The 72,089-nt window shown below is 43.6% G+C and overlaps 1 long non-coding RNA gene across 1 annotated transcript; it reads right to left on the bottom strand.

Moving 5' to 3' along the window:
* Window positions 1-26,316: 26,316 nt before the first annotated feature.
* On the bottom strand, window positions 26,317-37,709 carry LOC143793954 (uncharacterized). Its single transcript, XR_013220350.1, has 4 exons — window positions 37,657-37,709; window positions 30,093-30,218; window positions 28,298-28,485; window positions 26,317-26,419 (listed from the first exon to the last, which is right to left on the bottom strand). It is a non-coding gene; the product is annotated as an uncharacterized LOC143793954 (long non-coding RNA).
* Window positions 37,710-72,089: the final 34,380 nt, after the last annotated feature.

The raw sequence follows: 72,089 nt of genomic DNA, 5'->3' as shown, positions 1-72,089 counted from the left end.
CTGTATGGGGCATAATATTGGGCTCATTATTCTGTTTGGAGCACTATATGGGGCTCATTATTCTGTATAGAGGACTATACTATCCGGTTTCTGAGCTAATGTAGAATGCACAATAAATATCACTCATGTAATTTAAGAAGTAAGTGAAATCTTTGGTATTGTACTATACCTATATTTCTCTGCCGTATCCGTGCATTATGAATTGTGGTATGTGTTAAAGGGGCCCACCAGGACTCTTTCGCCCAGGGCCCATGAAAACCTGGAGCCGGCCCTGAGCGCGGTCATCTGCTGAGGTTCTCCTCCACTATTAGAGTGCGTCACCCAGTTGTAATCAAGGTTACCTGGTTAGGGGCCCACTGCGCTGTAGTCTTCATCTGTGGGACAGGAGCTCATCACGCAATAACTTCACCTACAAAGTACGTCCAGACTCTGACACTGGCCAGCATCAGGACGTAATAGAAAAGGTTTTAGTGGACTGGAGATTACACACCCCTGGTTTAGAGCTTTCCTATTGTGGTCACGACTAGGGTTGAGCGAAACGGATCGTTCATTTTCATAAGTCGCCGACTTTTGGCAAAGTCGGCGTCTCATGAAACCCGACCCGATCCCTGTGTGGGGTCGGCCATGCGGTACGCGATCTTGGCGCCAAAGTAGCATTTCGTATGACGCGTTTAGCGCCATTTTTTCAGCCAATGAAGGAGTGTGGGCAGAGTGATGACATAGGGGTTAGGGGCGTGCACCGCTATCATCATTTTATCGCTTGTGCGCAGTAGGGATTTGCAATGTGTAACACGAGATTTTCTGTGCTGGGACGGAGGGGGGGAGAGAGAGAGAGAGAGAGAGAAATAAAAAATAAAAATCCCCATTGACGTGCATAGGGTTTCGTGTTCCGGCCGATCCTCGACTTTTCGCAGTAATCGTCCGATTTCGCCCGACTCGACTTTTCAAAATGTCGGGTTTCAAAGTCGCTCAACCCTAGTCACGACCCTTGCCTCTTGCAGATATAGTAGTTTGTTACCTTTCCTTCTAGCTTGAGGTATAATAGATGAAAACTGTAAGAAGACCATCTTTTAAAAAAAAGTTCTTAAATTAAATTTATGATCCAAGATGTTTACTACATGAAATATGCCATTTCTGGAATAGCGCTGGCTACAAGTAACAAATAAATACCACAGTGGAGCACATTGACTGAACATCTACTTTTTTTTCTTTTTGCAGTAACCCACACACCGAATGTGGATTTTTAATTATAGAGCACCAATCCCATGGACATTTTGGAACTTCTATCATTTGCATGTATACCTGTGCTTAATAGTCTTACTTTGCAAGTAACTTTCTATCTGTTTTGTATCTACATGAGCATGCAAGGAGTCAATAGGGGAAAAATCTGGAAGAAAAATCAAATCTAGACTTCACTGCTTACAAAAGAATACACCAAGGGGCACAGCATGGAATATGCAGGACGAGCCTTGATTGTAGCTCAAGCACTGGGGATTCCCAGCTCATAAAACAAGATGAATGTCAGCCCAAAAGCAAACAGCCAGAAGCGTAAGAGCGCGCCTTATGTCACAAAAAGAACGCCCCCATCACATCCGAACACATTCTTCTTGGAACCTCCTGGGGCACGAATTGACATGCCTCCTTATCCCACCTCAATATTCTCCCATGGGAATAGTGTCTTAACCCATTCATTATCAGAAAGAAGCTAAAAACGTACAGAACAAATGCTATGTGGCCACTTCTAGCGTCTAAAAATATCCATGTAGATTCTGAATGCACGTACTGAAGGTGGTCAGTAACAACTACCTTGTAATTAAAGGGAAGTGAATGTGACAGTAAGACAATAGACATTTATGACAAGTGTAAGCGTATAATCTTATAGCCTATAAAAGAGAACAAATCAGGGCTTTTGCTATTTTAGGGAAAAAATGGAGTGATACATGTGCATAGCTATGGTGGTTGCAGGAGTACCGGCCGCACCCAACAAATAGACTTTGATATACAGTGCTACTACCGGTGACATCTTGGTTAGGGGAGACATTAGGATGAATAGTGCTGTGTAAAAGTTTTACCAATTCATTATTTCTTCTATTATTGAATATTTCTCATAACACTCAAAGAAGGGAACCATAATGACAGTAGTGCCACACATTGCCTCTGAGGAAAGACTGGAAGTGGCAATGGAGCTTCTACTCTAGATCGCCGCTTACTTAGTTGTAAGTATGGCTTATTTTGGTCTTTTACCAGGTCTGCTGCTGTTCTTTTTATATATAAATAATCCCTTTTATATCTAGTTGTTCCACCTTCAGCAATAACTACTGATAATAGACATTTTTTTTATCAGTGGAAGGCCAGTCTGCTGAGGAATGGTGCCCACCCTACATTACAGAATTGGTTCATCTCAACCTCATTGCAGGGCTTTACAGTGTAACCATTCGTATTATATTACAGGGAGTCATGGTCAGGACTATAACTGGGCTACTTCATAAGTTTTTCTTGTAACTATGCAAAGATGGTCAGTGTTGTGTCTGTTTTTTTGTGTTTGTTTTTTTTAGCTCTGTGCACTTTTCAAAATGACAATCAATCAGGTAGTCTGAATTTTATTTCTATAGTGCCAACATATTCCCCAGCACTTTACATTTCAGAGGCGACTTGTACAGAGAGTAAAGAAATAACAGAGCAAACCCATATTCCAAAGATACCAAGAGGAGTGAGGGGTCCTACTTTCAAGCTTACAATCTATGATATGGCAAGAATAGTGCAGCAAAAAGGCAGAAAACATGACGGAACTCCAATTTATATACAACCCTCACCATTTAAATTACAACACCAGGAGGGAAAGTCGTGGAATTATGGAAATCATAGAATTGATAGACATAAGAAGTGACATGCAAATGATGTAAAAATGGAAACAGAATTTTAAAAACCTTATTGATTTATTCAGTATTGAGTATGAGCACCACAAAAAAACACATGAACTTACAGTGGCATGTAAAAGTTTGGTCATCCCTGGTCAAAATTACTGTTATTGGGACCAGTTAAGCAGGTTGATGATGAAATGATCTCTAAAAGGCCTAAAGATAAAGATGACACTTTGTGCTGTGCAATTTTTCCTCAGTATAAAGACCTTCACAGAAGTTTATAACGTTGAGCCGTAAAGATAAAAAATCATATTTTTTCCACAAAAATGATCTTTCCACCCCCAGTTTTTATTTTCCCAAAGGGTAACAGGACCCCAAAAGTTATTGTGTAATTTGCCCTGAGTACGCTGATACCCCACATGTGGGGGTAAACCACTGTTTGGGCGCATGGCAGAGCTCAGAAGGGAAGGAGCGCCATTTGACTTTTTCAACGCAAAATTGACTGGAATTGAGATCGGATGCCATGTCGCATTTAGAGAGCCCCTGATGTGCCTAAACAGTGGAACCCCTCACAAGTGAGACCATTTTGGAAACTAGACCCCCCCAATGAACTTATCTAGATGTGTGGTGAGAACTTTTAACCCCCAGGTGTTTCACTAAAGTTTGTAGTGCCCGGGCGTGAAAATAAAAAAAATCATATTTTTTCCACAAACATGATCTTTCAGTCCCCAATTTTTTATTTTCCCAAGGGTAACAGGAGAAATTGGACCTCAAAAGTTGTTGTCCAATTTGTCCTGAGTACGTTGATACTCTATAAGTGGGGGTCAACTACTGTTTGGGCGCACGACAGGGCTCAGAAAAGGAGTAATGTTTTGGAATGCAAACTTTGATGGAATGGTCTGTCTTTGTCTTATGTGTCTTTGTCACATTTGGAGAGCCCCTGATGTACCTAAAGAGTTGAAAACCTCCACAAGTGACTCAATTTTGGAAACTAGACTTCTGAAGGAATCTATTTAGATTAGTGATGAGCGAATATACTCGTTACTCGAGATTTCTCGAGCATGCTCGGGGGTCCTCCGAGTATTTTTTAGTGCTCGGAGATTTAGTTTTTCTTGCCGCAGCTGAATGATTTACATCTGTTAGCCAGCATAAGTACATGTGGGGATTCCCTAGCAACCAGGCAACCCCCACATGTACTCATGCCAAACATGTGGATGCTAAATGGATTTGGAAGTGCAGAATTTGCTGGATTTCTTTTTGGATGCTAGGAGCCATTTTGCTTTTCCAGCATCTTTGAACTACCAGTAACGTTGAAGCCCTCTATATTTCCATTGACAGGTGACAGACCTGAGTGGGGACTTACTTTTTATTTGTGGAGTGATTTAACGGTTTTATTGGAAACATTTTATATACATTTATCCGGTGCTTACTTCGTGGTTTCTATCTGTTTTGGGGGGTGAGACGCCATAGAGCTTTTCCAGAGCCTTTATACTACCAGTAACGTTGAAGCTCCTTTATTTCTGTTAACTGATGACGGACCTGAGAGGGGACCTGCTTTTTTTTAGATTTATTTAAAGCTTTTGCTGGAAACATTTAGGATCACATTCATCCTGTGGTTTACGCTGAGCACTTACATTGGGATTTCCATCTAAATCTCTAAGTGACGTGATTCAGATGAAACCACCGAGGGATTCATTCACTATATTGAGGCAGTAAAGTCACTTTTATGCAAGCCTAAAATGATGGACACTGTCGAATCACAAACCAAACAGCATCCCCAGTACCTCTATCTGCCTCATTATAGAAAATCTTCCGCCAGGAGTTCTGTCTGAATCGCGTATTTCAGAGATTTACATAGAAACCTCTGCGCATGCGCTCAGCGTGTAACGCAGGATAGGCTACTTTCACACTAGCGTCGGTACGTGGCCGTCGCCATGCGTTGGCCCGACGTACCGGCGCACGTTGTGAAATAAATGCACAACGGGGACAGCGGATGCAGTTTTTCAATGCATCCGCTGCCCCATTGTAATGTCCGGGGAGGAGGGGGCGGAGTTTCGGCCGCGCATGCACGGTCGAAAATGGCAGACGCGACGCACAAAAAAGTTACATGTAACTTTTTTTATGCCGACGGTCCGCCAAAACACGACGGATGCGATGGGTGGCAATCCGTCACAATGTGTTGCTAATGCAAGTGTATGGAGAAAAAATGCATCCTGCGGGCAACTTTGCAGGATGCGTTTTTTCTCCAAAACGACGCATTGCGACGTGTGTCACATGACGCAAACGTGAAAGTAGCCATAAATGTGAGCCAAGCCTTACTGCGATCTTTGGGAGGCAGAATGAACAAATCAACCGCAGGTGAAGATTACAGCTATACCAGATTTATATCGGCTGTTTATATTTGGCTGCTGTCACACACTAAAAGGCACTTTTTCTTTGCAAAAACAAGTTTTTGTATCACAATAGCTATAATTTTTCCATATTTCTTCCAACAGTGTAATGTGACAGCTTATTTTTTGTAGGACTATTCAACATTTTTAATTGGTACGATTGTTTTGGCGCTTTTGTGCAATAAAAACTTTTATAGAAAATAATTATTTTTGCTATAAGTTTTTTATTTTTCTGCTGATGGAGTTGTATGGCAGCTTGGTTTTTTTTGCGGAACAAGATGACATTTTCATGAAGTCATATAATCACTGCACTCGTACTATGGAAATTGTTTCTTTCACGTGGAAAATATTTATTGAAACAGTGCTGTGGTGGAGCGATAGGCACAAAACGTTTCGGCCAACCAGTGGCCTTGATCACATTATCGCCTTATGCAGTGCTGTCTTTAGATAGATCTACGGTGTCGCTGAGGCTATAGACCAAACAGAAAAAAACACAGTCTTGCCAATATGTTGCTAGAGCCAGATATGTAGCAAAAAAATGCCATTGTGGTATAGGGTTAAACCAAAGATATGGGTATAGTTGCCAATACGTTGCTAGAGCCAGATACGTAGCAAAAAAATGCCGTTGTAGTATAGGGCTAAACCAGAGATATGGGTATAGCTGCCAGGGTATAGGATCAACAGAAGCCAGCCTATGATACTTCCTCAGTTTTTCAATAGCCAGAGGGGAGTGGGTATGCACAAATTTAGATTGGTGGCGGAGATCCTTGTAGCCGGATACAGCGTTGGTGGCCAAGTGGGAATGGCTGACACACAACTGTGTCAAAGCGCAGGAACAGGCAAGATGACATTTTCAGCTATACCATTTTTATTTACCTTCGTCTTTTTGATCTCATTTTATTTCACTTTTTGTTCAGTGGTATAATGACAAAGCATCATTTTTTGCCCTGTTTTTAATGTTTTTTTATGCTGTTCACTGAAGGGGTTAACTGGTAGGACAGTTTTATAGATTGTGTCATTCTGTACTGTGATGCAGTGACCCCTGTAACAGGTAGGGGGCGCTGCATGGTCTCCCCGGTATGTGCATGGAGTCGTATTGAGGCCGTGAGGATCGACCTGCAGTGATGTCAGGATCACGTGACCAGCCCATGTGATCCATTACTGTGGGTGTGGTTACAGGTACATAACATGACCAGGGTGTGGGTCACAGGGGGTTCCTGAGGGCCTGTGCATGGGCTGTGTATGCTCCTGTGTTGGAAGCCCTGGGAGGAGGCTTCCTGTGTATGCACATGGTTTGGACCTGGTGGCCTGGATGTTGGACTAAGTCCTGAATAGCACCCAGACAGGCCACATGCCTCTGTGGTGGACGGTCCCAGGTGGGATGGACGTTCTGAAGACCACAGTGTGATCATGGTCCTGGACAGTCTGTGTTAGACGCTCCTGTGAGTGGAGTCTCCTTGGAGCACCTGAGAGACTGTGGACCTGGATGATCGGTGTTGGGGAAGCTACCGGCCTTCGGTGGCTCTGGACTGACTGATGTGTGCCGGCCAGGCAAGTTGGTGAACCCCGTAAGGCAGTTTCCCCAGGAGAGAGGACTGACAAGGAGTCAGCAGATGGAGCAGGAGCTCCCATAAGGTACCTCCATAAACTGTTGGTGCTTGTATCATGAACTGTGTGGTAACCCACGGCAACTGGTCAGTGAAGACCAGTGTGTTTAGTTGCCACAGAATAAGGGTCTGAAACTTGAAGTGATATCCTGGTTCAGTATGTAAATGAACTGCTCATGGTATGGTTTATGAGGCATAATAAACCGCATGGACTGTTTTGTTTTAAAAAACCCGTGCCCGTGTGCTGAATATCGCGGCCAAGCGAGTGTCCCCCAATACACTCAGTCTTACGTAGAGTAGTCTTACAGTACACGGCAATACCAAATATGTGTACTTTTTTTTGTTCTTCCATAAAAATATTTATGGGTTCAATATATATATATATTACAGACCAAAAGTTTGGACACACCTCATTTAAGGATTTTTCATGACTATGAAAATTGTACATTCACACTGAAAATATGAATTAACACGTGGAATTATATACTTAACAAAGAAGTGTGAAACAACTTAAATTATGTCTTATATTCTAGGTTCTTCAAAGTAGGCACCTTTTGATTTGATGACTGCTTTGCACACTCTTGGCATTCTCTTGATGAGCTTCAGGAGGTAGTCACCGGGAATGGTTTTCACTTCACAGGTGTGCCCTGTCAGGTTTAATAAGTGGGAATTCTTGCCTTATAAATGGGGTTGGGACCATCAGTTGTGTTGTGCAGAAGTCTGGTGGATACACAGCTGATAGTCCTACTGAATAGACTGTTAGAATTTGTATTATGGCAAGAAAAAAGCAGCTAAGTAAAGAAAAACGAGTGGCCACATTACTTTAAGAAATGAAGGTCAGTCAGTCCGAAAATTAATTTCCCAGAGGAGCATTGCATGGCGAATAAGCCTCCGTACCTTGATAAGTCAGCTGGTATGTCACTCTCCATAAGGAGAAACGTTACCCCTTAGACCCCAGTCCAGAGCCTCTCACCTAGCCAAATCAGTTCTCATGCTTCGCACTGACGAGGGCCAACAGCCCGAAACACCGTGTCTGCAAATTGAGATACTGATTTGGCTTTTATCCTAAGTCATATTGCACGACTCGTTAAAGGGTTGATTGTGACTTAAAGGATCGCTACTTCCAACAGGTGGCGCTATAGAGTTAAGTCCTCTTTTTCTCAGAAGAGGCAATTTGCATATTTAATTTCCCAGAGGAGCATTGCACGGTGAATAAGCCTCCTTACCTTGACAAGCCAGCTGGTATGTCACTCTCCATAAGGAGAAACGTTACCCTTTAGGCTACTTTCACACTAGCGTCGTGCACTGCACATCGCTATGCGTCATTTTGTAGAAAAAACGAATCCTGCAAAACTGCTTGCAGGATGCGGTTTTTCTCCATTGACTTGCATTAGCGACGCAGTGTGACGCATTGCCACACGTCACAACCGTTGTGCGACGGTTGCGTCGTGTTGCGTCGGACCGTTGCCACCAAAAAACGTTGCTTGTAACGTTTTTTGGTGCGTCGTTCCCGTCTTTTCCGACCACGCATGCGCGGCCAGAACTCTGCCCCCGCCTCCCCGCACCTCACAATGGGGCAGCGGATGCGTTGAAAAACAGCATCCGCTGCCCCCGTTGTGCGGCGCATTCACTGCTAGCGTCGGTACGTCGCAACGATGCAATTTGTCGTGCGTCGTCCGACGCTAGTGTGAAAGTAGCCTTAGACAACAGTGTGCAAAGCAGTCATCAAAGCAAAAGGTGGCTACTTTGAAGAACCTAGAATATAAGACATAATTTCAGTTGTTTCAGACTTTTTTGTTAAGTATATAATTCCACATGTGTTAATTCATAGTTTCGATGCCTTCAGTGTGAATGTACAATTTTCATAGTCATGAAAATACAGAAAAATCTTTAAATGAGAAGGTGTGTTCAAACTTTTGGTCTGTACTGTATATATACACTGCTCAAAAAAATAAAGGGAACACTAAAATCCCACATCCTAGATATCACTGAATGAAATATTCCAGTTGTAAATCTTTATTCATTACATCGTGGAATGTGTTGAGAACAATAAAACCTAAAAATTATCTAAGTAAATCACAACTCATATCCCTCGGAGGTCAGGAGTTGGAATGATGCTCAAAATCAAAGTGGAAAATGAAGTTACAGGCTGATCCAACATCAGTGGAAATGCCTCAAGACAAGGAAATGATGCTCAGTAGTGTGTGTGGCCTCCACGTGCCTATATGATCTCCCTACAATGCCTGGGCATGCTCCTGATGAGGTGGCAGATGGTCTCCTGAGGTATCTCCTCCCAGACCTGGACTAAAGCATCGGCCAACTCCTGGACAGTCTGTGGTGCAACTTGACATTGGTGGATGGTGCAAGACATGATGTCCCAGATGTGTTCAATTGGATTCAGGTCTGAGGAACTGGCGGGCCAGTCCATAGCTTCAATGTCTTCATCTTTTAGTAACTACTGACACACTCCAGCCACATGAGATCTGGCATTGTCCTGAATTAGGAGGAACCCAGGGCTAACTGCACCAGCATATGGTCTTACAAGGGGTCTGAGGATCTCATCTCGGTACCTAATGGCAGTCAGGCTACCTCTGGCAAGCACATGGAGGGCTGTGTGGCCCTCCAAAGAAATGCCACCCCACACCATTACTGACCCACTGCCAAACCGATCATGCTGAAGGATGTTGCAGGCAGCAGATCACTCTCCATGGCGTCTCCAGACTCTGTCACGTCTGTCACATGTGCTCAGTGTGAACCTGCTTTCATCTGTGAAGAGCACAAGGCGCCAGTGGTGAATTTGCCAATCCTGGTGTTATGTGGCAAATGCCAAGTGTCCTGCACGGTTTGGGCTGTGAGCAAAACCCCCATGTGTGGACGTCGGGCACTCAAACCATCCTCATGCAGTCAGTTTCTAACAGTTTGTGCAGACACATGCACATTTGTGGCCTGCTGGAGGTAATTTTGCAGGGCTCTGGCAGTGCTCCTGATCCTTCTCCTTGCATAAAGGCTGAGGTAGCAGTCCTGCTGCTGTGTTATTGCCCTCCTACGGCCCCCTCCATGTCTCCTGGTGTACTGGCCTGTCTCCTGGATGAGAAATCACATGGGGCTTGGGGGCAGGATGGAGACACATGTGGCCAGGATAGGATAACTTATGGGGCCTGGGGACATGATGGAGACACATGTGGCCAAGATGGGAAGACATATGGGGGCAGGATGGAGACACATGGGGCAAAGATGGGAGATTATAAGGAGGCAGGATGGAGAGACATGGGGCCATAGTGGGACAATATATGGGGCCAGGAATGAAAGGTCAGGAAACAGACACACGGAGCCAGGAATGAGACACATAGGGGAAGGATGGAGTGCTTATGGGGCAGGATGGAGACACACGGGGCCACGATGGAGACATATGGGGCCAAAATGGGAGAACATACGGGGCCATGAATGAGACACATGGCCAGAAATGAGACACAAGAAGCCAGGATTAGAGACACTATTGCAGGAAGGGACCAGGATGTGCGGCATTATTACTGTAAAGGCTAATTAAGATATTATTACTGCTGTAATGTATTTTATTTTTCAGGATATTGTTTTCAGTGGGGGGTGACTCCTGTTACTGTGCAGGCCGACACTGTCGCTTTTTTCTTCATCTGGCATAGTGTAGAAGTTGAGTGCTCTGGAAGCGATGCGCTAGATAACTGTGTGTTATTTTCTGCAGAGTTAAGTCCTGGCTGGTAGAAATGATGGCGGTCTGTGCTGGATGAAGAAGAAAAGCGAAGATGAGTATCTTCAACTTGAGACTGGTTAGTCAGTGTGTTACCTGTACACTTACACTATACACTGTATACTATATACAGAGCTCCTATGTATAATGTCACTGGTGATCAGTGTATTACTTATACACTATACACACGGCTCCGGTGTATAATGTCACTGGTGATCATTGTATTACCTGTACACTGACACCATTTACAAAAATCCTGTGCGTAATGTCACTGGTGATCCCTGCATTATCTGTGCACTATATACTATATGCAGAGCTATTATGTATAATGACATTGGTGATCTCTGTATTACCTGTACACTGACACTATGTAAAGAGCTCCTGTGTATAATGTCACTGGTGATCACTATTACCTGTACACTATATACTATGTACGGATCTCTTTTGTATAATGTCACTGCTGAGTCATTGTGTTACCTGTACACTTACACTATACACAGCCCTCCTGTGTATAATGCCACTGGCAATCTTTAAATTGAGTACACTATGCACTATATATAGAGCTCCTGTGTATAATGTCACTGGTGAGTCACTGTATTACCTGTGCACTGTCACTACACTCACCGGCCACTTTATTAGGTACACCATGCTAGTAACGGGTTGGACCCCCTTTTGCCTTCAGAACTGCCTCAATTCTTCGTGGCATAGATTCAACAAGGTGCTGGAAGCATTCCTCAGAGATTTTGGTCCATATTGACATGATGGCATCACACAGTTGCCGCAGATTTGTCGGCTGCACATCCCAAAGATGCTTCATACAAGGCAGGATGGATCCATGCTTTCATGTTGTTTACGCCAAATTCTGACCCTACCATCCGAATGTCGCAGCAGAAATCGAGACTCATCAGACCAAGCAACGTTTTTCCAATCTTCTACTGTCCAATTTCGATGAGCTTGTACAAATTGTAGCCTCAGTTTCCTGTTCTTAGCTGAAAGGAGTGGTACCCGGTGTGGTCTTCTGCTGCTGTAGCCCATCTGCCTCAAAGTTCGACGCACTGTGCGTTCAGAGATGCTCTTAGGCCTACCTTGGTTGTAACGGGTGGCGATTTGAGTCACTGTTGCCTTTCTATCAGCTCGAACCAGTCTGCCCATTCTCCTCTGACCTCTGGCATCAACAAGGCATTTCCGCCCACAGAACTGCCGCTCACTGGATTTTTTTTCTTTTTCGGACCATTCTCTGTAAACCCTAGAGATGGTTGTGCGTGAAAATCCCAGTAGATCAGCAGTTTCTGAAATACTAAGACCAGCCCTTCTGGCACCAACAACCATGCCACGTTCAAAGGCACTCAAATCACCTTTCTTCCCCATACTGATGCTCGGTTTGAACTGCAGGAGATTGTCTTGACCATGTCTACATGCCTAAATGCACTGAGTTGCCGCCATGTGATTGGCTGATTAGAAATTAAGTGTTAACAAGAAGTTGGACAGGTGTACCTAATAAAGTGGCCGGTGAGTGTATATACACAGTTCCTGTATATAATGTCACTGGTGAGTCACTGTATTACCTGTACACTTACTCTATGCACCAGGGCCGGCGTCAGCACCTGGCGTACCCGGGCAAGTGCCGGGGCCCTGGTGAGACGGGGGGCCCATTTACGGTGCGCAGCTGCAGCAGGAATATTCACATCCAGGAGTCGGGACCGTCACCATGGATACGTAGAGTGAGTCACTTCTGGGCCGGGCCTGGGACTGAGTTTCACGCAGCTGCAATACTCACCAGTCACCACCGGCGCCGCCATCACCACGGATACGAGTCACTTCCGGGCCGGCTTTCGCTCTGTCCTGTCATTTCCGGTCGTGTGAGAGCTTGTCATCCTAAGAGCTCAGAGAAGAGGACCGGCTGCAGACCCAGGCAGCATCAAGCGGAAAGAGAGGCAGGAGCAGCACCAGTCAGGTGCACGGACAGTGCACCCGGTCCCAGGCTGTGTCCACAACGGAATGGAAGCAACGGCGAAGTGAAGCAGTGAGTGAAGAGTGAGTCTTTCTCCAAGTTCCTGGTCCCAATGCATTGCGGGGGGCGGGTGGGGGTCGGATGCAGCCTGCTGTGAGCCTGGTTGTAGTCCTAACCTTGACTGTCTGAAAATGACTGGCTGAGTTACATACTACGTACGTGGGCTGTGTTATATACTACGTCATGGCCCGGGCCTGTGCTATATACTACGTGGGTGGGTGGCTGTGTGTTATATACTACGTGGGCTGTCTGTGCTATATACTGCGTGGGCTGTGCTATATACTGCATCTGCGTGGGCTGTGCTATATACTGCGTGGGCTGTGTTTTATACTGCGTGGGCTGTGGTATATACTGCGTGGGCTGTGTTATATAATGCGTGGCTGTGTTATGTACTATGTAGCTGTGCAATATACTACGTGGCTGTGCAATATACTGCGTGGCTGTGTTATGTATTACGTGGCTGTGTTATGTACTACGTGGCTGTGCTATATACTACGTGGCTGTGCAATATATTACGTGGCTGTGCAATATATTACGTGGCTGTGTTATGTACTACGTGGGCAGTGTTATATACTACGTGGCTGTGCTACATACTACTTGGCTGTGTTATATGCTACGTGGCTGTGTTATATGCTATGTGGCTGTGCTATATGCTACGTGGGCTGTGCTATATACTGCATGGGCTGTGCTATATACTTCGTGGCCTATGTTATATGCTACGTGGGCTGTGCAATATATTACGTGGCTGTGCAATATATTACGTGGCTGTGCTATATACTATGTGGCTGTGCAATATATTACGTGGCTGTGTTATATACTATGTGGATGTGCAATATACTACGTGGGCTATGCTATATACTACGTGGGCTGTGTTATATGCTACGTGGGCTGTTATATACTACGTGGCTCTGTTATATACTACGTGGCTGTGCTATATTTCTCTGCTGTATCTGTGCATCGTGAATTGTGGTATGTGATAAAGAGGGGGGCCCACTGAGACTCTTTCGCCCGGGGCCCTCAAAAACCTGGAGCCGGCCCTGCTGTGCACAATATACAGAGCTCCTGTGCATAATGTCACTGGTGAGTCACTGTATTACCTGTACACTGTCACATAAAGGCAACAGGTTTCTGCTAATAACCAAGAAAAATTATCTTTCACAATTGGTGCAGAATCCAACCAGAGGAGCAGCACTTTTAGACCTAATACTATCTAATAGACCTGACAGAATAACAAATCTGCAGGTGGTCGGGCATCTAGGAAATAGCGACCACAATATTGTACAGTTTCACCTGTCTTTCACTAGGGGGACTTGTCAGGGAGTCACAAAAACACTGAACTTTAGGAAGGCAAAGTTTGACCAGCTTAGAGATGCCCTTAATCTGGTAGACTGGGACAATATCCTCAGAAATAAGAATACAGATAATAAATGGAAAATGTTTAAGAACATCCTAAATAGGCACTGTAAGCGGTTTATACCTTGTGGGAATAAAAGGACTAGAAATAGGAAAAACCCAATGTGGCTAAACAAAGAAGTAAGACAGGCAATTAACAGTAAAAAGAAAGCATTTGCACTACTAAAGCAGGATGACACCATTGAAGCTCTAAAAAACTATAGGGAGAAAAATACTTTATCTAAAAAACTAATTAAAGCTGCCAAAAAGGAAACAGAGAAGCACATTGCTAAGGAGAGTAAAACTAATCCCAAACTGTTCTTCAACTATATCAATAGTAAAAGAATAAAAACTGAAAAGGTAGGCCCCTTAAAAAATAGTGAGGAAAGAATGGTTGTAGATGACGAGGAAAAGGCTAACATATTAAACACCTTCTTCTCCACGGTATTCACGGTGGAAAATGAAATGCTAGGTGAAATCCCAAGAAACAATGAAAACCCTATATTAAGGGTCACCAATCTAACCCAAGAAGAGGTGCGAAACCGGCTAAATAAGATTAAAATAGATAAATCTCCGGGTCCGGATGGCATACACCCACGAGTACTAAGAGAACTAAGTAATGTAATAGATAAACCATTATTTCTTATTTTTAGGGACTCTATAGCGACGGGGTCTGTTCCGCAGGACTGGCGCATAGCAAATGTGGTGCCAATATTCAAAAAGGGCTCTAAAAGTGAACCTGGAAATTATAGGCCAGTAAGTCTAACCTCTACTGTTGGTAAAATATTTGAAGGGTTTCTGAAGGATGTTATTCTGGATTATCTCAATGAGAATAACTGTTTAACTCAATATCAGCATGGGTTTATGAGAAATCGCTCATGTCAAACCAATCTAATCAGTTTTTATGAAGAGGTAAGCTATAGGCTAGACCACGGTGAGTCATTGGACGTGGTATATCTCGATTTTTCCAAAGCGTTTGATACCGTGCCGCACAAGAGGTTGGTACACAAAATGAGAATGCTTGGTCTGGGGGAAAATGTGTGTAAATGGGTTAGTAACTGGCTTAGTGATAGAAAGTAGAGGGTGGTTATAAATGGTATAGTCTCTAACTGGGTCGCTGTGACCAGTGGGGTACCGCAGGGGTCGGTATTGGGACCTGTTCTCTTCAACATATTCATTAATGATCTGGTAGAAGGTTTACACAGTAAAATATTGATATTTGCAGATGATACAAAACTATGTAAAGCAGTTAATACAAGAGAAGATAGTATTCTGCTACAGATGGATCTGGATAAGTTGGAAACTTGGGCTGAAAGGTGGCAGATGAGGTTTAACAATGATAAATGTAAGGTTATACACATGGGAAGAAGGAATCAATATCACCATTACACACTGAACGGGAAACCACTGGGTAAATCTGACAGGGAGAAGGACTTGGGGATCCTAGTTAATGATAAACTTACCTGGAGCAGCCAGTGCCAGGCAGCAGCTGCCAAGACAAACAGGATCATGGGGTGCATTAAAAGAGGTCTGGATACACATGATGAGAGCATTATACTGCCTCTGTACAAATCCCTAGTTAGACCGCACATGGAGTACTGTGTCCAGTTTTGGGCACCGGTGCTCAGGAAGGATATAATGGAACTAGAGAGAGTACAAAGGAGGGCAACAAAGTTAATAAAGGGGATGGGAGAACTACAATACCCAGATAGATTAGCGAAATTAGGATTATTTAGTCTAGAAAAAAGACGACTGAGGGGCGATCTAATAACCATGTATAAGTATATAAGGGGACAATACAAATATCTCGCTGAGGATCTGTTTATACCAAGGAAGGTGACGGGCACAAGGGAGCATTCTTTGCGTCTGGAGGAGAGAAGGTTTTTCCACCAACATAGAAGAGGATTCTTTACTGTTAGGGCAGTGAGAATCTGGAATTGCTTGCCTGAGGAGGTGGTGATGGCGAACTCAGTCGAGGGGTTCAAGAGAGGCCTGGATGTCTTCCTGGAGCAGAACAATATTGTATCATACAATTATTAGGTTCTGTAGAAGGACGTAGATCTGGGGATTTATTATGATGGAATATAGGCTGAACTGGATGGACAAATGTCTTTTTTCGGCCTTACTAACTATGTTACTATGTTACTATGTTACTATATACAGAGCTCCTGTATAGAATGTCACTGGTGAGTCACTATTACCTGTACATTATACACTATATACAGAGCTCCTGTGTATAATGTCACTAGTGATCACTGTATTACCTGTACACTCTCACTATATACAGAGCTCTTTTGTATAATGTCAATGGTAAGTCACTGTGCTAACTCTACACTTACTCTTCATGCAACACTCCTGTGTATAGTATTACTGGCAATCCTTAAATTATCTGTACACTATATATGCAGCTCTGGCAAAAATTAAGAGACCACTGCAACATTTTCAGGTTGTCTGATTTTTCTCTTTATAGGTATATTTTTTGAGTAAAATATAAATTGTTCTTTTATTCTAAAAACTACTGACAACATGTCTCCGAAGTTCCAAGCAATACATTTTGTATTTATTTTCTGAAAATGAGAAATGGTCAAAATAACAAAAAATGCATTGCTTGCAGATCTCAAATAACGCAAAAAACCCAAAATCAAACAAGTTCATAGTCATTTAGAAGCAACAATACTAATGTTTTAACTCAGGAAGAGTTCAGAAATCAGTATTTTGTGGAATAACCATGATTTTTAATCACAGCTTTCATGCGTCTTGGCATGCTTTCCACCAGTCTTTCACACTGCTTTTGGCTGACCTTATGCCACTCCTAGTACAAAAATTTAAGCAGTTCTTTTTTTGATAGCTTGTGACTATCCATCTTCCTTATGAATACATTTCAGAGGTTTTCAATGGGGTTCAGGTCTGGAGATTGGACTGGCCATGACAGAGATTTGATGTGGTGGTCCTTCATCCACACCTTGATTGACCTAGCTGTGTGGCATGGTGCATTGTCCTGCTGGAAAAAACAGTCCTCAGAGTTGAGGAACATTGCCTGAGCAGAAGGAATCAACTGTTTTTCCAGGATAACCTTGTAAGCGGCTTGATTCATATGTCCTTCACAAAGATTAACCTGCCCAATCCAGCCTTGCTGAAGCATCCCCAGGTCAACACCTGGTCATCTAATGGTTAGACGGAGACCTGGAGAGGCGTACAAGCCACAGTGTCTTGCACCCACTGTGAAATTGGAGGATCGGTGATGATCTGGGGATGCTTCAGTAAGGCTGGAATTGGGCAGGTTGTTCTTTGCGAATGACGTATGAATCAAGCCGCATACAAGGTTATCCTGGAAAAACAGTTGAGCTCCTGTGTATAATGTCACTGGTTAGTCACTGTATTATCTGTACACTTACACTATACACTATATACAGAGATCCTGTGCATAATGTTACTGGTGAGTCACTGTATTACCTGTACACTATACATAGAGCTCCTGTGTGTAATGTCATTGGTGATTCACTGTATTACCTGTACACTATATACAGAACTCCTGTGTATAATGTCACTGGTAAGTCCATGTATTACCTGTACACTTACATTATATACTGTATTTTATGTATAGAGCTCCTGTGTATAGTGGCACTTATGGTAATATTAGCATTGTGTTATTTTTAACGAATATTCAGTATTGTACTATTTTATCACTATGTGGTGGTAATATGTGATCTGCTGATGGTATGGTAGGCCACCATGGGAAATGGCAGCAGGGGAGAGTGTCAGAATCCTGGATCCAGGTTTCAGTGAGGGCCAATAGATTTAGAGAGTTGTTCAGAAAGTAGTTGTGCAGGAAGGGAAGCTTGTTAAATACAGACCGTGGATTCCACAGGGCACAATTAAAAGAAAGGAGATGAGGGAGTGCAAGTAATATTAATAAAGTTAGAATGGTTTTGATGTGAGGTAGGGTAGCGGTTAAGGTTGTGGGATGGTGGACCAGGGTTGGGGGAGATGTCTCCCGAAATCAGTAGGAGTAGGAAGATAAAAAGCAAGAAGTTTTTGGACTAGTAAGAAGTTTTTTGTGCAGTGTGTTTGGGCAAGATGGGCATAGGTTTTTCAGGAAGGTGAGAAGTGCACGGGAGCTGTACATGGGAGAGGGAAGGAGAGAGGAGCTGATGTGTATGAGTCATGATGGAAGGGGGATGGGGCGGTCAATGTGGATTGCAAGGGAACACAGGAGGATAAGAATAAAGCACATGGATAGAAGGGAGAGCAGAGTGTGGGTTTCCTGACTCCTGCCCTGACTAACTGCCATGGAATAACTGCCCTTCAACTTGATGCTTAGCTGAATGCATGCGACCCCTAAGAATGAATCTAAATTTATAGGCCCCCAGTGCAGGGAGAGGACAGCGAGATTATGGGAGCTGGTTAGTTATAAATTAGGGACAGCTGCTCAACACATCCTGGTGTGGATAGATGATCAAAGATGCAGTCTTGATTACATCTCTATACTAAACACCTCTCCTGTGATAAACATCTACAGAGACCCCCCCTCTGGAGCTACAACAGTGAGTCCTGAAAACCATGTAACTGATTATGAATTCTAGCAAAGGAGTTGAATTACATGAAATTACCATCTAGGAAAAAGTCTTCCATCTTGTACCCAACTACACAGGCAAGACATATGAAGAATATGGGAGATTGTGGTCAAAAACACAATACAACCAGTACCTGCCAGAAATTGCTGCAGCTCCTTTAATGTTGCTGTATGCTACTTGGCACCCTCTCAGAGTAATTTTATTGTCTTTTCATCAATTTTTGAAGTATGTCTAGCTCTGGGTTTATCACTGTTGTGCCAAATTTAATCCATTTCTTGATGACCATCTTCACAGAGTTCCATTGTATATCTAAACTCTTGGAAGTTTTATTGTACCCTTCCCTTGATTGATAACTTTCAACAATGAAACCCCTTCGCTGTATTGTAAGCTGATTAAGGACCATGGCTTTTTCTGTAAAATGCAGTTATGAAAATGTTAGGAAAATGCTTCTAAAAATTTAAACTTTATATGGGGTTGAATCAGAATCACTTTAAATGATGGCAGCTGTGCAGTTACTATTTATCCTAATTTTAAATGTGATTGGCTAATTCTGAACACAATCACATCACCGATAATAAGAGAGTGTTCACACTTATACAAGCACTTTATTTTATTGTTATTTCTGTTTCCCTTCTCAAAATTATTTGTTTATTTTTCAAAAGATTTGTACAGATTATGGGTGACATTAAAGGTACAGTCACATTAAGCGACGCTGCAGCGATATAGACAACGAGCCAATCGCTGCAGCGTCGCTGTTTAGGTCGCTAGGAGATGTCAGACACCGACAACAGCAGAACGATGCAGGAGCGATCCAGTGACGTACTTATCGTTCTCGCTGGTTGTTCGCTCCAGTTCGCTCCATGAAGAAACATTGCAGGCATTGTTGCTTTTGCTGTCAAACACAATACACGCCGATCTGACGACCAAATAAAGTTCTGGACTTCTAGCTCCGACCAGCGATATCACAGCGGGATCCAGATCGCTGCTGTGTGTCAAACACAACGAGATCGCTATCCAGGACGCTGCAACGTCACGGATCGTTGTCGTTCTCGTTGCAAAGTTGCTGAGTGTGAAGGTACCTTTAGGCTATGTTAGATACTGTTTACTATCACACTTTGGTCAGCCCTTGAGTTGATCAGTTATTGTTCAATTTCACACATTGGTCAGCCAATGTTTACTTTTCACACATCACTAATTTAATTAAACTGTACTAATCCTAAAGGCCCCGTCTCACTAAGCGATTTACCAACGATCACGACCAGCGATACGACCTGGCCGTGATCTTTGGTAAGTCGTTGTGTGGTCGCTGGGGAGCTGTCACACAGACAGCTCTCTCCAGCGACCAACGATCAGGGGAACGACTTCGGCATCGTTGAAACTGTCTTCAACGATGCCGAAGTCCCCCTGCAGCACCCGGGTAACCAGGGTAAACATCGGGTTACTAAGCGCAGGGCCGCGCTTAGTAACCCGATGTTTACCCTGGTTACCAAAAAAAACAAACAGTACATACTCGCCTTCTGATGTCCGTCAGGTCCCTTGCCGTCTGCTTCCTGCTCTGACTGAGCCGCCGTACAGTGAGAGCAGAGCGCAGCGGTGACGTCACTGCTGTGCTCTCACTTCTCGCTGTACGGCCGGCAGTCAGTGAGAGCAGGAAGCAGACGGCAAGGGACCTGACGGACATCAGAAGGCGAGTATGTACTGTTTGTTTTTTTTGGTAACCAGGGTAAACATCGGGTTACTAAGCGCGGCCCTGCGCTTAGTAACCCGATGTTTACCCTGGTTATCAGTGAAGACATCGCTGGATCGGTGTCACACACACCGATTCAGCGATGTCAGCGGGGCCTCAACGACCAAAAAAAGGTCCAGGCCATTCCGACACGACCAGCGATCTCGCAGCAGGGGCCTGATCGCTGGTACGTGTCACACATAGCGAGATCGCTATGGAGGTCGCTGTTGCGTCACAAAACTTGTGACTCAGCAGCGATCTCGCTAGCGATCTCGCTATGTGAGACGGGGCCTTTACAGACATTCTCAGGTCAGGATACCAAGACATAATGGTTTAAACTTGGGAAAATTATAAAAATAAACAGGTTTCACATAAATCTCATACCTTTTGCTGGTACTGTAAAACACAGCTTAAAATTCGCATTAAAGACAGTAAAAATGCATTGTGTGAACATAGACCACATTGCGTTCTTTTAATGCAGGAAAAACCTGCTCTCTTGGCAGTAAAGAAGCTGCTTACAAAAAGCAGGTTTTGCTGCGGTTGTGTTTTTCAGTTGATTTGATCTGGAATAGTTTACTTAAGACATTGGCAGAGCATTTTGTAGGCTGGACACTGTTTACTTTTTCACATTGGTCTGCCATTGAGTTTGAATTTTATTTTTATTTTGTTTTTGAGTTTTATTTTACACATTAGTCAGGCAATGGCTTGTTTTACACATTGCTAGGCCATTTAATTGCTCAAGCAATGTTTACTTTAACACATACAGTATCACTAATTTAATTAAACTGTTCTAATCCAGACTGCCATGCTAATGTGAGGAGATCAAGACATAAGGGTACCGTCTCACAGTGGCACTTTGGTCGCTACGATGGCACGATCCGTGACGTTCCAGCGATATACTTACGATCTCGCTGTGTCTGACACGCTACTGCGATCAGGGACCCTGCTGAGAATCGTACGTCGTAGCAGATCGTTTGAAACTTTCTTTCGTCGCTGGATCACCCGCTGTCATCGCTGGATCGGTGTGTGTGACACCGATCCAGCGATGTGTTCGCTTGCAACCAGGGTAAACATCGGGTTACTAAGCGCAGGGCCGCGCTTAGTAACCCGATGTTTACCCTGGTTACCATTGTAAATGTAAAAAAAAAAAACCACTACATACTCACATTCCGGTGCCTGTCACGTCCCTCGCCGTCAGCTTCCCGCACTGACTGTGAGCGCCGGCCGTAAAGTAAAAGCAGAGCACAGCGGTGACGTCACCGCTGTGCTGTGCTTTACGGCCGGCACTGACACAGTCAGTGCGGGAAGCTGACGGCGAGGGACGTGACAGGCACCGGAATGTGAGTATGTAGTGTTTTTTTTTTTTACATTTACAATGGTAACCAGGGTAAACATCGGGTTACTAAGCGCGGCCCTGCGCTTAGTAGCCCGATGTTTACCCTGGTTACTTGGGGACTTCGGCATTGTTGCTCGCTGGAGAGCTGTCTGTGTGACAGCTCTCCAGTGACCACACAACGACTTACCAACGATCACGGCCAGGTCGTATCGCTGGTCGTGATCATTGGTAAATCGTTTAGTGTAACGGTACCCTTATGGGTTTCACATCCTGCCTCATCTGCTTTTTTCTCTAAAAGCGCAATAAAAAACTGGTGGCAACATTTTTGCTGCTTTCTTGCACTTATTGCTTTCTCTGGGTGAAAAAATGCTGCAAAAACTGCACTGCAAGAAGTAACATGCTGCAGTTTTCAAAATTGGATCAGGAAAAAACCCCGATGTGTGTGCATAAGATCTCTGAAATCTCATAGCTGGTACTGTAAAAAGCAGGTTTTAATTTGCATTAAAAACGCAGCTAAACAACACAACATGTGAACAAAGCCGAAAGCTGGACAAAGTTCTGAAATTATTCTTTATGGTATGTTTTTTTTTGATAATGACGAAAACCTGGAATTTTACCAGGGATGTCTAGACACCTTAAATAATAGGAAGTTAGGACCCAATTCGGCATTTATGATTTATTACTAGTCACTTTTTAGTCTTGTTGAATTCACTAACATTTTTGCATCATATTCTTCAAAATTTAGCACGCAGTTCATGAATTTGGCGCAAAAGCAAAAATGCATTATTGTGTTGAACTGTTTTTTGGCGACTTTTAGCACCAAAGTCGTAAATACTTTAAAAGTCATACATTTTGTCTAAAACAAAAACTGCCAAATTGAAAACTCCACCAGAAACCTTACAGCAAACGGGGTTTGGCACAAGATAACCCCCCAAATGCAACATTTGGTAAAAGTGGCATTTCATGATTCCGAATAAAACATCTGGAGAAGAAAAGTTGTTGAGAAAAAAAGACTTAAAAAGAAAGTCAGCTTAAAATAAGACCAAATTACTCCAGAAAACAATGATAAATTGATTTAAAAATTAGAACCTGAGTCATAATTATACAAAAGTTATAAAGATTGTATTATTAGGCAGCACGGTGGCGCAGTGGTTAGCACAGCAGCGCTGGAGTCCTGGGTTCTAATCCCACCTTGGACAACATCTGCAAAGAGTTTGTATGCTCTCTCCGTGTTTGCGTGGGTTTCCTCCGGGCACTCCGGTTTCCTCCCACATTCCAAAGACATACTGATAGGGAATTTAGATTGTGAGCCCCATTGGGGACAGCGATGATAATGTGTGCAACCTGTAAAGCGCTGCGTAATATGTTAGCGCTATATAAAAATAAAGATTTTTATTATTATTAGTAATTTTCTTATAATAAACATATACTTGTAAATATTATTCTGGGTACAAAAGGTTTTGATCCATAGGTGAGATGAAAGAAAAGTGGCCGGAGGCCAGGTCAGGATTGCATAATAAGAATGATGCGAACCACCAATAAATTTTAACAAGCTACACAAGAGACATCAGCATCATTTGGCATTCTCATATCAAATTGATCCATTTGTTACCCTGTACCAAATTGTCGCAAGGGAGCAATCTAGTGGGGACGCTATGATGCGGAGTGTAAAATACATATCTGGTGCGCGCTATACATATGACACTAATAGTTGATATGAGGTTAATTTCCCATTTAGTGAGAGATCCTGCCTTGACCATGGACACGTACCCCAACGCATGTTTCGCGTGAATGTCGCTTTCTCAGGGGGCATGTTGTACCCAGATAAAATTTTTACATGTATATGTTTAGCATTGGTAATTTTCTTGTAATAAGAGTCTATGAAAGTTTCAGTGTGAAAGTGCAAGAGTTACATTTTCTATTTTCAATACAGATTGTGATATCTAAAAAAAATGCTTGTTATGTTAGCGCCGACATCTCTTCATTATTCCTCTTCTCCTCCTGGCAGAGACGCCGACGTGCTTACTCAGTCACCCTCTCTTTTCTGGTCTCCTACGCGTCTGCTTCCTCCCAGGACATGCGCAGGTGCAGGTCTCCTGGAAGTGTGCTTGGGCAACGCTTGTGCTCCCACTTCTTAAAGGGACAGTGCGCACTTCTGAAATGAGCCAATAGCTTGGAGACATCAGATATTTAAGGCACCCTCCCCTACAAGGACATATATGAGCAACTTTAATGTATGTGACCATATTAGTTGTGAGGCCCTTGTATTCATGCTCCCTTATCCTGACCATCCTGTCTGAACCCAGTCCTGATCCCATCCTGTCTATACCTAGTCCTAATCCTGATCCGCCTCCTCCATGTCTGTACCTCTTCCTGCTCCAGTTCAGTCCGAACCTGCATCCGTGTGTCTATACCTGAGTCCGTCCCATGTACCTGTCCTGTCTGTAGCTGTTCCAGACAGTATCCACACCATCTAACCAGCTGTACAGTATCCATCTCTCTGGTTTTCCATTTCCTGGCCGTCCTGACTCTCCCAGTCAATACCTGCTCCCATGCTCCTCTGGGGTCAGCTGCTGTGGCTTCGGAGTCTGTCCTTGAGTAGCACCTGGCATCCACCTGCAACCAGGTCTAGGACCAGCAGAGGCTCTAGTGAAAAACCAGGTGGTCAGGTCCATAGCACAGTGGTTTCACAACCACCAGTCATGACAATGCTAACATTTAAAATAAATGCATTTAACACAAAAATGTCATTTTCTGACTTTAGCTTCCCGTCTAGTATTTTACTTCTGTATATGCAAGCCAAAACCAGGAGTGGAACAATAAGAGGAAAAGTATAATGTATACTATATAATACAATTTAGCATCTGTCTTGTTCTTAATTGATTTTCAAAACTGAAGGTGAACTCTCTGAATATTCATTTATCCATTGTCTCTTAACAATGGATCAGTGAAAAACAGATGCAACGCCTTCAGTTAACTAAATAATATGCTAGAATAATAATAATACAGACTTAAAATCCATAATAATACTTTTCATAAATAAGATGTGATATGTAAAATACCAGAATAATTTCATTTATGAGTGCAAAAGAAACTCATGTTGACATTTTTGTTCTTTGTTATATGTTCTTGTTACTTGTCCTTCCCTTCTTGATTCTTTATCTCTTGCTCTTCCTTCAATCCCTTCATTCTTCCCCCCCCCCAGAAATTCCATTATTACTATAATTATTAAATAATTAATGCTTTATAATATACATTATAAAACCAATTAAAACAATTTGATTAAACACAGATGAAACATGGATGGAACACGAAAGTAAAAAGGATGTTTTCCGTTTTTTATCTTTGTATAATGGATCCACATAGACTTTAATGTCCAAGCGTGGTGCACAAAACAGATGAGACTAAGGCTAGTTTCACACTAGCGTTGGGAACAACCCGTCGCTGTGCGTCGGGCCGACGCTAGGGTGGTCTCCGCCGCATAACGGGGGCAGCGGATGCATTTTTCCCACGCATCCGCTGCCCCATTGTGAGGTGCGGGGAAGTGCGGGGAGGTGGGGGCGGAGTTCCGGCCGCGCATGCGCGGTCGGAAAAAGTGGACCGTCCGGAGCAAAAAACGTTTTTTTCTCCCGACGGTCCGCTACCACACGCCCAAGCGTCGCAAAACGGACGCGACGTTTGGCAATGCGTCGCAAATGCGTCGCTAATGTTAATCTATGACGAAAAAACGTATCCAGCAAGAACTTTTGCTGGATGCGTATTTTCGGCAAAACGACGCATTTGCGACGTATTGCAGTTAACGCTAGTGTGAAACTAGCCTAAGACATGATCTGAGTCTCATGGACCAGAGAAATGAGGCCATTTTTAAAACTGATGTCTGTATAGATGAATGATACTCTATGGCTCAGTGTTCTGTCCATTTGAAAAACATCTCACAGACATGTACAATGGATAAGTAAATATAGAATTTGCACTGCTTTATATGAGGTTTTAAAACAATTTTTTATAAGTATAGAATATTTTGTTATTGAAAAGTTTTCAAACACAGCTTTTCTGGATATAGCGTTTTTTCACCTTAGATTTCGCTGTAGGACTTGAAAATAGCCAGAAATAAATGACGTGCTTTTAATTTTACAAAACAAAAAGATGCCTCAAGAAATGTATATAAAAAGCCCATCTACTTAAAAATGCACAAAAAAAAGTGTAGGTGAACGTTGCTCAATAAGAAACTGGACTTCATAATTCATGGAGGACACTCATTTAGCTATCTGATAATATGCACTGTACGGTAGTCAGCTTTGTCAAAGATGAACTGAACATGGCGTAAGTATCTGCACAGCTCAAGGAAATGCAGAATATTGTTAGTGAATGTGAATGGGTGCAGGTTCAGGTATAAGGAGCTGTCAATGTTGATGCTTCACAGACACCTGAATGTTGCCTGAATTCCAAGATGTTTCCCCTAGGGGTGACCAGGAGCGGATAAAGTAACTGACATTTCACATAGCAATAGGCTTGGGTTTTGTTTGTTTTTTCATGAAAAAGCCTTCGCTTAACGTGTAAATCTCTAAACATTAATGGTGAGTTCCAATGATCACATGTGTAAATGCCATGCCGGAGGGAACTGAACACTGCAGCATTTCTCCATTCTGATATAAATAGACATACCGTCCTTTACCATTGCCACATAGTTTTAATTAATAAGTTTTTTATTTCTACTTAAAACATAGGTGTCAGTAGACGTAAGGCAGAGGAGTATAGCTGCCTTTGTTCTTCTGGGGAAAGTGGAATGTCTTCATTGCTGTAGGAGAAAAAACACCAGTTTAGCAGTGATTGTGAGTTTAGCTTTTATTATCTGTTTAGCTCATTCCATACAAGAGTTTTCTTTTAAAAGCTGTAACTGCATTTTTTAAATATTTCTAGACCACAAATATAGTAAGCGAAATTCACATATAGCAGAAATTACTTACTTAAACTTACGTTTAACCCCCTATGATGTTTGGATATGTAATCGGTAGTGTCCCTGCCCTTAAACTTAAGTGTTTAAATTGAAATGCCAATGAGGCTGAAGAACTATGTTTAGATCTGAAGCCTCTGTCACTCCACCTCTATTCCTCACCCAGCCTCCTCTTGATTGACTGATGGTTCCTTTCCTTGAAATCACACAGCATAGAGGCTGTCGATTAGGCCGGGATCACACATACGTGAGATACGGCCGAGTCTCGCAGGTGAAATCCCTCCTCTGGCGCCGTCACTCCGGAGCGGAGCGTGCAGCCGCACAGCAACACATGGAGCTGCACGCTCCGCTCCCAAGTGCTGGCGCCAGAGGAGGGATTTCACCTGCGAGACTCGGCCCTATCACACATATGTCAATAGAGCTGGAGTGACAGAGGTTTCAGCTCTAAAAATAGTTCTTCAGCCTCATTTGCATTCCAATTTAAATGCTGATTTCTCAGTAACAGAGAAATAGTCTGGCATAATAAAGGTATTGCTGGAGTTGTCTGTAAAAGAGTTACATACACATATAAATAGTTTGGGTGTGAAATCATGATGATAGATTCCTTTTAAATCCCTCCCTTCCCAGAAATGCTACCTACCCACTTGAGAATAACCCCAACCCTTGTGTTGTCACACACTTTTCAATGGGGTTTAAACAAACTGCATCCTCTTTCTACATGGGTTACGCCCAATTGTGCACACACTGTAACTTAAACATCAGGACTGTTCCAAAAAATTCACAGCCACAGCAGTTTCTGTAACAAACATGCCATGTGTGAACTTACCCTTAGAATGCAGTCAAATTCCTGCCACTGAGCCGATGGGATAGGAAACACATGAATCAAAACTGTGCAGTCAGGTTAGCGATCACGATTCTGTCTGTATAGTTTAAATGTCTTATGCTTGTGTTGGCTCTATCAACCATTTAACTTCCATTTCCATTCTATACCGGCAATATGACTAGGAGAGGCTGGAGGATGCTTGTGAATCGGGAAAAAACACAGTTAAAATGTGACTTTGAAATTTTGCCTATGGGGAAAAGTCGCATGAGGCCTTAGGCTACGGGCACACGTTGCGGAAAGTCTTGCAGATTTTTTTCCGGACTGATTTCTGTAAATCCGCAGGAAATCCGCACTGCGGATTTACTGCAGAATTACCACGGATTTACTATGGTTTTTTTTGCGCGGATTTCACCTGCGGTTTTACGCCTGAGGATTCCTATTATGGAGCAGGTGTAAACCGCTGCGGAATCCGCACAAAGAATTGACATGCTGCGAAATAAACAACACAGTGTTTCCGTGCGTTTTTTTCTGCAGCATGTGCACTGCAGATTTTGTTTTCCATAGGTTTACATGGTACTGTAAACTCATGGAAAACTGCTGCGAATCCGCAGGATCCAATCCTCTGCGGATCCGCAGCAAAATCCGCAGCATGTGCACATAGCCTTACCGCTATCACAAAAGTTCCTACATCTTTGAGGATGACGCGTCTGCTTCCTCTACGTATAAACAATAACTTAAGCTGTACGAGAATGTAGATGTGTATGGCTGGGGTGCTTTTACTTATATCTTCACTATGGGTGTAGCACCTAAATGCATTGATAAAATGCTCATCAAATCCGCAAAGCTTCAATTTATAATAGAGGCTTGATAGTACAGAAAAAAAGCAATGCAAATGTTACCTCTGGTAAAAATCAGGAAATCACATGTGAAATGGACGGCTCCAGAACAAATCAACAACTTTCTTTATTAGTTCGGTAATCCACATTCGATTGTGTCGGCCATGATAGTACCATACTGTTATTTTAGTAGGGCTACTCCAATCATGGAAAGGGTTAATATCCTGGCTGGCAGATCTTGTTAAATATATCTAAATCATAAAATATAAATATATAATGCCCTCTAGCTTTCTTTCCATATGGGTCCAGTTAAGGGAAATATTAAAAACTATCAGAGTCTATTATGTGCATGCTTGTTAGAGAGCATTTGCCTGATTTATAAACTGCATGTACTTCATCAACTGAAATAACAAGGAGTGAATGGAGACATTAGAGAAATGGAGAGGGAACGAGGAAAAAAAAAGGAATGGTTACTATAGACACGGTATTTTTCCAAGGGAAGGGTCAAACCCACCTGCCACATTGTACACACACAGAGCGTATAGTAAGTTATTACAAGCTGCTGTCCGGAGCTGGCAGCTAGTCCGCCCCATTATCTGAGTGGTCCGGACACAATTTTTGGGGTAAATTCCAGGAATATATTATCACCGGTGAAGCGGAAGGATTTTAATTACTTTAATTTGGACATCAGACATCAAAACTATTATAGAGCATATTAAAGGCTCACTAGTAATAGATGATTAATGCGAGTTTGCTAATAAAATATCTCCTCTACTTCTGACTTTATGAAGGTCTTCTTTCTTAGTAAAACAAGCTTGTATGGAAAATAGGCACTGGCTCTAAATAACAAAAGCTTTGTGTTTGCTATAGTTGTAATGCTTTGGTGTTCATGGTTGGCTCATGCACATGGGAGAGCGGAGGGCACGGACCCTGTATAGTGGCACATTGTGGCGCTAATGTTTGGAAGGTACACTGTGTTGATCCATATGCAACTGTTTTTAGGCTAGGGTCACACGGCCATAGATTCTCTCATCCAAGAGAATAGGGCCGATTATACAAATGACACTCTGATCAAACTCTTATCCGAGTTTTATCGGAGTGTCAACATAACATGATCTGACTTTTTTGGGTGATAGACCCTGAGGCACCTTGAGAAGATGGAGAACAAAATTTATCCATCTTCTCTAATGTGTGAGTCAGCGGAAATCTGACTGCACTCAGATGTCATCCGAGTTTAGTCCAATGTTTACCATGTACTGATTGATTTGCATGGCCGAGGGCAATCCAAATATTGGATAAAACATTTTTTCCGTGGTCTGAGGAAAGAAATCAGATATGCGCGCTGCCCCATAGACTATAGATATGGATAATAGATAATATCGGTCCGAGCGCAATCCGATGTTTTGTCAGATCGCACTTGGACCAGATAATACAGTGGTGTGAGTGAGCCCTTATAATTATATTTAACCATAGCAGAGTTTTAGGTACAAATATATTAACAATAATTCTATCTGGCACATCAAAGTACATAAATGTTGAACTCCACGCACATCCATGGATGCTCCATTAGGGCTCTGCAAAACTTGGGGATTGTGTGAAGCTGTAATATAGCAGTGTGCTTGAGCCTTAATTCTCATTCTCTGGCAGCTAAACACATTACAGCTATTTCATTTTCATAGACATCGTATGTGATTCATCATCATCATCATCATCATCATCATCATCATCAAAAATTACAGGTTTATGCAGATCATAAGATGAAAAGTTTACATTAACTAATGATAATAAAAGAGTTATAAGAAATCAGTCCACAGAGAAGAGAAAATGCCTAACTTTAATATTCAGTAATATTTCTCACCTTGTTTTGGAAGTTTATGGCATAGAATTTGGAAGCTCACTTCCTTCAATTTGCCCAGAATAGGGAAAACCTACTTAGGCTGAATAACGCTTCATTCTGCATTCATTGGAGATACATGGTCCACTTCTGGTTTCATAAAAACACCATGAATCAATGTCAGGCCCTGTTCACACCATATTTATTGGCCATGACAGTAGTGTCAAACAAATTACGTGGCGTACTCATAGTTTTCTCAGTCAAATGTATAACTCACAGGTATCCAATCAACAATTAAGCATCTAGATATTTATTCTTTGGTGCCTAGAATAATAAGTTGTTACACTATTCCATACAAAAACGGTACAATATATATTTTATACATTAAAAATCAATGGAAGATGCATGAAGCTGTATAACGTACACACAGATAAGTCTACATTTCCAGTTCCATTGAGCTGTATGTTTGAAAAAGATACAAACAGGGTTTAAAGAACATAATATACTCACATGTACAGTGTGACGACACATAGCTACAAAATGAGTACAATTAAAAGGACTAAATGATTTAAAGGCTGGTGTATAGTGATAGGGGACGCTGTATGCAAGGGAATAGAGAAGGAGACAGTAGGTGAGGGTGGGAGACACTTATATGGCAGTGCAGTCACAGCAGGGTTATCGTAGGTTATAGCATTTTCTGAAAAGGTAGGATTTCAGGTGGATTTGGAAAATGTCAAAAAAGAGGGAGAGTCTAATCGGTTGCGGGAGTGGGTTCCTGAATATTGGGGCTGCATGGGTGAAGTATATTGGAGGAGTCAGTGCAGAGTGTAAGATGTAGCAGTAGTCTAGACGGTGGATAATGCGAACACAACAGCATTTTTGGATGCTACATGATGTGGTAACGGCTTAGATGCGTGATTACATTGAGTACCACAAGCAATGTCACTGGAGGTTTATAAAAAGGAAGCAACTTGAAAATATAACAAGTGGATATCACGAAGAGGCAGCAGTGCAAACACTCACAACTGCTAAGACCCATTCAATGTGATATATACCGATGGAGTTTTCTTTTGTTGTAATAGATTGCAGGTAGTAGGAGTAAAGAGGCATTAGGCTATGTGCACACGTTGCGGATTTTGCTGCGGATCCACAGCTGCGGGTCTGCAGCAGTTTCCCATGAGTTTACAGTACAATGTAAACCTATGGGAAACCGAAAACTCTGTGCCCATGCTGTGGGAAAAAAACGCGCGGAAACGCAGCAGATTACATTCCACAGCATGTCAATTCTTTGTACTTAATCCGCAGCGGTTTTACACCTGCTTCATAATAGAAAACCGCAAGGGTAAAACCGCAGTGGAATCAGCACAAAAACCGCTGTAAATCCGCTATAAATCTGCAGGAAAATTCCGCAGAGGACCATTCTACGTGTGCACATAGCCTCACGCTGCAAGATCATTGTGAACAGCAAAATGCTGATTCATAGGGTGAAATGATCAGCATAAAAAAGGGTTCTTGGTTGTGCATAATCCTTTGTAAACTGAACTTGAGCTGCTGAAAATTATGGCAGCCTATGTGCACTGCGCAATCTACTATGGGCTATTAAACGCATGTCAATCAGTAAAAGTTTACCAATCAGTGGTCGTATCGTGTCACCAGTTGATTTGATGACCAATGGACCCGAAGACTTCTTAGGCCAGTCTCACACGTCCAGATTTTCCAAATACCGAAAGAAACGGTCCCGGAGCTATCCGTGTCCGTGTGTGCACGTAGGCCATCGGTGTGTCATCCGTGTGCTATCCATGTGTCCGTGTTTATCGTCCGTGTGCTGTCCGTGTATTGAAACAATTTGTTTCAATTTTAACTCTGACTTTAAAAAAGCACACAGACAGCACATAGACAACACACGGACGGCATCCATGTGTGGTATGTGTTTACATGCACCCATTGACTTTAATGGGTCCGTGTGATCCGTGCGCTCCCACGAACACTGACATGTCTCCGTGTTTTGCATACGGACACACGGTCTGTGAAAACACGCTGACATCTGCAGAGGCACATTTATTTTAATGTGTCTACGTGTGTTAGTGTCTCCGGTACGTGAGGAAACTGTCACCACACGTACCGAAGCCACTGACGTGTGAAACTGGCCTTAGAGAGATGGAGATGAGGTTGAAGATCAAAAGGGAAAGTATTCTCCTTCCTTTGGTAGCTCTACTTTATTAAATCTTCATCTCTCTCTATCACTTAGGGCATTTTTGAGATACCGCTGGTTAAATCCTTCAGTTGTTTCATTGATCACCATTAGTCTTTTTCGACAATCAACTACTAAATAAAAGCTAAGCTGTTATTTTAATCTTTGATAAGTTTTCATACTAGACAAGTGTTCTAGGATAAAAACCATGACACAAATTAGAAACGTTCCAGTACTTAAATGAAGAGACGGCCCCTTTCAGAATGCAGCGGTGATGAGCTGATCTTCAAAAAGTCACTATTGGCAATTATGGCAAACCGCAGATTTTGGTGGTAGAGGTTCCACCAGGAATTTTGGCCATTCAGATGTGTCCTCTAATACAAGGACATATTGAGTCTGCTAGAATGGGAATTGCTCTCAGAAGGAGTAGTTCTCTGTTCTGGCACAAGAAGGTGGTGGTAGGGTCATGTGGTACATATTGATGGGGGTTGTAAAGAGTTTGATTAAAAAAAATAATTTTCAAAAACATCCTAACTTGATATGGATTATCCCGGTTTAGAATTTTTATCTAGTATCCAAAGTGATAAACCACTTGAGTGTCTTGCTCTGTAAGATGACCTATTGATTTCTGTAACAACTGGGATGGAGATATAGGGTAATCGAACAGTGACTGCTGGATTTCGGCACAGTTTGATCTCAGCATCGATACATCTAGTGCATACATTCTGGCTTATTTGGAGCTGTTGACAATTAAGCCCATGATCAAATTATGCTTTGGCTAAGGTACACATAAGATTGTCTGCCACACAAAATGTGAAAAAAGAGATTATACCTGCTGTGTTGATTTTCTTCATTCTAGTGTAGTCCTTTACATTTTTAATAACCTGAATTTTTCTACTTAACTATTTCAGATTGGTTTTGAGGTTCATTGGTCCCATCAAAGATAATTATCACAAACCATGATGCAGAGGCAATACATTTGTAAAATCTGTAAAACCACCATCCAATTTAGCATGCCTTTTATCCTATGAAAACAAAAATAATTGTGCAACCTCAACATCTACAGTTGTGGACAAAAGTATTGACACCCCTGCAATTCTGTCAGATAATACTCAGTTTCTTCCTGAAAATGATTGCAATCACAAATTCTTTGGTATTATTATCTTCATTTAATTTGTCTTAAATGAAAAAACACAAAAGAGAATGAAGCAAAAAGCAAAACATTGATCATTTCACACAAAACTCCAAAAATGGGCCAGACAAAAGTATTGGCACCCTCAGCCTAATACTTGGTTGCACAACCTTTAGCCAAAATAACTGCGACCAACCGCTTCCGGTAACCATCAGTGAGTTTCTTACAATGCTCTGCTGGAATTTTAGACCATTCTTCTTTGGCAAACTGCTCCAGGTCCCTGATATTTGAAGGGTGCCTTCTCCAAACTGCCATTTTAAGATCTCTCCACAGGTGTTCTATGGGATTCAGGTCTGGACTCATTGCTGGCCACCTTAGAAGTCTCCAGTGCTTTCTCTCAAACCATTTTCTAGTGCTTTTTGAAGTGTGTTTTGGGTCATTGTCCTGCTGGAAGACCCATGACCTCTGAGGGAGACCCAGCTTTCTCACACTGGGCCCTACATTATGCTGCAAAATTTGTTGGTAGTCTTCAGACTTCATAATGCCATGCACACGGTCAAGCAGTCCAGTGCTAGAGGCAGCAAAGCAAACCCCAAAATATCAAGGAACCTCCGCCATGTTTGACTGTAGGGACCGTGTTCTTTTCTTTGAATGCCTCTATTTTTCTCCTGTAAACTCTATGTTGATGCCTTTGCCCAAAAAGCTCTACTTTTGTCTCATCTGACCAGAGAACATTCTTCCAAAACGTTTTAGGCTTTTTCAGGTAAGTTTTGGCAAACTCCAGCCTGGCTTTTTTATGTCTCGGGGTAAGAAGTGGGGTCTTCCTGGGTCTCCTACCATACAGTCCCTTTTTATTTAGATGCTGACGGATAGTATGGATTGACACTGTTGTACCCTCGGACTGCAGGGCAGCTTGAACTTGTTTGGATGTTAGTCGAGGTTCTTTATCCAACATCCGCACAATCTTGCGTTGAAATCTCTTGTCAATTTTTCTTTTCCGTCCACATCTAGGGAGGTTAGCCACAGTGCCATGGGCTTTAAACTTCTTGATGACACTGCGTACGGTAGACACAGGAACATTCAGGTCTTTGGAGATGGACTTGTAGCCTTGAGATTGCTCATGCTTCCTCAAAATTTGGTTTCTCAAGTCCTCAGACAGTTCTTTGGTCTTCTTTCTTTTCTCCATGCTCAATGTGGTACACACAAGGACACAGGACAGAGGTTGAGTCAACTTTAATCCATGTCAACTGGCTGCAAGTGTGATTTAGTTATTGCCAACACCTGTTAGGTGCCACAGGTAAGTTACAGGTGCTGTTAATTACACAAATTAGAGAAGCATCACATGATTTTTCGAACAGTGCCAATACTTTTGTCCACCCCCTTTTTTATGTTTGGTGTGGAATTATATCCAATTTGGCTTTAGGACAATTCTTTTTGTGTTTTTTTTCATTTAAGACAAATGAAGATAATAATAACAAAGAATTTGTGTTTGCAATCATTTTCAGGAAGAAACTGAGTATTATCTGACAGAATTGCAGGGGTGTCAATACTTTTGGCCACAACTGTAGGTGCCATTGCATACCTCCCAACCGTCCCGGATCCCGCGGGACTGTCCTGATTTTGACAGCCAGCCCCGGGATCCCGGGCGGGACACTAATGTCCCGCACTACGTGCCTAGGGCGGGGACAATGCAGGGGGCGGCACCTGAGTAGCTTAGGTTTGTGGCTGTTTTTTTTTTCCTTATACATGCTGGGTCTCCTCCTGACCGATCCCGCCCCCCCCCGCCCCCTGTGTGTGCGGCGCTGCCACGCTGAGGCAGAGAGCCAGCAGCGATCAAGATGAGAGGTCAGCGACTCACCTCCCTCCTGTGTGTGCACGGAGCTCCGGCTTCTCCTGCTCTTAGCTGCTATCCCGGCAGAGAAGGAGAGACGGGGGAGGTGCCGGGACAGTGCAGAGCTGTGAGCAGCCGGAGAAACTGAAGAGCTGCACATGGACAGATCAGCCGCCCCTGCAACACAGAGGAGATTGTGTGTGTGTGATGTGTGTGTGTGTGTGTGTGTGTGTGTGTGTGAGATGTGTGTGTCTGATGCTGCATGTGTGTGTCATTGTGTGTGTGATGCTGCATTTGTGTGTGTGTCATTGTGTGTATGAGGTATCTGGTGTGTGTGATGGCTGGGTGTGTGTGTGATGGCTGTGTGTGTGTGTGATGGCTGGGTGTGTGTGTGATGGCTGGGTGTGTGTGTGTGATGGCTGGGTGTGTGTGTGATGGCTGGGTGTGTGTGTGTGTGATGGCTGCGTGTGTGTGATGGTGGCTGCGTGTGTGTGTGATGGCTGCGTGTGTGTGTGTGATGGCTGCGTGTGTGTGTGTGATGGCTGCGTGTGTGTGTGTGTGATGGCTGCGTGTGTGTGTGATGGCTGCGTGTGTGATGACTGCGTGTGTGTGATGACTGCGTGTGTGTGATGGCTGTGTGTGTGTGTGATGGCTGCGTGTGTGATGCATTTGTGTCAAAGCTGCATGTGTTTGTGAGCTGCGTTTGTGATGCTGCGTGTGTATGTGTGATACTGTGTGTGTGATGCTGCATGTGTGTGAGCTGCGTGCGTGTGTGAGCTGTGTGTGTACTGCATGTGTGTGAGCGTGTGTGTGAGCTGCGTGCCTGTATGTCATTATACAGTATGGAGAACTGTGGCCATTATACAGTATGGAGCATCATGTGCGGTCATTATACAGTATGCAGCATCATGTGCAGCCAGCATACAGTATGGAGCATCATGTGCGGTCATTATACAGTATGGAGCATCATGTGCGGTCATTATACAGTATGGAGCATCATGTGCAGTCATTATACAGTATGGAGCATCATGTGCAGTCATTATACAGTATGCAGCATCATGTGCGGTCATTATACAGTATGAAGCATCGTGCAGCCAGCATACAGTATGGAGCATTATGTGCGGTCATTATACAGTATGGAGCATCATGTGCGGTCATTATACAGTATGGAGCATCATGTGCGGTCATTATACAGTATGGAGCATCATGTGCGGCCATTATACAGTATGGAGCATCATGTGCGGTCATTATACAGTATGGAGCATCATGTGCAGTCATTATACAGTATGGAGCATCATGTGCGGTCATTATACAGTATGCAGCATCATGTGCGGTCATTATACAGTATGGAGCATCATGTGCGGTCATTATACAGTATGGAGCATCATGTGCGGCCATTATACAGTATGAAGCATCATGTGCAGGCAGCATACAGTATGGAGCATTATGTGCGGTCATTATACAGTATGGAGCATCATGTGCGGTCATTATACAGTATGGAGTATCATGTGCGGTCATTATACAGTATGAAGCATCATGTGCAGCCAGCATACAGTATGGAGCATTATGTGCGGTCATTATACAGTATGGAGCATCATGTGCGTTCATTATACAGTATGGAGCATCATGTGCATTCATTATACAGTATGGAGCATCATGTGCGGCCATTATACAGTATGCATGCGGTCATTATACAATATGGAGCGTCATGTGTGTTCATTATACAGTATGGAGCGTCATGTGCGGTCATTATACAGTATGGGGCATCATGTGCGGTCATTATACAGTATGGGGCATCATGTGCGGTCATTATACAGTATGGAGCTTCATGTGTGGCCATTATACAGTATGGAGCATCATGTGCGGTCATTATACAGTATGGAGCATCATGTGCGGCCATTATACAGTATGCATGCGGTCATTATACAGTATGGAGCATCATGTGCGGTCATAATACAGTATGGAGCATCATGTGCGGCCATTATACAGTATGCATGCGGTCATTATACAGTATGGAGCGTCATGTGTGTTCATTATACAGTATGGAGCGTCATGTGTGGCCATTATACAGTATGGGGCATCATGTGTGGCCATTATACAGTATGGGGCATCATGTGTGGTCATTATACAGTATGGAGCACTGTGTGGCCATATTTTTTTGTTTATAACTATTGTATATGAAACAGTGTGATCAGCAGTGCTAAATGGGTGTGGTTGGGATGTGGATATGGGTGTGACTAATTATGAATGGGTGTGGTCAGAGGCGTGGCCTAAAACTTACCGCGGCGCGCGAAGCGCGCCGCTAACTTTGTCCCTCTTTCCCATCTTCAAAAGTTGGGAGGTATGCCATTGCAACCTCTCCATCTTACATCCTTAATAGTTTAAACACAGAAATAATAGATATGATGATGGCACGGTGCAATAATTAACGTACACAGTGATGTCACACAACACTGAGGTGTTCAATTCAAAGCACCATAATGCAAGGAATGTTTACAGTGATGTCAGACTGCACAGGTGGAGAACATGATGTCACAGTAATAAAGTTAAGGATAATGCACACAGTGATGTCACAGTTCTAGTGAACTCAATTATAAAGCAAAGGACAATACAGATAGTATAGTGATGGTAGAATTCTGGAATAATAAACTGCAAAATGTTCATAGTCTCAAAATAGCAATAAATCCCACAAACACCCTGGAACGAGTGATCTTCTTTTTTCCTGGCATATACTGTACTGTGCAAACGTTTTAGACAAGTGTGGAAAAGTGCTGCAAAATAAGAATGCCTTCAAAAATAGAAATGTTAAAATGTTTGTATTTATCAAATCTAAAGTTATTAAACTGAATTGGTATCAACATTGCATCAATCATCATTTGTCTTCAAAACAGCATAAATCCTTCTAGCTCCACTTCTTGCACAGTTTTTGAAGGAACGTGGCAGTGACGTTTTGCCAAACATCTTGGAGAACTAACCACAGATCTTGAGTAGGCTTTTGCAAACCTTTTTGTCTTTTCATGTAATCCCAGACAGACTCAATGATGAGGGCTCTGTGAGGGCCATGTTACTTCTTCTAGGACTCCTTGTTCTTCTTTACACTGAATATGCTTCTTAATTAGGCTGGCTGTATGTTTGTGGTCATTGTCCTGCTGTAGAATAAACTTGGTGCCAACAAATACCTCCCTTACGGTATTACATAACGGATAAGTGTCTGTCTGTATTTCTCAACATTGAGGACACCATGAATCCTGACCAAATCCTCAATTGCATTTGCTGAAATGCAGCCCCAAACTTGCAGGTACCATCCTCCATGTTTCACTATTGCCTGCAGACACTCATTACTGTAACACTTTAAAGTGCTTTGAAGAACAAACTGCCTTCTGCTCCAGCCAAATATTATAAATTTTTAAATCAGTGCAGAGCACCTGCTGTCATTTTTGTGCACCCCAGTTTCCATTTTTTAGTGCATTCTTGAGTCGCTTCACTTTGTTTCCATGTTGAAGGCACGTATGGCTTTGCAACTTTGAACACTAAAGTCCAAGTCCTCATCCTCTCCGAAGAGGCAACTTGCGTATTTAATTCCCCACTGGAGCATTGCATGGCCTAGAAGTCTCCTCATACCAGCATGTCAGGCATGTCACTCTCTACAAGAAGAAACATTACCCCTAAATATGATAATAATGCTAATTATAATCTGTTGCGTACAATTAGTTACTTACACACCTGACTAAAATCCTACAAAACCCCTGACTTCATATTAGGGCTGTCCCACACGTCCAGATAATTCCGGTACCGGACAAATCGGTACCGGAGTTATCCGTGTCCGTGTGCCTGGGAACTCACGGAGGCCATACCTGCGGCACACGTGTGCCGCCCGTATGGCGAGTGGGTACCACACGGAGCGTGTGGTACCCACTCTGCATGGTGCTGAAGCTGCGCTTCATATCCTCTCTGCAGTAACGTTTGCTGCAGAGAAAATATGAAGAATAGTGTTAAAAATAAAGATTTAGGTGTCCGCCGCCCCCCCACCCCCTGTGCGCCCCCCCGCTGGTCAGAAAATACTTATCCGGGTCCCCCGTCGGCTGTCGCTCCTTCCTGGTCTGGCCGCGCCTCCTACTGTATGCGGTCACGTGGGGCCGATCAATTACAATCATGAATAGTCGGCTCCGCCCCTATGGGAGGTGGAGCCACATATTCATGATGTAAATGATCGGGCCCACGTGACCGCATACAGTAGGAGGCGCGGCCAGACCAGGAAGGAGCGAGGGAGCGGGTAAGTATTTTCTGACCAGCGGGGGGGCGCACAGGGGGTGGGGGGGCGGCGGACACCTAAATCTTTATTTTTAACACTATTCTTCATATTTTCTCTATAGCAGACGCTGCTACAGGGAAGATATGAATACCGGCTTCAGCACCATGTGGGGGGACAGCGCTTACTGTAGCGCTGTCTCCTGCACGCACACGGACCCCAGACGGAGAATGTCCGTGTGAGGTGCGTGTTTTACGCGGACCCATTGACTCTATTGGGTCCGTGTAAAACGTGCGCTCCCACGAACACTGACATGTCTCCGTGTTTGGCACACGGAGACACGTTCCGCACACGGTCCGCAAAAAATCAATGACATCTGAACAGATGCATTGATTTTTATGGGTCTACGTGTGTCAGTGTCTCCGGTACGGGAGGAAACTGTCACCTCACGTACCGGAGCCACTGACGTGTGAAACCGGCCTCAATGTACTAGAAGATTTGATGCTGTTTTGAAGGCAAACGGTATTCACACCACATATTGATCTGATTTATATTTCTCTTGTGTTCATTCTCTTTGCATTTTTCTCAAATGATACAAAATCTATAAACATATTTTTTATACCATTCTTAAGATATATTAACATGTGGAGTTTTGCTGTGGTTTTTTTTCTGCAGACAAAACCTTCACTCTTAATAGTAAAAACACTACATATGAAATATAGCACATAGCTGAATTTTTGCTGCGTTTTTTTTTTTTTTTTTTACTGCTGTTCGCAAGTGTGATTTGTTACCAAAAAGGCTGCAAAAAATGCTCCACAAGTGCAGCACAAATGTAATGCTGTTTTTTGCATTTTCTCATTGTGACAAAACACTACAAGAACACATTGAAAGAATTGACATGCTTCAGATTTTCAAAAATGCTGCATTGTTCAAATTCAGACAAGATAAAAAAAAAAAGCTGTGTGTGCATGAGACTTCTGAAATTTCATAACTTTTGCTGGTACTGTTAGGGTATGTGCACACGTTGCGGTTTTTGCTGCGGATCCGCAGCAGTTTTCCATGCGGTGTACAGTACAGTGTTAACCTATGGAAAACAAAAACCGCTGTGCACATGCTGCTGAAAAAAACGTGCGGAATCGCTGCGGGTTTTTTTCCGCAGCATGTCAATTCTTTGTGCGGAAACCGCAGCGGTTTGACACCTGCTCCATATTAAAAAAACGCAGGTGTAAAACCCAGCAGAATCCACACAAAAAACGCGGTAAATCCGCGGTAAAACCATGATAAATCCCCAGGAAAAACGCAGTGTTTTTGCCCTGCGGATTTATCAAAATCAGTGCGGAAAAATCCGCACACCAGGACGCAGCCTGTGCACATAGCCTAAAGGACAGCTTCTTTTCTGCAGAAAAGAATGCATAATGAATAGGATTGCTACTTTAGGTGGCACTAGAGTTCTAGTCCTCTTTTTCTCTGCAGAGACAATTTGCATATTCCTCAGAGAAGCATTGTGGCTTAAAAGTCTCCTCACCTTGGCATGTCAGGCTTGACAGGAGAAATGTTACCCCTTGGATTCCACAATGGAGAAAACTTTTGCATGGTACTGTATTCAACATTTTTTCCAATAAGGCTACTTTCACACTAGCGTCGGGAACAACCCGTCGCTGCGCGTCGGGCCGACGTTCCCGACGCTAGTGTGGTCTCCGCCGCACAACGGGGGCAGCGGATGCATATTTCCCACGCATCCGCTGCCCCATTGTGATGTGCGGGGAAGTGCGGGGAGGTGGGGGCGGAGTTCCGACTGCGCGTGCGCGGTCGGAAAAAGCGGGCCGTCGGGAGCAAAAAACGTTACATGTAACGTTTTTTTCTCCCGACGGACCGCTACCATACGCCCAAACGCCGCCAAACGCATTCACCGTTTGGAAATGCGTCGCAAATGCGTCGCTAAGGTTACTCTATGACGAAACAACGTATCCAGCAAAAACTTTTGCTGGATGCGGCGTTTCGCAAAAACGACGCATTTGCGACGTATTGCAGTTAACGCTAGTGTGAAACTAGCCTTAGGCATATGAGTGTTGTAAATGGTGAAATTGGGATACTGGCCACAGCTTTCTATGATCAGGACTTACCGATCAACTGATTGCAGCGGCAGCTCCCGTGGAGGTTGTTTTTAATGAGACACAACCCCCTTTTAATCAAAGAGCATTGTGAGAATTATTAGGGTATGTGCACACGATGCGGATTTGTTGCGGATCCGCAGCGGATTTTTCCGCGCAGATACGCTGCAGATCTGCACTGTGATGTACAGTACAATGTTTAGTCAATGGGAAAAAAAAAGCTGTGCAGATGGTGCGGAAAAATCAGTGCGGAATTGCTGCGGATTTCAAAGAAGTGCATGTCACTTCTTTTGTGCGGATCTGCAGCGTTTCTGCACCCCTCCATGTTAAAATTCCGCAGTGCCAAAAAGCACAGAAAATATGCACAAAATCCGCATCAATTCCGCATAAAAACCACACAAATCCACATAAAAACCGCAGCAAATCCGCGGCTGCGGATTCTGCCAGGAGATGCAGATTTTGTGCAGAAAATTCTGCACCTCTTTTCTTACGTGTGCACATAGCCTTAAGGTACCTTCACACTGAACAACTTAACAACGATAACGATAGCGATCCGTGACGTTGCAGCGTCCTGGATAGCGATATCGTTGTGTTTGACACGCAGCAGCGATCTGGATCCCGCTGTGACATCGTTGGTCGGAGCTAGAAGGCCAGCACCTTATTTCGTCGCTGGATCACCCGCTGACATCGCTGAATCGGTGTGTGTGATGCGGATTCAGAGATGTCTTCACTGGTAACCAGGGTAAACATCGGGTTACTAAGTGCAGGGCCGCGCTTAGTAACCTGATATTTACCCTGGTTACCAGTGTAAATGTAAAAAAACCCAAACACTACATACTTACATTCCGGTGTCTGTCGGGTCCCCCGGCGTCCGCTTCCCTACACTGTGTCAGCGCCGGCGCTTACACAGTGCAGGGAAGCGGACGCCGGGGGACCCGACAGACACCGGAATGTAAGTATGTAGTGTTTGTTTTTTTTTACATTTACACTGGTAACCAGGGTAAACATCGGGTTACTAAGCGCGGCCCTGCGCTTAGTAACCCGATGTTTACCCTGGTTACCCGGGGACTTCGGCATCGTTGGTCGCTGGAGAGCTGTCTGTGTGACAGCTCTCCAGCGACCACACAACGACGAAACAGCGACGCTGCAGCGATCGGCATCGTTGTCTATATCGCTGCAGTGTCGCTTAATGTGACGGTACCTTTAGGGTATGTGCACACGCTGCGGAATGGTGTGTGGATTTTTTCGCACTGATTTTGGTAAATCCACAGGAAATCCGCACTGCAGATTTACTGCGGAATTACCACGTTTTTTCCACAGGTTTTGTGCAGATTTCACCTGCGGTTTTACACCTGCGGATTCCTATTGTGGAGCAGGTGTAAACCGCTGCGTGTTTTTTTTCCGCAGCATGTGCACTGCGGATTTTGTTTTCCATAGGTTTACATGGTACTGTACACTCATAGAAAACAGCTGCAAATCTGCAGCGTCAAATCCGCTGCGGATCCGCAGCAAAATCCGCAACGTGTGCACATAGCCTTAGTATTTACAGATGTAGTACCTATTCTAATAATTAAGGTCTAGTCCAGATGGATCATTATTGAAGGTTTTTTGTTGGTTTTGCTATAGTTTTCACCATAATTTTTTTTATTTTATTTATTGTTTTTGCTATAATATATATTTGGCTATAATTTTGCAAAAGAAAAAAGGCAAAAGGAAAAAAAGCAAAGCAAACTATTGCAAAACCCACTACAAGATGTAAATAAAACCTTAGACTAAACAGTTTTTGTTGCTTGATGTGTGAGAGATTTTCAAACAATTCTACATTTTTCAAAAGCAGGTACTACTTTTGATATTGCTATGGAATTTGGTAAACTAACTAATAAACACCATAGTCTATTGACATCGGTGATTTTCAATTGACTCAGTTCAGTTATTTCTCAGTGATTTTTTAAAGAAAAACAGCAAAAAATATGAAAAGCAAAAATGCAATAAAACTGTCATACCACAGTCTACCACCAGATGGAGATCAAATCTCACAGTTAGAGCTCTCAACGTTAATTTATTCAGCTCTTAAAACTATCTCTGCATAATTCCATTGTGGAAAATACATGCACCCGCACTACATGACTTTATAGAGTTCTCTTTTTTAATTTTTTACATCAAGGACAGAGCACTTAATGCAAATAAGATGCTTTTATAAACCTGTCGCTATTGAAAAATAAATGACAACTCTTGTGGTCTAAATGCAGATTGGAGTATGGTGTATTTCATCTCTGTTCACCTTGGCCCTGGTGTATTGTTTTATGTTGAGGATTTTATAGAACTTTCTTTCAATGGAGGATAAAAAAGATCTTTTTGTCTCAGGAATATAGAATGTGCAGCGCTCAACCTCATCTCGTCTATTAAAAGGCACCAGTTAATTGAGGGGTAGCAAACTCGCTGGCATGATGGGCAAACAAAAAATAAATTAGTAGGAGACTCATTGTATAACATATCCGTGAATTTAACTAATAAAAGGAAAGAATATGAGACACTATGGGTGTCACTTTTTGTAGGTGTGATCTATTTTAGGAAAAATATAACTGCAACGAAACATTTGTAACACACAGTACTTAAAAAAAAAAAAAAAAGAGAGTTTCAGTTGCCATTCAACCACTTCGGTACTCAGGTTCGGCGCAACAAAGGATTGGAAATAGTTGTCAGTTGTTTAGTCTCCTAAATAAAGAATTGGCAATATGCTGAACACGAGACAATGAGTTTTTTTATTTTTCAAAGATACAAAATTTCCTCAGTTCTGGATAAAACAAAAGAAAAACGATTACACCTTAAGGCCATGTGCACATGTTGAGTATTTGGGGAGTTTTTTACCTCAGTATTTGTAAGCTAAAACCAGGAATGGCGCAATCAGAGGAAAAGTATAATAGAAACACGTCACCATTTCTGTATTTATCACCCACTGCTGGGTTAGGATTGCAAATACTGAGGTAAAAAACTCACCAAATACTTAACGTGTGCATATGGCCTCATAAAAATATGTGCACCACTTCTGCGTTTTTTACCCACTCCTGGTTTTGGATTATAAATACTGAGGTAAAAAACTCACCAAATACTCAGTATATGCACGTGGCCTAACAAGGGTTGATTCATATTTGGCAGAAATGCGCTACTCCCCAGGCTTACAGCTTGAAAAGAGGTGGTCAGTTACATGATTGACAGTTTTGACCAGTGACACCATTGCACCACTGTCCCAAACTGTGCACTCTCCGATGCTACAAGAAGAAACAGCTTTGCCTCTGCAGCCCGAGAGGAGCGCAGAGCCACTGTAGCTTGCTGGAACCAGGAAGTAGCAGCATGCTGCGGGATGCTGACTAACTTCAGAGCAGCGTGTACAGCTCTGCAGAAAAGAATATGCAATAGCCGCGCATATTTGGCCACTGGTTCCATAGGCAATGAGCAGTAAACATTAAAAATCTTTCCATGCTTGACAATGTCAATAACCCTTTAAGGCTATGTGCACATGTTGCGGATTAGCCTTAGGAATTTCTGGTGCGGATTCTGCCTCTCCTGGCAGAAAACGCAGCTGCAGATTTGTCGCGTTTTTTGTGCGGATCCGCAGCGTTTTTTGTGCATTTTTGCTGCGGATTTACTGCGTTTTTTACCCCTGCGGATTTCTACAATGGAATGGGTACAAAAACGCTGCAGATCCGCAAAAAAGAAGTGACATGCTACTTCTTTTAATCCGCAGCGTTTCCGCAACGTATGCACAGCTTTTTTTTTTTTCTCATTGTACTGTAATTGCACATTGTACTGTAAATCAATTGCGGATCTGCAGCGGTTCTGCACTGCAAAAAACGCTGCGGATCCGCAGAGAATCCGCAACGTGTGCGCATACTCTAAGGTGTCATGGTCATGGAAGAGCTGTGTGCGTGGAGCCAGTATAGTGTGCCACTGTAATACTTCACGGGGAGAATTACTCTATACATACAGTGTTTAATGGAAAGGACCATAATTCATTTTGTGTCAGATTCATACATAATTGGACAAAAAAAACCTCTGTATGGCTGTGTGTGAAATCGGAGACGTAGAGTTCAGTAATGACTGCATACACCTCTGTGAGTGCTGTATTGTGGCTCTCTATATCTAGTAGATTTATGAAACCATAATATGATCATGCAACAAAAAACAAATTAAACATCCAAAATTCATGAAGATAATCTTTTCTGAAGTGTACAATAGCAGGTACAATAGTTATGTACCATCTGCCCACTGTTTTTTGTCTTGAAGGTTGTGCTACAAAATACAGAGTGCATGAAACATTTCAACCCAGCACACTCTCAGGCAGCAGGTGAGAGACCAGGCTTACTATAAGGGTATGTGCATACGCTGCGGATTTTGCTGCGGATTTTTCCTCAGCGGATTTGGAAAATCCGCAGTGCAAAACCACTGCGGTTTTCACTGCGGATTTTCACGCGGTTTCTTCTGCGGATTCCTCTGTGGGCTTTCAACTGCACTTTCCTATTGGTGCAGGTTGAAAACCGCTGCGGAATCCGCAGAAAGAAGTGACATGCTACTTCTTTTTTTCCGCAGCGAATCCGCACGGAATTTTCCGCAGCATGTGCACTGCGGTTTTTGTTTTCCATTGGTTAACATTGTACTGTACACCGCATGGAAAACTGCTGCGGATCCGCAGCGTCAAATCCTCTGCGGATCCGCAGCAAAAACCGCAACGTGTGCACATACCCTCAGGGTATGTGCACACGCTGCGGATCTGCAGCAGTTTCCCATGCGTTTACACTGTGTTCCAAATTATTATGCACAAAGAGTTTAGGAGTGATAAGGTTAGAATTTTTTTGTTTGTCATTTAAACTCATTGATGGTGATGTGTGTCAGGGCTCTTTATATCACTGAAAGCAATTGCAGATACCTGTGCAAATTAGTTTGGCAGGTGTGTCCAAATAAAGGCAAGACTACTTAAGAAGGCTGTTCCACATTATTAAGCAGCCTACATTTTTTGCCAAAATGGGAAAGAAAAAGGATGTGTCGGCTGCTGAGAAGCAACAAATTGTGGAGTATTTAGGTCAAGGCATGACTACAATCAACATTGCCAAGACACTTCATCGTGATCATCGCACAATCAAGAAGTATGTAGCTGATTCCCAGCACACACGTGTGTGTGCTGATAAGAAAAAATTGAGGACTCTTTCCAACAGGCAATTGCGTAAGGTTAAAAGAGCAGCTGCAAAAATGCCTGGTCATAGCAGCAGACAAGTTTTTGAAGCTGCTGGTGCCTCCAACGTCCCCAGAACAACAAGATGCAGGGTCCTTCAGAGGTGCGTAAGCCATCCTGTCGACCACTTCTATCCACTGCACACAAGCAGAAACGGCTCCAGTGGGGCAAACGATACATGAAGACTGACTTCCAAACTGTTTTGTTCACCGATGAGTGCCGTGTAACGCTCGATGGTCCAGATGGATGGAGTGGAGGATGGCTGGTTGATGGACACCCCATGAAAACACGGCTAAGGCGCCAACAAGGAGGAGGTGGAGTAATGTTTTGGGCTGGAATCATGGGGAGAGAGATTGTCGGCCCCTTTATGATCCCTGAAGGGGTAAAGATGAACTCCATAATCTATGTGGAGTTTCTAAAACAACACTTCCTGCCATGGTTCAAGAGGAAGAACCGTGCTTTCCGCAGCAAAATCATTTTCATGCATGATAATGCACCGTCTCATGCTGCAAAAAACACATCTGCATCTCTGGCTGCTATGGGCATAAAAGAGGACAAACTTATAGTGTGGCCACCATCTTCCCCTGACCTCAACCCCATTGAGAACCTCTGGAGCATCATCAAAAGGGGTGTCTATGATGGCGGGAGGCAGTTCACATCTAAGCAACAGCTCTGGGAGGGTATTCTGTCCACATGCAAAACAATTGAAGCAGAAACCATCCAAAAACTGACAAATTCAATGGACGAGAGAGTTCAGAAGCTTCTTTCCCACAAGGGGTCCTATGTGCAAATGTAACATCACCTAGAACAAAGTTTTCACTTGAAAACTGTTTGATTTCATTTTGTAATAAGCTGATAATGTTTATATCTTCACAATTGACCATTTTTTTGTTCAAAATAAAAAAAAAAGGTTGAAAACTCTGCTGTGCATAATAATTTGGAACATGCATTTTGAGTGTTTATTTTTTTTAAAAAGATACTGTTTTCATAGGCAGTTTGTTCCAAAACATTGCAATTATACTAGAATAGTAGATGACTGGAAAATAACAATGACTGCAATTCAGATAGGTAATTTAGAGAAAATATGAGGAAATATTATTTGCATAATAATTTGGAACACAGTGTACAGTATAATGTAAACCTATGGGAAACGAAATCTGCAGTGCACATGCTGCGGAAAAAAACGCGCAGAAACGCAGCGGTTTACATTCCGCAGCATGTCAATTCTTTGTGCGGATTCCGCTGCGGGTTTACACCTGCTCCAATAGAAAACTGCAGGTGTAAACCCACAGCGGAATCCGCAATAGAAACCGCGATAAATCCGCAGGAAAAACCGCAACGGTTTTGCCCTGTGGTTTTCCCAAATCCGCTGTGGAAAAATCCGCAGTCCTCCACAATACGTGTGCACATACCCTAAGGCTATGTGCACACGTTGCGGTTTTTACCGCGGAACCGCAGCGTTTCTGCAGCTGCGGGTCCGCAGCAGTTTCCATTGCGTTTACAGTTACATGGAAACCCTATGGAAACCGCAATCTGCTGTGCACATGCTGCGGGAAAAACCGCGCAGAAACGCAGCGGTTTACATTCCGCAGCATGTCACTTCTTTGTGCAGAATCGCGGCGATTCTGCACACATAGGAATGCATTGATCCGCTTACTTCCCGCATGGGGCTATGCCCACGATGCGGGAAGTAAGCGGATCATGTGCAGAGGAGAGGAGACTCTCCTCCAGGCCCTGGGAACTATATTTGTGTAAAAAAAAAAGAATTAAAATAAAAAATAATAATATACTCACCTCTCAGCGCTGCACGCGGCCGTCCGGTCGCAGGGTTGCTATTCGAGCAGGACCTGCGATGACGTCGCGGTCACATGACCATGACGTCACGAAGGTCCTTCTCGCACAGCATCTTTGGAACCGGACAGCCGTGTGCAGCGCCGAGGAGATCAGGACGTCAGAGGGTGAGTATATAACCATTTTTTAATTATTTTTAAAATTACTATTAATGCTGCATATTGCTGCATATGCAGCATCAATAGTAGGAGTAAACCCGCAGCGGAAACCGCAAGACAAACCGCGATAAATCTGCAGGGATAACCGCAGCGGTTTTGCCCTGCAGATTTATCAAATCCGCTGTGGGAGAACCCGCAGAGGACCCTCCCTACGTGTGCACATAGCCTAAGGCTGCCGTGACACTAGCAGTATTTGGTCAGTATTTTACATCAGTATTTGTAAGCCAAAACCAGGAGTGGGTGATAAATGCAGAAGTGGTGCATATGTTTCTGTTATACTTTTCCTCTGATTGTTCCATTCATGGTTTTGGCTTACAAATACTGATGTAAAATACTGACCAAATACTGCTAGTGTGACGGCAGCCTAATAAGGTGACGTTCCCACCAAGAGCTTTTGGTGAGTTTTTTATGTTGCAGATTTTCTGCACCGCTTCTGCATCTATTAAGTAAATTAGGTTACTTGTGTTTTTTTATTGCATTTTTGAGTGCGTTTTTTTACATGTGTTTTTGGCCTTGCATTTTTTTGTCTCTTGTTGGTATGTCATGGTTTAAATAAAGCTCCTTTGTTTTTGATGCTTCCTAGTATTTATCTTTTACAAAACTTGATTGATGCAGTCATGTGTGGATTACAGTCATGGACAAAAATTTTGAGAATGAGACAAATATTAATTTTTCCAAAGTCTACTGCTTCATTTTTTCTAATGGCAATTTGCATATACTTCTGAATGTCAGAGTGATTAGCTTAACAGCAATTACTGTACTTGCAAAGTCAATATTTGCCCAGAAAATGAACTTTAACCCCCAAAACACATTTCAACATGATTGCAGTACTGCCTTAAAAGGAGCAGCTAACATCGTTTTAGTGATTGATCCATTAACACAGGTGTGGGTGTTGATGAGGACAGGGCTGGCGAACAATCAGTCATGATTAAGTAAGAATGACATCACTGGACACTTTAAAAGGAGGCTGGTGCTTGGTATCATTGTTTCTTTTCAGTTAACCATGGTTATCTCTAAAGAAACACGTGCAGCCATCATTACACTGCACAAAAATGGCCTAACAGGGAAGAGTATCGCAGCTACAAAGATTGCACCTCAGTCAACAATCTATCGCATCATCAAGAACTTCAAGGAGAGAGCTTCCATTGTTGTCAAAAAGGCTCCAGGGCGCCCAAGAAAAACCAACAAGCGCCAGGACCATATCTTAAAACTGTTTCAGCTGCGGGATTGGACTACCAGCAGTGCCGAGCTTGCTCAGGAATGGCAGCAGGCTGGTGTGAGTGCTTCTGCACGCACTGTGAGGCGGAGACTCTTTGAGCAAGGCCTGGTTTCAAGGAGGGCAGCAAAGAAGCCACTTCTCTCCAGAAAAAACATCAAGGACCGACTGATATTCTGCAAAAGGTACAGGGAGTGGACTGCTAGGGACTGGAGCAAAGTCATTTTCTCTGATGAATCCCCTTTTCGATTGTTTGGGACATCTGGAAAACAGCTTATTCGGAGAAAAACAGGTGAGCGCTACTGCAGCGCCCCAGAGTCCTGGTCGTTGCAGTACTGTGGCTCCGCCGCTAAGGGGGGCTATGGTACGTCTGATGGCACTGAAGGAGTTCATCTGACCAGGTATCACAGACACCAATACATTTCACAGTCTGGCCTCCAGGGGGAGCTAAGGGTTCTATTTATTAGGCCACTCCTCACAATCTGGTAAAACTGGGGGTTAGGCAGGAAGTTAGACAGAAAGCTGGCTGGGTTGGAACCAGGCAACACCTTGTGGCAGAGGGTGTTGTGGGGGAAGATTCAGAGGGGCCCCTGTCAGGGGTGGGATCCTGACAGAGGCCTAGCGAACAGAGAGAACGTTACGGGACCGCGCCTGCACGATATAGCGGCGGTACCCCAAGAAAGGATAAGAAGCGAGATTTATTGTGCTGAGTGAGAAACGAGATCAACGCAACAAGGAGAATACCAGTAGGAGTCGTGCTGTAAGACGAGGCAACATCCTATTGAGGTGCATAACCGGTGGCCGGAACGCCGAGGAAGTATAGCGCTCCAAGCCAAACTTCAAACCTACGGCAGGACAGTCAGTTACATGCGGGCTGTCTCACACAGACCCAGGAAGACACAGGGGGGTAACAACAGGAGAGGGGTGACGATAGAGCCCTGGAAGAACCTCCGAGCCTCCCCGTCATATGGGTGCGTCCTAACCGTAAGATCAGGGGGACGTAGAAGAACATCAGAATCTAGTTGTGAGGGAACACGGGAAACAGACACAACAGTTGTGGGGTACTATCCTGTAAGCACAGCAGGGAAGGACCACAACACACAAGCGCTAGCAGGTAGGCACAGATTTCCACCTGCGAAGGGAACTCTGGAGGTGCCATCGGACCGGCCGGACTTGCGCAGCCCTGTTAACCGTATTCTGGACTGAGGACCCAGAAGCCTTCAGTAAAGAGGTAAAGAGACTGCAACCTGGTGTCCTCGTCATTTACCGCGACCGGCACTTCACCGCACCACTACAACATCATCACCATCGCGCACACCTATCATTGTACGCCCCTCAGCAGGGTCACGGACCGGGTCTAGCCACCGTGACAACCCCAGAACAGAGACCCAGAGGCCCGGTACCGGGTACCCCTCGGCCCTGCGACAGTGGGGGCGCTACACTACCACCAGTCTTGTCTCATGCCAACTGTAAAGCATCCTGAAACCATTCATGTGTGGGGTTGCTGCTCAGCCAAGGGAATCGGCTCACTCACAGTCTTGCCTAAAAACACAGCCATGAATAAAGAATGGTACCAGAATGTCCTCCAAGAGCAACTTCTCCCAACCATCCAAGAGCAGTTTGGCGCCCAACAATGCCTTTTCCAGCATGATGGAGCACCTTGCCATAAAGCAAAGGTGATAACTAAATGGCTCATGGAACAAAACATAGAGATTTTGGGTCCATGGCCTGGAAACTCCCCAGATCTTAATCCCATTGAGAACTTGTGGTCAATCATCAAGAGACGGGTGGACAAACAAAAACCAACAAATTCTGGCAAAATGCAAGCATTGATTATGCAAGAATGGACTGCTAACAGTCAGGATTTGGTCCAGAAGTTGATTGAGAGCATGCCAGGGAGAATTGCAGAGGTCTTGAAGAAGAAGGGTCAACACTGCAAATATTGACTTGCTGCATTAACTCATTCTAACTGTCAATATAACCTATTGGTACTCATAATATGATTGCAATTATATTTCTGTATGTGATATAAACATCAGACAAACACTACTAAAACCAGAGGGCAGCAGATCATGTGAAAATATAATTTTGGTGTCATTCTGAAAACTTTTGGCCATGACTGTACATGTGTTTTTAATGCGCTTCCAGAAATGCACTAAAACATGTCCTTTTTTTACCTGTGCGATTTTTCAAATCTAATGCGAGTCTATGGGGAAAATCTGCACATAAAACTCAGCGTAGTTGCAAGATAAATTGACATGCTACACACTGAAATACGCACTGCACGTCAGTTTACACTGAGCAAAAATAAAGCCTCCTGTGCATCAGATTTCTTTTAGTGATGAGCGAATATACTCGTTACTCGAGTATGCTCGGGGGTCCTCCGAGTATTTTTTAGTGCTCGGAGATTTAGTTTTCCTCACCGCAGCTGAATGATTTACATCTGTTAGCCAGCTTGATTACATGTGGGGGGATTCCCTAGCAACCAGGCAACCCCCACATGTACTTATGCTGGCTAACAGATGAAAATCATTCAGCTGCAGCAAGAAAAACTAAATCTCCGAGCACTAAAAGATACTCAGAGGACACCCGAGCATGCTCGAGAAATCTCCAGTAACAAGTACATTCGCTCATCACTAATTTCTTTAAATCCCTTCCACTTTGTTGGGACTGATTTTGAAGCAACGTAAGGGTATGTGCACACGTTGTGGATTTCCTGTAGATCCGCAGCACTTTTTCCATGCAGAAACGCTGCAGAACCGCAAGTGACTTACAGTACAATGTAAATCAATGGGAAAATAAAAATGCTGCACTAATGGTGCGGAAAATTCTGCACGGAATCAGCAGCAGTTTAAAAAAAAAGACCATGTCATATCTTTGTGCGTTTCCGCAGCATTTCTGCACCCATTCCATTATAGGAAAACGCAGGGGTAAAAAACGCATGAAATCCACACAGAATCCGCAGTAAATCTGCTGTAAAAATGCACAAAATCGGCATAAAAAAGCGCAGATTTTGACCTGCGCTTTCTGCCTAGAGATGCAGAATCCGCACAGAAAATTCCACAGGCAAATCCGCAACGTGTGCACATACCCTAAATATGCAGCGTCAAAAACTCACCAAAACCTCATTGTGGGCACACAGACGGAAGGTTTTTAGAGAAATAAATGTAATAAAAAGACCCCTACGTCCCTATCATTCCTTTTATCTGCTTGTCTTACAATAAAAGCGAAGCATTGAAAATGGCTCCAACGGCTCTTGTGTGAACCTGGCCTTAAAAGTGCAGATGCGTGATTATTACACTAATTTTGTGACATGTCATTTTTAGGCTCCGTATAAGTATAATAGGTGTAATTTGCAATGACAGGTATTTGTTAATGTGACACACCCCACTGAATTTTACACTTTACATTTTTGTTGACAGAGTAATTACACTTTTAAATATGCTACAATCTGTCCTAAGAAATACAGTACGACAAGCAAAGTGTTCCATGGTAACTTTTACATATATCACAAGCACACAGGAGGTACCCCAATAATGGGAACGGTCAAAGGTAATTATATCCAGAATGTAAGTTTACTTTTTCCCTGCAGACTAAAATTTTGAGTAGGTAATCTCACGACTGAGAATAAGACAGCACTTCTATTTTCTAATAATTGGGAAACATAATTGTTCCATGACTGATCCTCCAAGTTGCACAGTATCCACAATTCAATGCCAAGTGATCCATGATAATGTTTCATCTTCGAAGGAAAAACTTTACTCAATATTTAGTTATCTTAGCACTTCTCTCATTTTACTAGTAACGGCATTTTATGTATGGGTACAGGTAACTTGTCAGGAATGGTAGACCTACACTATATATGTACTATTCAGTATTGAATGTACTGTATATGTGATGAGTCTGTAGGCACAACTAGCTTCAGTGTTAACAAATGTCAGTGGATTACACATCAACATATACAGTAATATTACTTTTATACTTTAGTACAGTAATAATAAAAAATATGATGATTATCTTCAAAAAAAGAGCGCCACATCTGTGTGCAGTTTATGTATGGAATTGCCTCCCAGTTCCACTGAACAGGTCAAAGCTGCGATTAAAAATGTGAACACGTGTTTTTGGAAGACAGCAATCATGATTTTAATCATACTCTCTGGCTTGTCAAGGTAAGGAGGCTTATTTGCCGTACAATGCTCCTCTGGGAATTTAAATATGCAAATTGCCTCTTCTGAGAAAAAGAGGACTTAAACTCTACAGCGCCACCTATTGGAAGTAGCGATCCTACAAGTCACAATCAACCCTTTAACGAGTCGTACAATATGACTTAGGATAAAAACCAAATCAGTATCTCAATTCGCAGACACGGTGTTTCGGGCTGTTGGCCCTCGTCAGTGCGAAGCATGAGAACTGATTTGGCTAGGTGAGAGGCTCTGGACATGGGGTCTAAGGGGTATCGTTTCTCCTTATGGAGAGTGACATACCATCTCTGGCTTGTCAAGGTAAGGAGGCTTATTTGCCGTACAATGCTCCTCTGGGAATTTAAATATGCAAATTGCCTCTTCTGAGAAAAAGAGGACTTAAACTCTACAGCGCCACCTATTGGAAGTAGCGATCCTACAAGTCACAATCAACCCTTTAACGAGTCGTACAATATGACTTAGGACCCCATGTCCCCTTAGACCCCATGTCCAGAGCCTCTCACCTAGCCAAATCAGTTCTCATGCTTCGCACTGACGAGGGCCAACAGCCCGAAACACCGTGTCTGCGAATTGAGATACTGATTTGGCTTTTATCCTAAGTCATATTGTACGACTCGTTAAAGGGTTGATTGTGACTTGTAGGATCGCTACTTCCAATAGGTGGCGCTGTAGAGTTTAAGTCCTCTTTTTCTCAGAAGAGGCAATTTGCATATTTAAATTCCCAGAGGAGCATTGTACGGCAAATAAGCCTCCTTACCTTGACAAGCCAGAGATGGTATGTCACTCTCCATAAGGAGAAACGATACCCCTTAGACCCCATGTCCAGAGCCTCTCACCTAGCCAAATCAGTTCTCATGCTTCGCACTGACGAGGGCCAACAGCCCGAAACACCGTGTCTGCGAATTGAGATACTGATTTGGCTTTTATCCTAAGTCATATTGTACGACTCGTTAAAGGGTTGATTGTGACTTGTAGGATCGCTACTTCCAATAGGTGGCGCTGTAGAGTTTAAGTCCTCTTTTTCTCAGAAGAGGCAATTTGCATATTTAAATTCCCAGAGGAGCATTGTACGGCAAATAAGCCTCCTTACCTTGACAAGCCAGAGATGGTATGTCACTCTCCATAAGGAGAAACGATACCCCTTAGACCCCATGTCCAGAGCCTCTCACCTAGCCAAATCAGTTCTCATGCTTCGCACTGACGAGGGCCAACAGCCCGAAACACCGTGTCTGCGAATTGAGATACTGATTTGGCTTTTATCCTAAGTCATATTGTACGACTCGTTAAAGGGTTGATTGTGACTTGTAGGATCGCTACTTCCAATAGGTGGCGCTGTAGAGTTTAAGTCCTCTTTTTCTCAGAAGAGGCAATTTGCATATTTAAATTCCCAGAGGAGCATTGTACGGCAAATAAGCCTCCTTACCTTGACAAGCCAGAGATGGTATGTCACTCTCCATAAGGAGAAACGATACCCCTTAGACCCCATGTCCAGAGCCTCTCACCTAGCCAAATCAGTTCTCATGCTTCGCACTGACGAGGGCCAACAGCCCGAAACACCGTGTCTGCGAATTGAGATACTGATTTGGCTTTTATCCTAAGTCATATTGTACGACTCGTTAAAGGGTTGATTGTGACTTGTAGGATCGCTACTTCCAATAGGTGGCGCTGTAGAGTTTAAGTCCTCTTTTTCTCAGAAGAGGCAATTTGCATATTTAATCATACTGTATTTATCCCATTTAAAGCATAGATATACATTGATTGCATATAATTTGAATGGACAGTTCTGCATCTACTTTCAGTACAAGGACCTTAAAGCAAACTTGACCTGAGGACCAGGTGTCATTTTCTGAATGGCTGGCTATGCTAGGCCTTATATTCTGTGGATATGCACAACTTCTGAACAAATTTGGCTGATGTTCCTACAGAATACCTCATGTACCTCAGAGGCTATGTATACAAATATCTAAAGAATGACCGTCACTTCCAAACAGAAATTAAGTGTGTACAGGTGCAGACTAAGAGTAGCCATCTCCACATATAACTAACAAAATAAAGTAGCACTCTGCAGCGCTGTAATATACAAACATCAAATATATGAAATATGAATTGCATTATTGTTCTTGAAGAAAGGAAAAAAATAGATTACATAGCGCATAAACTGGCCAATTTATGTGTACCCAGCAGCTCCGAGAAGGCGATTCTTGTTGCTGGGACCTATCCTACTCGACACTCCTCCCATGGGCTGAAAGCCTACATTTATATGGGAAGGTAGAATCCTGATGTAATTAAAACAGCCAGAGGTTGACGCGTGGAGTGCTCAGTGATAGAGCCTATGAATACAAATATATATTTTTCCCTTTTTCTAGAGCAGTAATACAGTTCATATATTTCTTGTTGGCATGCTATAGCGCTGCAGAGTGCTACTTTATTTTGTTAGTTATATATGGAGATGGCTACTCTTAGTATGGACCTGTACACACCTGATTTTAGTTTGGAAGTGACGGTCAATCTTTTGATATTTGTATACATAGGCTCAGGGCCGGCTCTATGTTTTCATGGGCCCTGGGCAAAAGAGTCCCGGTGGGCCCCTTTAACACATACCAGAATTCATAATGCACGGATACGGCAGACAAATATAGGTATAGTACAAGGTCAAAGATTTCACTTACTACTTACATTACATGAGTGATATCTATTGTGCATTCCACATTAGCTCAGAAACCGGACAGTATAGTCCTCTATACAGAATAACGAGCCCCATATATTGCCCCATACAGTATAATGGCCCCATATAGTGCTCCATACAGTATAATTGGCACCACATAGTCCTCTATGCAGAATAATGAGCCCAATATATTGCTGTAAACAGAATAATGAGCCTCATATAATGCTCCATACAGTATAATGGGCACCACAGAGTGCTCCATACAGAATGAGCCGCATATATTGCTCCATACGGAAATGAACCCATATAATGCTCCATACAGTATAGTGAGCCACATATAATTCTCCATACAGTATATGATCGGCCCCATACAGTATACTGAGTCCCATATATTGCTCCATACAGAATGGGCCACATATGATGCTCCATGCAGAATGGGCCCCATATAATACTCCTTACAGAATGGGTCCCATATAATGCTCCAAAAATAATTGGCCCCATAAGATGCTCCATGTATAATGGGCCCCATATAATGCTCCATATATAGTTGGCCATATACAATGCTCCATATATAATTAGTCTCATAAGATGCTTCATATATTATTGGCCCCATAAGATGCTCCATATTAAATTGGCCCCATATAATGCTCCCTATAGAATTGGCTTCATAAGATGCTCCCTATATTATTGGCCCCATAAGATGCTCCATATATTATTGGCCCCATAAGATGCTCCCTATAGAATTAGCCCCATATGTTGCTCCAAATATAAAAAAAAAAAATGAAATACCTCTCGTTGCTTGACTCTGCTCTGCTCTGGACTCTTCACTGTCGGCGTCTTCTTGCTCTCTGTGCTGCGACTGCTCAGGCAGAGGGCGCGCACTAGTGACTTCATCGCGCCCTCTGACCTGAACATCACAGTCAGAGAATGGAAGACGCTGCAGCGCTGGAACCGGGAGAGGTAAGTATCGCAAGTGTCAGGGCCCGGAGCAGGCGGGGGTCCATTCGCGGCGGCCGGCACTATAGCGCGCCAGTATCCCCGACAGCGCGTGGGCCCCCTGACTGTTCAGGGCCCTGGCACTTGCCCAGGTGCACCGGGTGCTGACGCCGGCCCTGCATAGGCTCTCTGACTGAGCACTCCACACCTCAGCCTCTGGCTGGATTACAGCAGGATTCCACCTTTCCATATAAATGCAGGCTATTGGTCCATAGGAGGAGTCTCGAGTAGGATAGGTCCCAGCAACGAGAGTCCCCTTATCGCTGCTGCTGGGTACACATGATTAGTCTATAGCACAGTTTTGGTCCCCAGGGCTTCTCCCCGCCTGCTGCCAATGACTATCCAACTTTTAAAGTATGTTTTTCTCTGGGATTAAGCAGCATGTATCAGGTGTCAGGTTTACTTTAGCTCCAAGGCTTTAACTATACAGTGGGGCAAAAAAGTATTTAGTCAGTCAGCAATAGTGCAAGTTCCACCACTTAAAAAGATTTGAGGCGTCTGTAATTTACATCATAGGTAGACCTCAACTATGGGAGACAAACTGCGAAAAAAAATTCCAGAAAATCACATTGTCTGTTTTTTTAACATTTTATTTGCATATTATGGTGGAAAATAAGTATTTGGTCAGAAACAAAATTTCATCTCAATACTTTGTAATATATCCTTTGTTGGCAATGACAGAGGTCAAACGTTTTCTGTAAGTCTTCACAAGGTTGCCACACACTGTTGTTGGTATGTTGGCCCATTCCTCCATGCAGATCTCCTCTAGAGCAGTGATGTTTTTGGCTTTTCGCTTGGCAACACGGACTTTCAACTCCCTCCAAAGGTTTTCTATAGGGTTGAGATCTGGAGACTGGCTAGGCCACTCCAGGACCTTGAAATGCTTCTTACGAAGCCACTCCTTCGTTGCCCTGGCGGTGTGCTTTGGATCATTGTCATGTTGAAAGACCCAGCCACGTTTCATCTTCAATGCCCTTGCTGATGGAAGGAGGTTTGCACTCAAAATCTCACGATACATGGCCCCATTCATTCTTTCATGTACCCGGATCAGTCGTCCTGGCCCCTTTGCAGAGAAACAGCCCCAAAGCATGATGTTTCCACCACCATGCTTTACAGTAGGTATGGTGTTTGATGGATGCAACTCAGTATTCTTTTTCCTCCAAACACGACAAGTTGTGTTTCTACCAAACAGTTCCAGTGTGGTTTCATCAGACCATAGGACATTCTCCCAAAACTCCTCTGGATCATCCAAATGCTCTCTAGCAAACTTCAGACGGGCCCGGACATGTACTGGCTTAAGCAGTGGGACACGTCTGGCACTGCAGGATCTGAGTCCATGGTGGCGTAGTGTGTTACTTATGGTAGGCCTTGTTACATTGGTCCCAGCTCTCTGCAGTTCATTCACTAGGTCCCCCCGCGTGGTTCTGGGATTTTTGCTCACCGTTCTTGTGATCATTCTGACCCCACGGGGTGGGATTTTGCGTGGAACCCCAGATCGAGGGAGATTATCAGTGGTCTTGAATGTCTTCCATTTTCTAATTCTTGCTCCCACTGTTGATTTCTTCACTCCAAGCTGGTTGGCTATTGCAGATTCAGTCTTCCCAGCCTGGTGCAGGGCTACAATTTTGTTTCTGGTGTCCTTTGACAGCTCTTTGGTCTTCACCATAGTGGAGTTTGGAGTCAGACTGTTTGAGGGTGTGCACAGGTGTCTTTTTATACTGATAACAAGTTTAAACAGGTGCAATTACTACAGGTAATGAGTGGAGGAAAGAGGAGACTCTTAAAGAAGAAGTTACAGGTCTGTGAGAGCCAGAAATCTTGATTGTTTGTTTCTGACCAAATACTTATTTTCCACCATAATATGCAAATAAAATGTTAAAAAAACAGACAATGTGATTTTCTGGATTTTTTTTTCGCAGTTTGTCTCCCATAGTTGAGGTCTACCTATGATGTAAATTACAGACGCCTCTCATCTTTTTAAGTGGTGGAACTTGCACTATTGCTGACTGACTAAATACTTTTTTGCCCCACTGTATTTGGACTGCCCATACGCTATAAACATCCAGGCAGTCCGTGTTTTAGCCTGAACTGAGGTTCTAAAACGTCAATGCAGAGTAGACAGTTTCAGGAGATTTAGCAGCTGTGGGTGTGGGGAGCTGGCTGTCAGACACAGCCAGACTCCCCACAGAGAAGATAAACATGGTTTATTGGCATGTTTGCCTTCTCCATTGCTGGATGCATAGCAATGAACCAGAGCTTTGGTACACAGATTAGGAAGCACTGGTGATCATTCCTCCTGCAGACCTAATGATCAGGTGATCGCTGGGTTTAGGAAGTCTGCAGGAGCTGCTGGGTCCTTGGAGACCCAGTCAGCTATGCTATGCTGGCAGGAGGCTGATATTTCTCTGCAGCTAATATACCAGCCCCAGAATGTATTACTATGTTAAAATACTCCTCCCCCAAAGGTCTTTTAAGACATGTATGTGGGGCACAGTGTGTGAAATAAAAAAACAAACAAAAATAAAATAGAAATAAAGAATAAAAAAATAAAACAAACTAAAAATAAAAAGATACACTGCTCATTAGTGTTGAGCATTCCGATACTGCAAATATCGGGTATCGGCCGATATTCGCTGTATCGGAATTCAGATACTGAGTTCCGATACTTTTAAGATATCGGATACGGAATCAGAAGTTCCTATAGTGCAATGATGCACTATAATGGAGTGTGGGCGGTGCGTGGGCAGAGACTGCGTGTCTGTGTGTGCGGGGTCTGTGCGTGACCGTGGGGGATCTGTGCGGGCCTGCTGGGGGTCTGTGTGGGCCTGCTGGGGGTCTGTGCGGGCCTGCCGAGTGTCTGTATGGGCCTGCTGGGGGTCTGTGTGGGCTGCCAGAAGTCTGTGTGGGCCTGCCGGGGGTCTGTGTGGGCCTGCTGGGGGTCTGTGCGGCCTGCTGGGGGTCTGTACGGGCCTCTCGGGGGTCTGTGCAGCCTGCCGGAGGTCTGTGCGGCCTGATGGGGGTCTGTACGGGACTCTCGGGAGTCTGTGCGGCCTGCCGGGGGTCTGTGCGGGTGTGCAGGCATCGTCCGATGGGACTACAAGTCCCATCGGGCTATGCCTGCTACAATGGCAGTGATTGACACATTAGCCAATGATGGGACAGTAGTAGTCCCATCATCCGGCTAATGTGTTGAATGTAAAAAAAAACCATACATACTACATACATACTACATACATACTACATATATACATACAACATACTACATACATACTACATACATACATACAACATACTACATACATACTACATACATGCATACAACATACATACAACATACTACATACATACTACATACATACAACATACTATATACTACATACAACATGCATACATACTGCATACCAGGGCCGGCTCCAGGTTTTTGAGGGCCCCGGGCGAAAGAGTCTCAGTGGGCCCCCCTCTTTATCACATACCACAATTCACGATGCACAGATACAGCAGAGAAATATAGCACAGCCACGTAGTATATAACAGAGCCCACATAGTATATAGCACAGCCCACGTAGTATATTGCACATCCACATAGTATATAACACAGCCACGTAATATATTGCACAGCCACATAGTATATAGCACAGCCACGTAATATATAGCACAGCCACGTAATATATTGCACAGCCACATAGTATATAGCACAGCCACGTAATATATTGCACAGCCACGTAATATATAGCACAGCCACGTAATATATTGCACAGCCCACGTAGCATATAACATAGGCCACGAAGTATATAGCACAGCCCACGCAGTATATAGCACAGCTCACGTAGCATATAGCACAGCCACATAGCATATAACACAGCCACGTAGCATATTGCACAGCCACATAGTATATTGCACAGCTACATAGTACATAACACAGCCACGCATTATATAACACAGCCCATGCAGTATATAACACAGCCCACGCAGTATATAGCACAGCCCACGCAGATGCAGTATATAGCACAGCCCACGCAGTATATAGCACAGACAGCCCACGTAGTATATAACACACAGCCACCCACCCACGTAGTATATAGCACAGGCCTGGGCCGTGACGTAGTATATAACACAGCCCACGTACGTAGTATGTAACTCAGCCAGTCATTTTCAGACAGTCAAGGCTAGGACTACAACCAGGCTCACAGCAGGCTGCATCCGACCCCCACCCGCACCCCGCAATGCGTTGGGACCAGGAACTTGGAGGAAGACTCACTCTTCACTCACTGCTTCACTTCGCCGTTGCTTCCATTCCGTTGTGGACACAGCCTGGGACCAGGTGCACTGTCCGTGCACCTGACTGGTGCTGCTCCTGCCTCTCTTTCCGCTTGATGCTGCCTGGGCCTGCAGCCGGTCCTCTTCTCTGAGCTCTTAGGATGACAAGCTCTCACACGACCGGAAGTGACAGGACAGAGCGACAGCCGGCCCGGAAGTGACTCGTATCCGTGGTGATGGCGGCGCCGGTGCTGACTGGTGAGTATTGCAGCTGCGTGAAACTCAGTCCCAGGCCCGGCCCAGAAGTGACTCACTCTGCGTATACATGGTGACGGTCCCGACTCCTGGAGGTGAATATTCCTGCTGCAGCTGCGCACCGTAAATGGGCCCCCCCGTCTCACCAGGGCCCCGGCACTTGCCCGGGTACGCCAGGTGCTGACGCCGGCCCTGCTACATACATACATACAACATGAATACAACATACATATATACATACTACATACATACTACATACATCCATACAACATACATACAACATACACACATACTACATACATACAACATACTACATACATACTACATAAATACTACATACTACATACATACAATACATTCATACATTACATACAATACTTACATATAGACATACAGTACATATAACATAGATTACATACTCACCATCACTTGTCATTTTGATCCCCGAAGCCAGTGTCATCTGTAAAAAATATGAAAATAACAAACAATATACTTCCTGATCCACAGAAATTTACAAGTGTCGCACGACGACCTCCCGTGGAGAACGGCAGCATCAGCTGATGCGACCGCTCTCTAGGGGCCCCAGGAACACAATGACAGGAGGAAGGTATCCTTCCGCACTGTATTCCTCCGCTGCTATAAACAAATAGTCCCTAGTCTCACTTTTGGCATTGCTGTGTGAGAAATTTTCCCACGCAGCCATTGCCATAAAGTGAGACTCTGAACTCTAGTAACCTCTCAGTGATGCACTGCAGGAGCATTGTCTCCTGTCAGTGTGTCACTGAAGGTCCTATAGAGCAGTGACATCACCCGATGTCACTGTTCTATAGTGGAGATCGTCGTGGGACACTCGTTATTAATTGGACTACGGTGGACAGGTAGTATACGGTTTATTATTTTACGTTTTTTGCAGGCGCTGAAGTATGGTAAGTATGGTTAAATGAAGAATATTAAAATACTTTTTTCCTAATGTGTGTGTTTTATTAACCATTTACTAGTATTGGATTAATAATGGATAGGCGTCTTATTGACGCCTCTCCGTTATTAACCCGGCTTAATGTCACCTTACAATAGCAAGGTGACATTAACCCCTTATTACCCCATATCCCACCGCTACACGGGAGTGGGAAGAGAGGGGCTAAGTGCTGGAATTGGCACATCTTACAGATGCGCCATTTCTGGGGCGGTTGCGGACTGGTATTTGTAGCCGGGGGGGGGGCAATATCCATGGCCCCTCTCTTGGCTATGAATATCAGCCCGCAGCTGTCTGCATAGCCTTTCTGGCTATAAAATATAGGGGGACCCCACGTCATTTTTTGGGGGGGGTCCCCCTATTTTAATAGCCAGTAAAGGCTACGCAGACAGCTGCGTGCTGATATTCATAGCAGGCTACAAATATTGGCCCCCGGCCGTCGGCTTTCTCCCTGTGGCGCAGAAAATTGCGCGGGAGCCCACGCCGTTTTTTTCCTTTTTTAAAAAAAAAATTAAACGCTCATTAATCATACTTGCGTCGGTACGGGTCCGCGCTATGCATCGGGGCGACGTACCGACGCACGTTGTGAAATTTGTGCACGACGTGGGCAGCGGATGCAGTTTTTCAACGCATCCGCTGCCCATTCTGAAGTCCGGGGAGGAGGGGGCGGAGTTTCGGCCGCGCATACGCGATAGAAAATGGCAGATGCGACGGCCAAAAAAACGTTCACTTGAACTTTTTTCGTGCTGACGGTCTGCCAAAACACGACGGATCCGTTGCACGACGGACGCGACGTGTGGCCATCCGTCGCGATCCGGCACTAATACAAGTCTATGGGTAAAAAACGCATCCTGCGAGCACATTTGCAGGATCCGTTTTTTTCCCAAAACGACAGATTGCGAAAAACGCAAGTATGAAAGTAGCCTTAGAAACATCAGCCTTTCTATTATATATCTATGGATATATCTATCTATAGATATATTTATAGATAGATATATCTATAGATACATAGATGTATCTATCCATATATCTGGCTGCTTTCACACATCAGGTTTTTGCCGTCAGGCACAATCTGGCGAGTTTTGAAAAAACGGATCCATTTTTTCCGCCGGATCCGTTTTTTTCTCATAGAGTTGTATTAGCGCTGGATTGCGCCTGATGGCCACACGTTTCATCTGTTTTTTGCCGGATCCGTCGCTGTGCGTTTTTTCGCCGGACAGAAAAACTGTTCCTCTGTATGTTTTCCGTCCAGCGGAAACCGGTTTTTTGATGGATTTTTTTACTATGTATGTAGTATGTATGTATGTATGTAGTATGTATGTTGTATGTATGTTGTATGTATGTAGTATGTTGTATGTATGTAGTATGTATGTATGTATGTTTATTGTATGTTGTATGGATGTATGTATGTAGTATATAGTATGTTGTATGTATGTAGTATGTTGTATGTATGTATGTATGTAGTATGTATGTAGTAAGTTGTATGTATGTATGTATGTAGTATGTTGTATGTAGTATGTATGTAGTATGTATGTTGTATGTAGTATGTATGTGTTTTTTTACATTCAACACATTAGCCGGATGATGGGACTGCTACTGTCCCATCATTGGCTAATGTGTCAATCACTGCCATTGTAGCAGGCATAGCCCGATGGGACTTGTAGTCACATTGGACGATGCCTGCACACCCGTACAGACCCCCAGCAGGCCGCACAGACCCCTGATTTGGCCGTACAGACCCCTGGCAGTCCGCACAGACCCCTGGCAGGCCGCACAGACCCCCCAGCAGGCCGTACAGACCCCTGGCAGGCCGCACAGACCCCTGAGAGGCCCGTACAGACCCCCGGCAGGCCGCACAGACCCCCGGCAGGCCGCACAGACCCACGAGAGGCCTGTTCAGACCCCCGGCAGGCCGCACAGACCCCCAGCAGGCCGCACAGACCCCCAAGAGGTCCGTACAGACCCCTGGCAGGCCCGCACAGACCCCCGAGAGCCCCGTACAGACCCCCCGCAGGCCGCACAGACCCCTGATTTGGCCGTACAGACCCCTGGCAGTCCGCACAGACCCCTGGCAGGCCGCACAGACCCCCCAGCAGGCCGTACAGACCCCTGGCAGGCCGCACAGACCCCTGAGAGGCCCGTACAGACCCCCGGCAGGCCGCACAGACCCCCGGCAGGCCGCACAGACCCACGAGAGGCCTGTTCAGACCCCCGGCAGGCCGCACAGACCCCCAGCAGGCCGCACAGACCCCCAAGAGGTCCGTACAGACCCCTGGCAGGCCCGCACAGACCCCCGAGAGCCCCGTACAGACCCCCCGCAGGCCCGCACAGACCCCCTACGGTCCCACACAGACACGCAGTTTCTGCCCACGCACCGCCCACACTCTTCCCCCCTCCGGAACAGGATGTACAAGGAGAGAAAGGGCTTATTTTCATTCCGATATTTGTGTCCCATTGACTTGCATTGGTTTCCGGTATCGGTATCGGCGAAATCCGATATTTTTTGGATATCGGCCGATCCAATCTGATCCCGATATTTCCAAATATCGGAAGGTATCGCTCAACACTACTGCTCATATGAATCACATTTTCTAGACTTGCCCATGTTGAAAAAAAATATGTCCAATATCTAAAAATAATTTCTATGAATTAATTGTCTGTAAAGGTCCTGTGTGGTTGTAAAAAAAAAAGAGTAAAAAGTAGATGCTAAAACCCGAAAAATGCGTCTGATCAGGAACAGGGTCAAATGACCTGGTTCTGAACTGAGTAATGCATAGTTCAGGAAGATTTGGCGGATAGAGAGGAGCCAAGAAGCTCAATGGAAATGTATATAACTCAAGACTTGTGTCTCCAAGCACTTTGTGGAGCTACCCTTTTGGACAGATCTTTAAAGATAATCATAATGTGCTAAGAAATGGTCATAAATCTAGTAATTACAGATGATGATGACGAAACCTATTGCACTAATGATATAATTATCGGCAAATATTGAGTGTTTTGGGAGGCTTTTGTTAAGGGCAGGAACGTCAGAGTCAGATACATGGTGTTCGGGTGCAATAATTTAATTACAAGTCTTAGTTTGTTGCTGTACACAGGGCAGTTAGTGTAGTTCACATGTGTATATCATAAAGGCTTTGGCACCATATTATCAAAGTGAACTTATTATAACCTTTGTGATGGGAACAATTAGAAACAGCTAGCAGCGTTCTTGTGCAGAAAGAAATATTCTTCTCACTTCATCTATTACACATATTCAGGCTTTTCAAATACTGTCTACATATTGCCTAACTCGTGCTTTCTCTATGGAGCGCAAAGTCTGCACAATGGATACTTTACAACAATGAGCTGTATATTGTATATGTTGCCTGCGAATGTCCCTGTAAATAATAGACCATAATGACAATTGAAAATCAGTGCTAAATGGGTTGGCTTATCTTAGCCCATTATTTTGTCAAGCTGAAGCTCAACATGACAGTGGTCGGATGAACTTTCAGTAATTCATTGGTCATCTCTCACTGACCAATCTTTATCATGTATAATTTCCTTACAAACACATTCCACCTATAGCTATGTGTTCACTGGCATTAGGGCACTATGACTGTTCTGTTTTAATTAAATTATGTTTTCTGTTAATTAATATATTTTTTCAATTTTTACCTTGGCCACTGGGTCTTTTTTAGTCTACAAATTCCTATTGTTTCAGAAAATGGCACATGTACTTTAGCCACAATGGTTGGATCCTAACTTTATCTTTTGTATTGAAGTGTCTAATTAGCCTGTGCAAAGGTCATTTAGAATGGAGGGGGGAGCAGGATCAGCTGTGATACTGTCTATTGTGATTGGTTGATCCTGTATTATCAGCTCTGTAGAGAGGTGTTACCTGTCATAATCCTGTCTCTGATAAGAAAACTCCTGTAAACTCTTCTTGAAAGAGTCAAAAAAAGCCCTCGTGGCCAGTGTGAAAATTGCAAGATTTCACTTTAAAAAAAAAAATAAAGGTTGTGATATGAACAGAAAAAAATTGCCAAAATCTTCTTAAAAATATATATAACAAAAAAACCTGATTTACACAGCAGGTACATTTTCTGCTGATAGCTTCCCTTTAAATGCCAAAAAGCTGATCTGATGCATAACTAATGCAAACAAAAGCAGAGGGATCCTACTTATTATTATAGGGTTGACAAAAAAAATATAGCTATTGTAATCTATAAATTGCCAATATTGCTTAGCTTAATTAATAAATTATATTCAATTGTGCAGAATATTTTTCAAAACATTGTCAGAACAGAGATTTCTTGTCTGTAAGGCTACTTTCACACTAGCGTCGTGCACTGCACGTCGCTATGCGTCATTTTGTAGAAAAAACGCATCCTGCAAAAGTGCTTGCAGGATGCGTTTTTTCTACATAGACTTGCATTAGCGACGCAGTGCGACGCATTGCCACACGTCGCAACCGTCGTGCGACGGTTGCGTCGTGTTGCGTCGGACCATCGCCACCAAAAAACGTTGCTTGTAATGTTTTTTGGTGCGTCGTTCCCGTCTTTTCCGACCGCGCATGCGTGGCCGGAACTCCGCCCCTGCCTCCCCGCACCTCACAATGGGGCAGCGGATGCGTTGAAAAACAGCATCCGCTGCCCCCGTTGTGCAGCGCTTTCACTGCTAGCGTCGGTACGTCGCAACGATGCAATTCGTAGTTTGTAGTGCGTAGTACGACGCTAGTGTGAAAGTAGCCTAACTGAAGGATAATTGCTGACTTGGTTATCACTCTGAGAACAGCTATTGATATTTTGGGCATAAAGATGATCCTTGAAAACTGGAAATTATGTTTGCAAACTGAATCTTCATAATGTGCAAATTATTTTGGTTTGGTATGATTAAAAGGATCATGGCTTTTTGCCGAAATTTGGGGGGGACAAGCCTAACCTCTATGTTATTGAGTCTTTGTACAGATACTTCTTTTTGTCGCTTATTTTTTATCTATTTCTTTATTTCTTTATATTAGAACTTTTATTCTGAATAAATTTCCTTCTTTTTCAAATCATCCTTATAGACCAGATGTTTGCTAGGAGCACAAATTTCAATATCAGATTCTGTCTTGCTTCTGTTATATATTAGTTTTTAGAATGGAAAAAAGTTCTACATGAAGAATTTTTCTTTCATTTTTAATGTTTTCATTTTTCTTTCATTCTAAAGATGGACACATAAGGGAGTCCACAAAGACCATATAATCAATGGGATCTCTCTGCTTTCTGTTGCTTCACTTATGCAATGCATGTATTTTTACCATTAATTCCCTCAGTGTTTTCCTAAAAATGGAACAGACGAATGGAATGCATGAACATAGATGAAGCTGAATAATTCTCAAAACAACGGATAACTCTTCTACCAGTATGTAGTTGGGCCTACCAAGTATCAAATGGTAACTCTACTATCAGGCTATGTGCCCATGTTGCAGAATGTAAGCAGAATTTTCCTCATCAAAACCGGACTCCCTTGCCAGGAAATCCACTCATGTTTTTCTAGTCTTTTTATTGCATTTTTAGCACGTATTTGTTGCGTTTTTCATGTGTGTTTTTCCATGCATCTGAATACAATTCTATAGTGGCAAAATAGGCGCAATTTCGCAAAATTAATGAACATGCTGCGTTTTTTCCACGATGCGTTTCCGCTGCGGAAAAAAAACGCAGCATGAGCACAATTGCGGAATGCCATTAAAAATAATGGGATATGTTTTGTAAACTTTTTTAAGCGTTTCTGCAGCCGAAAAATGTGGCAAAAACGCTTGAAAAACGCAACGTGGGCACATAGCCTCAGTGTGCAGTAGGGCCTTCCAAAGGTCAGTGAGCAATAGGACCTGTTAAAAGCCAGCTGATAACTCTACTATCAGTGTGTAGTATGGCCTATCATGGGTCAGCTGGTAACTACTGCTGTTTAATACTGAAATCAGGCATATGTGAGCTAGAGAGGTGACAGCCTATGCATTCAGCTCTCACTATTCTATTTTAAGGAAATTGGAAAATGCAGTCAGCTACTAAAACATTTATAGTATTCAATACAGAGAGTTACATGTGTGTAGGATCTTCTCTTCTGTAGATTACTAATTGGGAAAAAGAGCACCACCATTCTCAAGATATGTTGAAGTCATCGTAGTAGAACACGCATCTCTTACACATTTGCGGTATATACTTTTGATAAATCTCTCAAAATGTAAGTTTTACTGGATCCCTTGGACATGTTTCAATATGGCAATGTGGCTTTCAGATCAGATAAGGTTGTGCACCCGTGCTATACAGGAATGTTTTTGTCATGACTCATTTTGTGGAAGTCGTGACAGATCTGTTTCTGCTTTAATTTAAACTTAGTTTTTTCTTTTGGGCCAGCAAGGGTTAATGTCAGTGAAAAAAACAAAAAATTGACAAAACCAGCTCACCTACTAGGCATTTGTTGTGGGGAAGCCCGGATAACGTGCAGTCTTCACGTAAGGCAATGGAACAAATGGAGGAGAAAATCCAGCTTCCAAAAATATCAAAATTTATTGAAGATAAAATCCAAGATCCAAAAACATGGTTCACAGGAGAAGAAATGGCAGCATGCAGGGTTAATGTCAGTGTCCTTGCTGGCAGCTGCTGTGTTTGCTGGTCAACTGATGTGGGTGGTGACCACTCCCACCATCCTTTAAATAGTCACCTGACGCATCAGATGACTGTTGATGATAGAGTTTTTCTCTGGAGACCATCCGAGGAGTTGGGAGCTCTCTGGTGCCAGCGTGTATCATCTGCTTGAGGTCCTGGTTCTGTATCCTCTGCTGTGTGGAGCTTGCAGCAGAAGCTTGAAAACTAAGTTTTCTTGTTTCCTGTTTTTGTCTCTCGTGCTTGTCTCTACCCTCTATGATTGAACCATCTGCAGTGGTGAGGTTAGCATATTTGCTGGCCAGTGCACTAGTCAGGGTATAGTGAGGTGACAGCTAGGGACTAGGCATTTTACGGCGGAGGGGGAAGGACCCACGTAGGGAGTTAAGGGAGCTTAGGGATAGGCACAGGCTGTGTTAGGAGGTGCCCCATTCCTTGTTCCGTATTGTTGGGGCCTTCCTCTCCCTTTTTCCATCACCATTGTTGGTGTTTGTTGTGCCATCCTCTAGATCGACCCTTGTGGGTTGTGACCGTTTTATTTTGCAGCATTGGCGCCTCTACGAGACCTGCCCATTCTGGTTGAAATATTTTTTACACTGTTTGCTCAGTTATTATATAAATGATCATATCATTATTTTTATGCAGATTTTCCAATTTCAAGCTGTATAAACTTGAATTCTTATTGGATGAAGTATATCAAGTGATGTTGATTTGTCTAATGAGGGAGTCTGTGGCCTAAGGATATCAGCACTGGAGATGAGCAAAAGTTTTAAGGCTTGGTTCAGTTTGGCGAACATCCCGACGTTCGCCGAACATGTTCGCTGAATGGTTTGTGGAACATACCTGAACCCCATTGAATTCAGTAGGAGGCAAAACTAAATGCATCGGCAACACCTTGGGTGGCCAAAAAGCTTCCCAAACAGCTAAAATTAGAGGTAGGCACCAGGAAAAGTTGCATCAATTGACCCAGAATACAAATAGTAAATTGCAAAGCAGTGATGCATGGGACAGGGCTTGGAACAGCATTCTAGCTGTAAAATTGATCGGTAAGAGGTGGATGAGTGACAGATGTAGGTCTGGTGCTCTGAGAGGTCTGTCAAATTCAGTCAACACACAAAGGACACCATACTTGGAATCCAAACATTTCCAAAAATTAGGGGCAGACACCTGGAAAGATGGCATCAACTGACCCACAGTAGAAATTTGATAATGCCACAGCAGCAGTCAGCCTGTGGTATCAGGATCTGGGCCAGTATGTAGAGGTTTTAATTTAAGTTTAAATTAAGATGAGGTGGGTGAGGGACTGGAGTAAGCCTGGCTTGCTGTAATCCCTGATTCAACAATTCAAACTGCTTTTTTGCTCAGCCACACTCAGGTGGCACAAATATCAGCTTGGTAGACCACAAATGTTAGAAAAATGTAAGGATAGTAACACAAGTAGTTGACTGATGATTAGTGTTGAGCGATACCGTCCGATACTTGAAAGTATCGGTATCGGAAAGTATCGGCCGATACCGGCAAAGTATCGGATCCAATCCGATACCGATACCCGATACCAATACAAGTCAATGGGACTCAAGTATCGGACGGTATTCCTGATGGTTCCCAGGGTCTGAAGGAGAGGAAACTCTCCTTCAGGCCCTGGGATCCATATAAATGTGTAAAAGAAAGAATTAAAATAAAAAATATCGCTATACTCACCCTCCGACGCAGCCTGGACCTCAGCGAGGGAACCGGCAGCGTTGTTTGTTTAAAATTCGCGCTTTTACTTGGTTACGTGAAGTCCCGGCTTGTGATTGGTCAGGGCGGCCATGTTGCCGGGACGCGGACCAATCACAGCAAGCCGTGACGAAATTACGTCACGGCTTGCTGTGATTGGTCCGCGTCCCGGCAACATGGCCGCCATTAACCAATCACAAGCCGTGACGTCACGGGAGGCTGGACACGCGCGCTTTCTAAAATGGGCGCGTGTCCAGCCTCCCGTGACGTCCCGGCTTGTGATTGGTTGCGCCGCGGTCAACCAATCACAAGCCGGGAGGCTGGACACGCGCGCATTTTAAAATTTTAAAATGGGCGCG

The sequence above is a fragment of the Ranitomeya variabilis genome, chromosome 1, assembly GCF_051348905.1.
Source record: "Ranitomeya variabilis isolate aRanVar5 chromosome 1, aRanVar5.hap1, whole genome shotgun sequence".
NCBI classification, from domain to species: Eukaryota; Metazoa; Chordata; class Amphibia; order Anura; family Dendrobatidae; genus Ranitomeya; species Ranitomeya variabilis.
Note: the sequence above shows the minus strand (reverse complement) of the source record. Positions and strands in the feature narration are given on the sequence as shown.